Below are 60,948 nucleotides of genomic sequence, written 5' to 3'. Positions count from 1 at the left end.
GCCTCATGCAAGCCAGGGATACACCCTCCAGTCCACCTCTCTTCTGGAGGCAGTGAAGCACTGGCTTGCACTCCACCAGCCAGAGCTCGGTTCTTGTGTGCATTATGTCACTGGAGCCTGAATGCACTATCCTCCTGACACCCCAGTTGTCCCATGCCCCCTGTGCTCAGACTGCTGCCTTGTAACTTGCTGCAGCTGCTGCTGGCCTTGTGCCAGCCCAGCTCTCAGCCTTACACTCCCTGCTTTCAGGCTGCCTGCTACCTGGTCTTCCCTCAGTAGCCACTTCCCGGGCTGCAGCTCTGTCTTGCTGCTCACATGCAAGCACTGGCTCTCTCCTGAGCTAGTCCCCTGTGACCTTTGGATAGCCTATTTCCTGTGATTTAGGGATTATCGAGCCCTTTACTGCTGGCTGGATGTAGAAACGGTTAACATAGCACCCTCTCCTGGCTCCTTCCCTCCAGCTCAGCTGCCTCCAGAAGAGAGGTGGACTGGAGGGTGTATCCCTGGCTTGCATGAGGCCTGATGTACTCACTAGATACTGTTACCTTTATAGTCCTGGGTAGGACTGCCCCCGGGGTTGATATTGGGTTGGCCTGTGCTGAAACTGTTAAAGTAATTGTGCCAAGGGTCTTTGTACCTTTTGGTTTCTGGAAGCCCTAGTAAAGTAATCCCCCTTGACTTGGAATGTGTGTCTGGGCACCTGCTGAGGGCTACGGCTTGTAGAATCCACGTACCACAGCAGTCACCGCAGCACCTTGCAGTGGAGTCAGTTACAGTATTTGTACCCCCATTGTACAGATGGAGAAACTGCGACACAGAAGAGGGAAGTGCCTTGCATAAGGCCACACAGCAAGTCAGTGTCAGAGCTCTGATTAGAATTCAGGAGTTTCTGGTTGAAATTCTGAACTCAGTGCACTACACCACACTGTGTCTCATTTCTTATTGGAACACTTGCAACAATAGGTCAGTCCAGCCTGACAGGGCTGCAGGATTCCTCTCCCCACTGCTCTTTCTGGCCAGCACCACATAGGGGTGAGTAAACCACATCTTCAAACCCTACGACCATTTAGTTTGAAAAAGTACCATAATCTGGTAATTCATTGTTAAATCCTTTGTTAAACTGAGCAAAAGGTTGGATGCTCACATATCAGACAGCTAGGAGGGGCTCTGGAGTTAACCATGGAATAATCACTCAGGCAGAAGTATTGTCTGTAATCCATTTACAGTAAACAGTTACTCAAAGAGGTCTCCAGATGCTAGGTGTGGATTTAATTGGCTTGATGTCTCATCCATCAAAGAGTGCTGCAAATCTCTTCCCAAGACTTCAACTCCTGTCATACTCAGGTTACGAAAAGCCACGTAAACTGATGAAATGAAGCAAAAGTTTGTAGAGATCTGGGACCAAATTCAGGCCAGGTGTAATTGGTGCAAATCCCTTTGGTGTGAGTAGGAATTGCACCTCTTCACATCAAAGCTGAATTTGGTCCCGTGTGCTTAAGTGTCAGTCTTCCTATCAGTGAGGTTTTATCCAGGTTCAGTTCAGTAGCTTCATTGGCCAATAGAAAACTCCTCATCTGGAGCTCTTTAAAGAGGTCTGTGTGAGGGACACTGTGCTTCAGATCTGTACTAAGCCTGATGCTGGAGTCCATCCAGTGTGGCAATGCATCATTTCCCTTGATATGAGGAAGTTTGGGATTATCTAATAGGAGCGGAGCCAGCTGTGGGAATCTGTTCTTTTCTGTATGGCTCTGGTGTGTAATTGTACCAAAGCCTACCTGCATTGCTCATCAGATCTCTCACTGTTTCAATCACAGAATCACAGCAGTTAGAAACAGAAAAAAGATCTTTTAGATCTTCTAATCTATGGGTTCTCAGTCTGGGGATTGTGACCCAATAGATGTCAGGAGGCTGAGTACCCCGCCTCTCCCATATTGTTATTTGTGGGGAGGAATTCCCAGCTAGATAGAAGGGGGAGTTGTCCCAGTATGGTAAAGGTTTAGAACCACTGATCTAATCAATCAATTTCCCAGCCAATGCATGATTGTTGCTTGTTGTAAATTTACTAGGGCTTTGTCCAATCTCATTTTAAATGCCTCTGTCAAGGTTCCTTCCCCACTCTGAACTCTAGGGTACAGATGTGGAGACCTGCATGAAAACCTCCTAAGCTTACTTTTACCAGCTTAGGTTAAAACTTCCCCAAGGTACAAACTATTTTACCCTTTGCCCTTGGACTTCCACTGCCATCACCAAACGTTTATCTGGGTTTATTTTTATTAGGAAAGCATTGTTTGGAAACGTCTTTCCCCCCCAAAATCCTCCCAACCCTTGCACCCCACTTCCTGGGGAAGGTTTGGTAAAAATCCTCACCAATTTGCATAGGTGACCACAGACCCAAACCCTTGGATCTTAAGAACAATGAAAAAACATTCAGTTTCTGAAAAGAAGGATTTTAATAGAAGTAAAAAGAATCACCTCTGTAAAATCAGGATGGTAAATACCTTACAGAGTAATTAGATTCAAAACATAGAGAATCCCTCTAGGCAAACCTTAAGTTACAAAAAGGCACACAGACAGGAATATCCATTCTATTCAGCACAACTTAATTTCTCAGCCATTTAAAGAAATCATAATCTAACGCATATCTAGCTAGATTACTTACTAAGTTCTAAGACTCCATTCCTGTTCTGTCCCCAGCAAAAGCATTGCACACCCAGACACTTTGTTTTTCCCTCCCCCCAGCTTTTGAAAGTATCTTGTCTCCTCATTGGTCATTTTGGTCAGGTGCCAGCAAGGTTGTCTTAGCTTCTTAACCCTTTACAGGTGAAAGGGTTTTTCCTCTGGCCAGGAGGGATTTTAAAGGGGTTTACCCTTCCCTTTATATTTCTGACAGCCTCAAACAATGAGGCTTCCAGCACTTCTCTTGGGAGATGATTCCACAGCCTAAGAGAGTTCCCCAGAAACATATTCTTAGAGTAAATTGAACTAACTCTGGATTGACTATTTCTTCTCTCTAAGCCAGCAGGTAAGAGCTGATTCTGGGCTGAAGCCCAGCTCCTTCCTAAAACCTATGGCCTGGAAATGTTGCACACTTTATTTTTACCATTACTTCCCTTTGATCTGATATTTTCCCCCTTCCGTGAGGTGACAGAATGGCAAAATATTTTGGGGAAAGTGAGCCTATCCTGTCTGGGCAGGAGAGAAGAGGTTATCTGTGTCCATCTATATTCTGTCTATCACCATGATAGTCGAGTGCCTCACAAACCAACGTAGTAACACAAGAAGGTCTCTGTATCTCTCTCTTTGTGTATTTCATAAGGAGGTTTTCTTTGTGTGGTTTTTATATAGGTAGAGTATAACTGCCGTCTTGCCCATTACATCACTGTCTGTCCTGGAGGGCCAAGACCAGCTTTTAAAATCAACTTGATGGAGATATTCATGCTGGCTGTGTTTAATAGTAGGTGTGAGCTCATTTCCTGACTGTGACTTGTGCAGTGTGTGACTTGTGCAGTGTCCGCTGGAGGGGGTTGTGGGGAGTTTTAGCTAAACAAGCAGCACCATCTATGGGCTTCATCTGGGATTTCAAACAGTTGATTTTAAAATCCTAAAGAGGGAGTGCCTCTTTCTATTTCTCATTTTCCATGTTCCAAGCAATGGGTCTCTCTCCCTTTTCCCTGGGAGACAATTACACAGCCTAATCCATCTCACTACCAGGGAGTCTTTCTGGACGTTTACCCTGCATTTTCCCTTCTTAATATCATCCTATTGCTCCTAGTTATACCTTCTAAGTCCTCTAAATAATTAATCTATCTCCTTGATCTTTGCACCCTTCAAATCCTTTTGGATTTATGTCTCCCCTTTAATCCCTAATGTAACTCTTCCTGTAATACAGAGGAGTTGGGGTAAAGTGATATGTACAAGCAGCACATAGACTGCTACCTTTATCCCTCAAAAAACCTTCCTATAGGCTGAGGCCTAGGGTTGGGGAAAAAATGAAAGGTAACAAGAGTTCCCCCTTTCTCCAGTGTATCTGAAGCACAGAGCTCCTGACAGCAATACAGTGAATCTAGCTTGGGCTTACTCACAGGGCTAATAAGGATGTTATTTGTTTTAAATTAAACAGGTCTGATGGCTTTTGTGTTCAGTCATCAGCTACCGTAAAACACTAAGAAATTGTTTTTTTCTCTTTGCCTGAGGCAGGAAAACAGCCTATCAATTTTCTGTTCCACTAAATGCTTCCAAACTCTCGCTGGTGGGGCACACCCCTCTCAGTGAATAGCACAGACTTGAGACCTGTCTATAACCTTGTTGGGGGACCTGGCTACTACACAGTTAGAGTTAGACAGCCCAAGACTTTAGGACAGGTCAAAGACATGCTTAAGATCCCATTTACATTGCAAAATGGATCTGTGCTTTAGCAGTGTTGGGGAATTCTGATCCTCAGCATGTTTGCACTTGCAACATGGACATTCTCTTGGTCTCATATTAGTTCACATGCAGATTAAACAATATTTAGGCACCAGAAATTATTTTAAAATGGTCACAAGGCTGCCCATCCTCAGGAAGACTCAGAAAGAGAGAGTCATCTATTCTATATTCACTCTGAAACTGAGGAGGTCCCTGGCACCAAAGACTCAAGTGGCTCACTCGGGGGAGACTGCATTACAGGATCTGTGTGTGCCTCTCCAATTAGCTCTCCATCCAACACATATGGGAATACTGATATTGTGATACTGCATTCCCTTAGACAGAAACACAGGATTGCACATCTCAGGGGACAGGGAAGCAGGAGTCCTGCTCTGGGAATTTTGCCACCAGGGATCCTGGAAATAGACTACCAAGACCATACAACTAAGGGAAACAGGCCCAGCTGCCTCAAAAATTCCAAAACTGAAGGCCTGATTCTGCCACTCTTACTTTTACTGATCAACACTTTAATTTGTCCCATTAAAGCAAATGGGTTTAATTGCAGAATAAGATGATATTCAACCTAAGTAAGGGCAGCAGAATCAAGCCCTGGATTCCCTAGATAGCACTTACTTTCTTTTTCCAGAGTTCTGCTGAGACTGGTGAATTCATTACACAAAGCATTCAGACACACTATAGTTTTTCAGACACAAAAATAAGCATGGAGTACAATGTTCATCTTACTGCCACTGATCACACTTACTGCCTTGTCACTGTGGGTTGTGTTCTCCTCAATGCTCACTAGTTTATCTGAGTTAGGCCTGATCAATGTTTGTGTGGAAGATCCCCAAGTAGAGCCAGGTTGTTACAGGAAGTGGTGCTGATGACTCTGTAAGTAGCAACGTTGCCCCTGAGTCAGTACTGAATCATTGCCAAGTCTGGCAATTTGGGAGTGGTTTGCGGTGGGAGTTACTAGGTTTCAGATGAGAGGTTACCTTGAAGTCCTAATTGTTTTTTGTCTTAAATCCTAAATCACTTATGCACTTTTCAAAAGAGTTAGTAGATTAATCTCTGTGTTCTGCCCAAATTTCAATTTGGGTAGCTATACTCAGCCTTCCTAAATTCCCCTGCAGCTTTAATTACTTAATGGTGCTATGACAATTTACACCAGCTGAGGATTTCCCCCCTTCCTCAATTCTTCATTTCCAGTCTTAAATCATTGTATCTTTGTATTCTGTTAAACAGCTGCTATGTTCTACCCTGCATAGGTATGCACTTTGGGAGCCTTTAAGATGGCAGAATCTATTTGTAAGATATTTAGTCTAACAGCACACGTTCAGTTAGAATCACTGATATCTGCACTGTTTAGCAGATATATATAATATGAGCATGTGCAGTACTCATATATAATAACAATAATATTTTACATTTCTACAGCACTCAAAGTAGTTTACAAACTTACATTCCTATACCACCATTGAAATACAGCCAATCTCTAGGGTAGAGAGTAACAGCCAGGTGAAATGAGAAGCAGCAAGTATTCTCCCACAGGACACATTGCTGCGGCAGTCTATTTTATAGCACTGGTTTAGAAATTTGTTCTATTCTCCATGGCGAAATGTGTCATATTTCATAACGGACTTACCTCCTTCCCAGACTGAGAGGTTTCTTTCTCTAGGGAGCGTCAGTTTCTTCAAGGAAGAGCCCCAGGGAAACGGCAAAAGGGAAGGAATATTTTATCTTTAGTAACTGGTCATTTCCATTTTGGAGGCAGCAAAAGAAGCACCATCTGTTGGGCAGTGAATATTCAACACATGAGCAGTGACTTGACCATGAATATGAGAATGTGTTATTGTTGTTTATTATTTATAGGGTGCCCTAGATGTGCACAACACTTTAAAATCCTTGGGATGTATGATATAAATTCAATCAAGAATGCAACACAAAATAGCACCAGACCATGGTATGTGGGTGTGAGGATGTGGGGGCGGCAGCTGTAAACACAAGTAGGAGTGGGCCGCTCTTGGAGATAGTGATTGTTCCTGTTGCCAGCAGATTGTTTGAGCTGATCACTTTCACACATTCCTTGCTGTTTATGTAGGTTTTTAATCGGCTCCTGTAATTAATATTTACATTTTTTATTTTAAATTCTATACTCACTGAAGTGCTCTGCTCCTGCAGAACTCTCCATGGAAGTGACCAAGCATTAAAGAACATTAACCAGCTACTGGCTCTAACCACAATATTCTTCCATGAGCAGTGGGACTGCTGCCTTCTCAGGAGCTTTTAATGCCCAAAAGCTTAAAATGAATCAGATTTAAACAAAATGATTCACAGAAATCAAATTGATGTGGTTAGGCACCTTTGCTGTTAGCCTTCAATGGGCTTTAGCTCAGATACTATTGTAATTTCTCATTGAGTTCACTGGGAGCTGGATCAGGTCCTAAGTGAATCTACCTTAGGTGCATAGAGCCTGATCCCTCAAGTCCTAGTTAAGAAAATGAGAACTGGGGGCATTTCACACCTTGCAGAAGGTGCTCAGAGCTTTGCAGGATTGAGGCTTTGGTTATGTTCTCTGCTGTTGGCCTCTTTTTGATTTGCCCCCACTCTCTTTTACAGGGCTGCTTGAGAATTTTCTCTTACAGACCTTCCTGCCTGGGCTTTCAACCATCTGTTTGCAACTAAGTTCAGGCATGAGCACCCTTCCCTTCATGTCGGGCTCCTTTTCCACCTGTCTCTATGGGAGATTTTCCTTCCAATATTTTCTTTTTTAAGCATATATTTATTGGCTTGCTGAAGTTTATTTGATCATAGAAAGTTGGTGTTTCCCAACATCAGCAGCAGGCAGCAAATGAGTCAAATGTTAATTTCTGCAACAGCTTTCATGACACATAAGAGCACATGCTGAATGGTTATTTGGTACATTTGTTTTAAACAGGCCTGATATTTCCTTGCTCTATCTAGCTATCTAACCAGGTACTTACATGGCCTTCACCAACACAGTATCCAAATACCCCTCATTACTTAAAATATGACACTAGTCTTTTGCTCTTCCTTTTCTGCCACCAAAAATGGGCTTAGGGCATTTCTTGAAAATGAATGACTGAGAGAATGAGAGTACTATTATGGGGAAGGCTGAGTGAAGAGATGGGACTTATATATGACTCTGAATGTGACAAGACTAGTGGCCATTCTTATTTCTTGTGGCAACAGTTCCAAGTTCTTGGCTTGGCTCCTGTGAAGGTTCTGTCTCCCATGGTCACAAGCCATCCCCTATTAGTCCGCAGTAACATCATTAAGTGAAGTGTTGTGGGAGGTCCTTGGTTGCCACGGGACAGACAGATTCTCAGGTAGCCAGGTCCAATTTCATATGGGGCTTTGCAAATCAAAACAGCTAATATTTGTAAACTTGACTTGGACTGTGTACAGTAGGTGCAAAGTCCTGTTTAAAATCATGTTAGCTAAAATGTGATAGTTTTTAAAACACAACCACTTTTCCTTATCTAGATCTGCCTTCAGAGTTCATGCTTCCTGGTCCATTTGATTTTTGGCTTTTCTAATGAGAATGACAACATCCTGATCTTCTGCATAAATTAGTATTTAGACACTTCTTTAAAAGGGAGATTTTGCCTGATAGACTCAGACCACCCAAAGAGCCATTACAGTCTGTTCTGTAAATCTTTATTAATTCACAGATTATTGACACTTTTTTCCTTTGCTCAGTCTGCTAAGTGTTATAAATCCATGTGCTAAAGTTCCTTAGGACATTGTCACTGGACAAGGTTAGCACAAGCAGGTGCAAAAGAATATGGTGCTAAATGAAAAATAACTGTTTTTCATTTTCCTTTTCCCCATCCACTACATGGATTAATGACCTGAATATGTCTGACATACAAAGACATGTCTGAAATACAGCAGGTTAAGAATGTGTCTTTAGGTAGAAAACTTTCCAGTCAGACACCTTAAAACTAGTCCAGACTGATTTTTGGCATGTGTCAATGTGTGAAAACATGTGTCCCCTCACAGATATATTGTATGCCAAATTTTAGCCCACAGCATATTTTTACAGCTGAGTTATAATCCCTGGAAAAGACAAGACATAATGAGCCATCAACAAACAAACCAGACAAAAGCTTGGCCCACACAGATGGGAACACGCCGCTTGTCATGTAGTATATTTCCACAGTAAAGCTAATGATGGAGAAGGAGGATGATGAAGATTGGCTGGATCAGGGAACTACCTATACTTCATTTTCAATCTCTAGGCTACAGATTCAAATCCAGCACAAGTCTGATAGTATCAGAAAGTCATGACCTTCTATCAACTGTTCAGTAGCCCTAATATGAGCAAGTTCATCTCCATCCTTTCCCTTATTGACAGGTGTCCACATCACTAAAGCCACCAGCACAATTTGCACAGCATTACTGGCAACCTAGGTCAAAAAACAGGAACATAATGTTATGTTCCCGAGTTCATATTTAGATACCCGCCTGCCTTCCAATACTGCTCAATGGCCAGCAGCTCTCAATTATAGACAGGAGCTTAATTTTAGTCTCTGATTTTAGGAAGTTTTGGCTCTTGTTGACAACTTCAGTCTGCACATAGGTATCCCTATCTGCCCTGGAGCCTGGGCTCTCTGAAATCCCATCAGTTTCACCAGCTGTCTGAAGGGCCGAATGCAGCCCCTGGGTCATAGTTTGCCCATCCCTGCTATAGAGACTTTCATCTACTATGGCCAAGTGTAGCCCAGGTTATGGTGACCAAAAGATGCAATCAAATGATGGTTGTTTGACAGATTGTGTGGAATGAATTAGTGAATTCCCAGTCTACTTCCTAGTAGATAGTTGTCCACATGAGAGAAATCACCTTCACACTTGGCACTAATTGATCCTGTCTCAGGAGAGAGTTTAAAGTGTCACTGGACCATGGAGGTCAAACTCCCTCCAAGTCAGGGGTGAGACACTGCGGGGCTGGCTCTGGAGTGTGTGTGGGAGAAGTTCACAGTGCCATTCTCCAAGAAGTACCAGTGCAATGGGTAGTAATAATAATAATAATAATAATTAATAATACCTAGCCCTTTTATATAGTGCTTTTCATACAGAGATTACAAAGCCTTTATGAAGGAGGTAAATGTTATTATCCTTGTTTTTTCAGATGTGGAAACTGAGGCATGGAGTGGTCAAGTGATTTATCTAAAAGCATCCAGCAAGCCAGCAGCAGAGCTGTGAATAGAACTTAGGTCTCCTGTACACTAGTCCACACTAAAAGAAAAGGCGTACTTGTGGCACCTTAGAGACTAAGGTGCCACAAGTACTCCTTTTCTTTTTGCGAATACAGACTAACACGGCTGCTACTCTGAAACTAGTCCACACTGCCTCTCTAAAAGAGAAAATGGAAGACTTACATTTCTCTGTCAATCAGTCTAGCTTCTTTCACCAGTATGACATTGGGGGTGTGGGAAGGGAGAGAATAATACCAATTCCTGACGTAAATATTGATGTAATTTGTTTTAATATATACCCACAAATTAACCATTGCTCTTGTTATTTCAGTGAGTGGATAAGCTAATTTGTCTAGCTTTTCTCAAATCTCTCTCTCTCTCTCTCTCTCTCTCTCTCTCACACACAGACTCAAATTCCTCCCTGATATAACTCCACTGAAGTCAATGGAGTTATACCAGAATTAATCCTGACCCCTCCTCCCCAATCTCCCATTTCACAAACACAATAATGTGAACAGAGAAAAACAATGTATGCCATATTTTAAAATATTAAGTCAGTATTTTGCTAGTCACGAAATCGTGAGCATCAAAATCTGGAAGAGCATGTTAATGAAAGCAGCAGGCATAATTTAGCCACTGTACCACTCCTCTGGGAAAAGCTGTTCACTTTCTCTTATACATTTCATTAATAAACTGTAGCTTGTGTTACTACAATATAGGAAGAATTAATGTGTTTCATGTTATTCATTCCCTTCAGTCAATGATCCTTCATTACATGAAAAGGTTTCAATGTATTTTTTCTGTTATTTTGATGTAAACTGTTAAAATAAGAAGAAAACACTGATTATTCAAAAATAGAAGCTAGCCTGGTATATTCCTTATTTTAAGGCTCACTCTAGTTTAATATTAAATAAGTCAAGGAAATATTAAAAGATTTTGTTTATTTGGGAACATGACAGGGAGACCATTAGAATGGGAATGAAGGCTGGGCGAATGCTGCCCAGTTTTCCCCACATTTCTGCTGAAGTACATCTCAGGCATGTCTCATTTCAGCTCCATTGTGCACAGGCCTGGCTACCTCTGGCTTTTGCTATCCAAAAAAAATTTTTTTTCTCTGAAATGTTGAATCATGAAAGTGAGCAGAGGAAAAAAAGTCATTTATGCAACAAAACAAAAAAACACGAAATAAAAACCAGCTGACTGTCACTAACCCCCACGTGTGTGTGTGTTGGGGGGGGGGGGTTAGTTCCTTGTCTCACAATATGTATCTCCTTAGAAGCTGAGACACAGGAGCACCCCTCAGTCCTGGCCTGCCATGCACTCCACTTGGATGTGGGTGATAGGCCTCCCTGGCAAAAGCAGAGCCTGCTAATGAGTCTGAATTACAGGATGATTCTTATGAAAGGGACCAATCCTAGGACCAGTTTGCAGCCACCAACCTGTATTTTCTGTCCCCTGCGACCAGTTCAGAATTTGAACCTTGGTCTCCGTAGGTTCAAAGCACTAGGTCAGGGAGCCTCCTCGTGCCCCTTTCAAAGGGGAGACATTTCTTCGACAAGCTGTGAGTGTTTGTCAGTGCCTTGTGAGTGGGGTTTGTGGGGGTGTGTGCACGTATTTTGGAGAGAGCGCGTGAGCGTGTGTGGGGGGTGGGGGGAAGAGGGCGCCAGTTACTCAGCACTTACGGACGTGGAGTAATTAAAGCTCAGCGCACAGGTTCCCTGGGACCCGTTCAGGATGCAGCACAGTGCACTTCTCCCCCCCCCCTTCACTGCTCGCTAGTCGACTAGGGTGCCAGAGGTCCCGGATCTGGGTAAAAAAGAGGAGGCTGCCAGCCAAGAGAGAGCGAGAACCCCTCCCAAACTTTCCAGCCTTCCCAAACCTGTTCCTCGGGGCTCTTCCAAGGAGCGGCTCGTCGGCAGCAGGCGAGGCGTTTCCACCCCCCCCCCCCCCCGCCCCGAGGCACCTGCTGGAGCAGCCAGCTTCCAGCCAGCCGGGCTGCCGCAGGCAGGACCTGCTCTGGGTGAGTGAGCTCAGATTCCTCTTCCTCCCCGTCTCCTGCTCCCCGGTGCTACCTGGTGGAACTGATGGGATTTCAGAAAGCCCAGGCTCCAGGGCGCAGAGCGACACCTTCCCACTGCCTACAGGGTGCTGGTAGGGTAGGAGGGACCCCAGAGGCCGGGGCCCGGCGGCACACCATACTGCTCCCTCCAGTGCCAGGGCTCACAGGAGGGCTCCTGCCGGAGGAACTGAAGGGACAGCTCCCTCTTTCTCCCGAGGCTCCTGCCGGAGGTGCTGAAGGGACAGTTCCCTATTGAGCACAGGGCGGTTCCTGCTGGGGACGCTGAAGGGACAGCTCCCCATTGAGCAGCCTGCTGCTATCGGGAGAGGGCTGCTAAGGGGGAAGCTCCCCGAGCCTCCGCAGTTCACACCGCAGCTGCTGCTAATCCAGCGGCTGGCCTTGAAGGGGCACCAGCTTCTTCCCAGCCCCATCGGACTCCAGCCACAGCAGCTCCAAGCAGCCAGGTAACAACTAGGCATTCCTAAAAAACAGCAAGCAAGGGGATTTCAAGGTTATTCCGCGTGCCAGCCAGACAGCAAGCCAGACGAGCTCGGAGAGGGGGATGAGCTGATCTGGAGGCTGCCCAGCGGTCCCGCCAGAACCAGGATGGGGCTGCCAGTGTTGGCACCAAAGAAAGTTCCCAGTGGCTACTAAATGTTTAAAGTTTAAGGGACAAATGTGCTTCTGATTTAAGTTCCAGGCTGAAGTTAATGGTGGATAAGGTCCAGCTGGGGAGTGTAAATATCAGGCCGCGCTGGAACAGGCGGCTCCCTGCTTCATTTATTTGCCATAGGTCCTTTTCCCCTTGTACATTTTATATGTGTCTGGCACGGATGGAAAAAGAAAGAGCTAAACGTAGTCATCGCTGTGTTGGGGGAGCTGGCGTGGACCTGCCTAGACAGCTGCTCTTTTGTACCTTTGGTTTTTAGGGGATTTTGTTTGCTTGTTTGGTGTAATCATGTGTATTGACTATACAATAGCGATAGACAGACACGCGCACAGCGCTCTGTTGCTGTTACTGACTTCCTCGCACAACGCCGAAGGTTGCAGCTGGGGCAGCCCCTAGCAGTTCTTTTGTGCATTTCCTCATCTTGCGCATGTAGGGACAACAGTCATTGAGGTAATCGGCAGATCTGTGGCTTCAACGGATAAATTAGAGCTTTGGATTTGATCCGTATTGCAGTGGATTAGAGCAACCACCCTTTCTCTCTTCCCTCTTTCCCCCACCTTCCTTCTGACATGCAACACAAAAACTGACCCTGCCTGTTACAGGAACTCCTGTAGTAGAGAAAAGGGGAGCCGCGGAGCGAGCTTGGTGCTGATGCAGCCGGCAGACAGAGGCTCCAGGCACGGCAGCCTCTGGAATCTCCGTGGCAATGCCGCCTGCAAGCTCCCTGGAGCCAGGCACTGGGGCTGTGACAGTAACAGCGAGGAGATGAGGAGCGATCGTTCCCCAAGGAGCTGGCCTCTGTCACGCGCCACTGAACTGGCGGGGATTTCATTGCAGAGGGGTGCGTGTGGCAGACGGGAGGGAGGGGCGGGGGAGAGCAGCAGAGAGGGCATTGCCAGGAGCAAACAGGGGAGCCGGCGGGAGGGGGGAGAATGGGGCACCTGGAAGGAAATGGACGCATCAAGTATCCGTCTGAGGCGGTGATGTTTGTTCTCTTCTTGCTCTCCCTGCAGGAATGTAATCCACAATGCTAGTTCTCAGGGTGCTCAATGTTGTTGCTCCAGCCTACTTCCTGTGCATCTCCTTAGTGACCTTCGTCCTCCAGCTCTTTCTCTTCATCCCCAGCATGTTCAAAGACCCTTCCACCACCCCACTTTTCTCTCCTGCTCTGCTGCATGGGGCCCTCTTCCTCTTCCTCTCAGCTAATGCCCTGGGGAACTACATCCTTGTGATACAGAACTCCCCTGAGGACCTGGGCAAGTGCCTGAACTCGGGCGGAGGAGCCGAAGTGGTGGCGGACCGGCGGGACGGAAGCAGGTCCCCTTGCTCAGCCTTGCCCAGCACCCACTTCTGTAGACTGTGTGCCAGAGTCACCCAAAGGCATGACCACCACTGTTTCTTCACAGGGAACTGCATCGGGAGCAGGAACATGCGGAACTTCATCATGTTCTGCCTCTACACCTCCTTGGCTTGTCTCGACTCCCTGGTGGCAGGGGTGGCTTACATTTCTGCAGTGCTCTCTATGTCCTTTGCAAACCCACTGGCCTTCCTCACCCTCCTGCCTCACTCCATCAGCCAGTTCTTCTCAGGTAAGCGGCCTCTCTCCCAGAGAAAGAACATGGTCTCCCTTTGCCCAAATGCGCCACTTGGGTCTTGCTCCTTCCCAGGCAACTTTGTGAGGGGCGGGGGGCGGGGAAAGGGAAGGGAGGGGTTCCTGTGCTCCCGGATCTCTTCATTGAGGCTTTGTGTACATTTCCTGCAGGAGTTGAGCACTGTGATCAAAGGCCCTATCGAAACCCAGCCGGGTTCCAGACACAGTCCTCTTCGTAATTTATTAGGTTCTAAAAAACCCAAACCCAGCGCCTAAAACAGGGCGCCAGTGAGCAGGGCTGGTGGGCGTGCAGAGAGTCCAGCGCAAGGAGGCAGCAGGAGAACGAATTTCACTCATTATCCTAACGCAGAGGGGTGCCTCAGTGCGTCCCTGGGGGTGGTTCTCAAGTTGTTCAGAGGGGGGAACCAGATTCTAATAGAGATTGACTGGGGGACACTTCCCCTTCCGTTTGCCATCACCTGGTCCCTCCTTCACTCCCATTAGACACACACCCAGCTCCACCTCCTTTCCCATTTGACATACACCCAGCCCCACCGCCTTTCCCATTCGCCATCATCCAGCCCCACCTCCCCTTCCATTTGCCTTCACCCTGCCCCATGTCCCCATCATAAGACACACACTCAGCCCCACCTCCTTTCCCTTCCCAATACACACAGCTAGCGCCCACATCCCCTCCCTGTGGCAAGTATAGCTGCTGCTCACATGGAAATTCAGTGTTAGGAAATTATGATGTTAGCTTCTTTTAATGCTATCTAGCAGGTGGAAACAAAGAAGAGAATTAGTATCATGTGACCAACCAGCTCTCTGCAGACCTCCAGCTTGTTCTTTGCAGACCACAGTTTGAGAGCCACCGTTGATCTCTGAAAGTGCCCCATGCCAAAAGAAGATGTATTCAGAGGAATAATCTCCTGCTTCTGACCCTGCCTTTTTATGGCTTTCAAGGTGCCCTTTCCCCATCCACATCTTTTCCTGTTCCTCATCAATTCTCCCCCTACTCCTCTAATTTCTCTTTCTGATCCTTCTCCCACACTCTGCCTCAGCACCTCTGGTTCTGTCCCTCCTCATCTCACCATGCCCCTGAGCCCCTCCAAATGCACCAAATCTAAATTTGAGACAAAACCCTAGAATGAGGGGAATTTGAAAAGTTGCTTCATCAAAAGTTTATAGACTAGTGGTATTCTGAAAGTGACTATGTAAAAATTTCATTCTTTTAACCATCAGACCTGCAGCCTGTGTGTATCAGAATCAGATCTCCTCGCTTTACTGACTAAAATAGGACTTCTGCCACTCAGCTCAGGGAGAGGACCAGGATTGTATTCTGGGGTCATGAATCAACAGGACTGTTGACTATGTTTTGCTTGCAGAATCTTGCTAATGATGCATGAGCCAGAAGGAACCCAGCTTGATTTTCAGATTCCAGGCTGAGAAGGCTGGCATTTAAAAACAAACAAGCAGCAATTTAGTCATAAAAGTATCTGATTTTGGCATGGTAGTCACTAAAAGACAATAAACATGGAACCCTGCCATGAGATTTTTATGGAGTCACTTTTCGAAGTAGAATCACATTTTAATTAATGTTGGATAAACTTCTTCAGAATGAATAACATTCTCCTCTTCTAAGCTATGGCTGACACAGCAAAATGGAGTGGGGGGACAAGGTGAGGAGGCCACCAGGGAGCTGGTTATGGCTCTTTGAATCTGTGGGCCGATCAGCATCAACCCTGGCATATGTTAGAGCAAAACCCTAGGCTGCACTAACTTATGCTGCTAGTATATGGACCCTAAGGAAGCATGTATTAACTGAGGATCAGTGCACCAGAGCAGAGCTCCACCACACTCCAACACATCTTTTTTCCTCCTCTGACATGCTCTCTATGCTGGTGGCAGGTGACCACTGGAATAGATGGATCTGCAAGTTTTATGACAACTGGATTAATTCTCAGCTGGCTAGTTGTGGCCAGAATCTATGCTCAGGAGGCCCAAAGAGCCAGCATGGATATCAGAATTTGGCCCAGTATCTATAAATTCAGCATCATAACTCAGCATTTCTGGCGTAAATAATGTGCAGCAATAAGAGTGAGATCACATCAGGTTCATAGGGAACAGAAGTAAGTTTGGGTTTAAAATGGTTTCTGGTAATGAGGAGCAAATAAGAGGTATTTTTGTAAATGTCTGTCAGATTGGATCTCCTGACAAAACTATAGACTATGTTTATTTGGATAACCTAAGAATAAGATTAACAAACCTTATGTCCATTAAGTATGGCTCAGGGAAGCTTTATACTTGCAAGAAGAGACAAAGGATTCCTCTTCTCACAACATGGTGACTTTCTGCATCATGTCCTCAAATAAATCTTGCAGGCTTCTTGCAAATAAATCTTGTCGGCTTGCTGCAAAGTCCACAGCTCCCAAAAGAGCATTATCAGGAAAAATGAACCAATCTCTATCACTCTTGCTTCCAATAAATGCTGAGAAGCCCATGCTTGTATCTGACCTTCCTATTCAATATTTCAAGTTACCCTCACTAACCAAATTAGTATGAGGATTCTTTACCTCCTTAAGGGGATCTGTTCTCCCCTGGACATGTTGTGCATGATGTCTACTGGGATCAAGAAAGACAAGAAAAGAAAAGTGATATTGAATTTAAAAAGCAACATTTAACAGTTCAAGTGTTCAGGACTGAAAAGCCAGATGCTGTAGTCTGTTTGAAAAAAATCATCCTGTGAATGTTCTCTCCTAGCCAAGTCCAAAACTTGAAGTGAAGTCAAAGTGTAATTTTGTGGCAGCCAACAGCTAGACTATTAATTACTGCATTTCAAGATGGAGAAGCTGGAATTCATAGATTTTAAGGCCAGAAGGGACTATTAGCTCATCTACTCTGAAATCCTGTATAACACAATTCCAATAACTGGAGGAGCCATGAGCTACTTACAGCCAGCCACCCAGCCCTGTTCTGGTGGCTCCTGGTAAGAGAAGATGAGGCAGGACTGGTTATAAGACTAGCCAGCACTCCTGCACCGTTCCCTATGGTGACTTCTGCTGAGAGAGACTTGGATTAGAGTAACTTGAGTTGTCCCCCCTGCACCATTCCTACATTCTTCTCTTCAGGAGGGAAAGGTAACATTAGAGAGATTCTTTTAAAAGACCTATAAGGAATTAGTTATGATACATTTGATAATTATATAAGTACTAAAATATTGGCAGATCCTGAGTGGGTGCAAATTGGCCTATATACTGATATTATACTATATATATATATATATAGGGCCAGAACTACAACTGCTGTAAATTTTCACAGCTTCATTGACTTCAATGGAATTAGGCCAATTTACACCAGCTGAGGATCTGCCCATATTTTTTAGTACTTATAGGTGTATAAAATTATATATAACTTTTTTAAAACAATGATTAGAAGTACCTGTCAGATTCAATGTTTCCGTAAGTCTTTTAGCATGCTGTAGCCAGGTACACAAGAGATGCTACTGTGCGGCAATCTAGTGCATTGTAGATTCACACCCTGCTTTGCTGTGCAAAAACATCCCATGTAGACAAGCCCTGTGTCATTTAGGCACTTTTGAAAATGTTACTAACAATGATTAAAATACATTTTATATTTTGTGGAATTTTCCCTTTAAGCCCTGATGCTACATATTACCAATATAAACACTAGTCTAGTCTAACCTCTACAATTTTAATATTTTTCCCCAACAGTGTTAGTTGCATTGATGATCATGAATGAAATCCTTCAATTAGAATGATTAGAATGATTAATTCTCTTTTTCCTTCTAGCTCTCAAGTTGTATAATTGTTATAGAATATAATTCAGTTTCCAAAACTCTTCAGGTTGAATATTTCTGGATGACTAATATACTAATATGTGGGGTGTAAAATGCTGTTTCTTTTTTCTCTTCTGGCTCTGGAACGGCAGGAGCTCTCCTTAGCTCTGAAATGTTTGTCATTCTCATGCTGTACCTCTGGCTTGGAATTGGACTTGCCTGTGCTGGCTTCTGTTCCCACCAGATACTGTTGATCTTACGAGGGCAAACTCGCTACCAGGTGCGGAAGGGGATGGTGGTAAGAGCCCGGCCCTGGAGGAAGAACCTGCAGGATGTTTTTGGGAAGAGGTGGCTAATAGGACTTCTCATTCCTGTGCTAAATGTGGGAAGTGACTATCATAGGCATAAAGACAAGTAACTCTCCACAACACACATGCACAGATATACCCCTACTTTCTCCCATACTTCTGCTGCAACATGGCAAAGTTGGGATATTCCATCTCTCAGTACTGCAGACTCTAGGGGGAAGGGATTGGCTAGCAAACCGAGCAGATGTAAGGGACTGTCTTTCTGTTCTGTGCTTGTACAGTGCCTAGCACAATGGGGTCCACATCCATGACTAGGGCTCCTAGCTGCTATGTTAATACAAATAATAAATATTAATAAGGAGATCACAAACCTTGTAGATGAAGAGATACTGCCGCTTTGTAGACACATCACTGCACCTGTGTACATGGCAACAGTCTCTGTACTATTAGAAAAATAATATTCAAATCCTCCTTTAGGATCCTTTCTCACTCTTTCATCTTCCCTCTCTCTCTCTTGCTCTCTCTCTCTCTGTTATCTAACCTATGCCTTCTCCCACAACTGGCAGCAGGATCCTTCTCCATCTAGCTGATAGCCCATGCTATCATGACTAGATTGTGAGCAAAGTATATGTTCCTGTGGGGGGTTTCCAAGTTGGAGCTTTATGAAGCATAAAGTGACCTGAGACAGAAAGAAGCATTTAACAATAAAACTGTAGTGCAGCCAAACACTTTAGGAACAGGCTGCTAGGAAGGCAGAGAGAGTCTAGTCTTCATAGACTAGAAATTAGGGATGGAAAGGACTTCATTAGGTCTCTTGAGCTCCAATTATTCTTGATCTCTTCCCTTCGTAGGTATATGAAGGGATAGCAGCTCACAGACTGTCCACAGGGCCTGTCAGGATTGTAGCTCTAGTGGCTGCTTCTCAGAGTGTTTCTTCTTCAACTCCCCACCCCCGGCCCTTGCCTTATGACACAGTCCATGGCACAATTGTCTGTCCAGCTCCAAGGACCAGCAATCAGATCTAATAGTGGACCTTGGATCAAATAAGGCCAAGATACAAGAAAAGAAAACTGTGAGCATGAATGGAAAAGATGCATTTGAGAGTTGGGCTGTGTGTGAGTGGTTGTGTGACAGAGGTAGGTTGGGGGTGGCTTGCGTGAGTGAGTGATAGAAGCTGCATGGGCACAGACCGGGCTGGCAGGAGAGTGTAAGCGGCAGCACTTAAATGCACATCCTGATGTAGCACACAGTCAAAGATGGTTCGTCCACGTTGAGTGGTGTTCAGAGTTCAGCCTTCACTGGAAGACAGTGGGGTTCTCCAAAGACCAGGACACTTTGCTATAATTTTGTAGTAGTATTAAAAATTAACAAAATGATTACCTCAAACATTCCTGCCACACCCTTAATATAGGCTCTTCAGAGGTTCTCAAACTGGGGGGGCGTGGAATGTATTCTGGGGTGGGGGTGGGGAATGAGAAGCTTTAGGGAAAAAATTACCGTGCGTAATCAGAGCGGGTGGCCGGAGAGCGGTGGCCATACCATACCATGCCATCCTTACTTCTGTGCTACTGCTGGCAGCAGTGCTGCCTTCATAGCTGGGTACCTGGGCAGCAGCTGCCACTCTCCACTCTGCCTTCAGAGCTGGGCAGTCAGAGAGCGGCAGCTGCTGGCCAGGTGCTGGCGGGGGATCATGTACATTACAACAGACCCAAAGAAGGGGGGTGTGATCAAGTTTGAGAACGAATGCTTTAGGACATTTCCTCTAGCCCAGGTATAGTGGGGTACATTCATCATGGTATATCTCCACTAAGGAAGTTAATGGAGTTACTATTGGGATTAATCAGCCCAGTATGTCAGTATGTCCTGCTTCAGCAAACCCCATCATATCAGTGCTGAGACACCATGCTGATAGGTGCCTTAAAAAAAGACACTACCACATTTCAAAAATTATCACAGTGCTTTATTCCCAGGGGTTTATTATAATGAGAAGAAGCCTCTGTTATGGTCATCTTGCATCAGACAGTGTGGCCTGGATGGGAATCCACTACTTCTTTTAATAGACTGGAAGGGCTGCTGTTAAGCAATGAAAGGTGTCTTTCTTCCTTAAACACCACTCTTAATCTATCATAGGGGAGGAGCATAATACCTGCTCTCAAAGTTGTGTTTCTCCCACAGCAGTGCACAGCAGTCATTCCTACAGGCTTTAGAATTGGCTCTCAGACAGCTCTATCATGATCCCAGGGTGTACACAAGTAACAAACAAACACAGTACATTGTGATGAGCTGCGTGACCTTGAGAATGTACTGTAGAAAAAACTAGTTGTGTAGGTAGAACACACATAGACAACATTCTTTCCACATTGAATGTGTGTTCGCATGAACACACCTGTATTTACATGTATAGTATGCTGTATTTTCAATAACAGACAACAATAAAGTGTTTTGATTTTTTAAGTTATCTTCTGGATGCTGTGATCTTTAACTGTTCTTTTGTTCTATTTGTGTGTGTGGACATGTATGTGTATAACTGCATATTTAATCACCTTATGTACAGTAGGAAGAAATTAGGAGTCAGGTCTCCTGGGTTCTTTTCCTGGCTCTGCCACTGATTCACTGTGTAACCTTGGGCAAGCCACTTCATCTCTCTACTTTAGTCTCCCCCCCCCCCATCTGAAAATGGATCTAATAACATAGGAGGGTTGTGAGGTTTGATTTGTGTTTGTAAAGTGTTAGGAGGTCCACAGATGAAATGTGCTAGAGAAGTGTTAGTATTATTAATTTATTATTATTTTTATTATAATAATATTATTATTATCCACAGACAGCTTGTAAGAGTGAATTACTCCCTACTGGTACCCATGCAACAGAATGGTTAACCTTGACACTATCTCAAATAGGTAAATGAATTGTTTCTGACAGTCACCTTGTTATTGGACTTTGAGGAAGCACATTGCACTGTATGCCTGACTTTAAGAGTGTTCCCAGCATTATTCTTATTCCACAATCTAGCTGATCCAACTTCCTCTTCTCATCACTGATTCTATTTTTTATTCCTAAAAGGGACAGGCTTGCAAGATTTCAGCCAATAGCTTTTAGGTGTCAGCACAAATTATGAAATTATGTTGTGGAATTCTCATCCCCTGCGTGTGCCATTTTATTGGCACTGTCGGTTTGGTCAGCTCCTGCTATTCACTGCCTGCAGACATGCTACCTTAGACTCTCATCTCATCAGATGAGATCACATACTAAGAAGGGTGGGGCCAGCTCAGTACTTGGAAGGGGGAAACTTCCAAGGAAAACCCAGGTATTGTACAAAATAATGCTAGTGATTCAGTAGAAATCCCTATTCTCTCCAAGTCAGTAACCAGTGCCCCAGCCTGGTGCTAGAGACAGCTCTGCTGGTGGAAGCTCCTGACCATTTCAGTCATTTTTAGCAAGTGTTAATCGTGGTACACAGCCAAATTGCAGTATGGGGAACTGTATTGTGACTCTCTAAAATTCCTCCTGCAATTTCAGTTATTCCTCACTTCCTGACCTAAGTTGATGTGTAGTGTTAATGTGTGCTGTTAAACAGCTTTTCTGAACCATGCTACAGGCACCTGGATTTCCGTGATAGTGAAGTGACTTCTGCTTGTATATCTTGCTGCAAATAATGTCTTTTGGGAGGAAAGGCACTACAGAAATGTAACATTATTGTGGTATTGTACGTTGTCTTATCTCTCTGCTCTCCATCCAACTTTGTGAACTGCAGCATCCAAAATCTAAGAGTGGTGAGTCCCTCAGGAGCAGCAGTTGTCAGAGCTTCTCACTTATCCATCCACCCCAACATCTCTTCTATATGGTACCTAAGGGTTCATCAAAATCCCCGAAGGAAAAAACCCCAGATTTTAACAACTCCAACCAGAACCTTTGCTCCTGGCTAAGGCTTGGCAAATTAGGCCCAAGCCCAACAGCAACATAGTTACTTCCAATAAATTATCAGGAAAACTGTTTGATGGCTCTAAAGTTTGATAAAAGTAAAGAAAAAAACTTTTCTTAATGTTCAGAATAACAATAACAACAATTACAATAATAAAAACACATTTTGAGAAGTGATGCTCTGTAATAGGGGCTAACTGCTTCTATTATTTTGAAAACTAAATATTAAGGGCTTAGTCATGTTTGAAAGCCCAGCATTGGGCTGAGAGTGGTATGAAGGTGGAGTGCACTACAAAGTTCTCCGGGGGGCGGGGCATTAGATGCTGCTCTCTGAGTCCAATCAGGTGTGCTCTATTGGCTGGTACAGGGTGAGGGAAGCTGAGCCATGGCCCCATCTCTTGCACCCTCTTTGTTGGCTCTGAACATGCATAGGGACCAGGCACATTCTGACCCTTCATAAGGGTTAAGATACTGAACTTTTAAAAGTGTCTATTTCAAAAAATGGTGATTTCTCTGAAGTCTGAAAAAGTCCTACAAGTGACAGTAGAGACCAAACCAAATGAAAGCTTGCAGTGCAATGTCACTGCCAGAGAAGACAAGCAGCCATCTTCTGCATTTAGCCACCATAAACTGGAAGCGAGGACAGCAAGTAGCAAGAAAGAATTTGGCCTTGCTTAGGCTGACAAAAACATCTGCACAGTGTTAATAACAGGGATAGATAAAGTGACAGATTTATGAGAATAAAAAGGGAGCATGAATAACTGGTCTTGAGTCTGGGTGTCTGTAATTATAAGTTTCTTGCTGGCATTGCTTTATTGATAAGTAGAAATTATGAGCTTTTTTGCTGTTGGTAGGGAAACAGTCAGCCCATTAGGGGTTTCTTTGAGTTTTGCTTTGTTTTGAGTTACGTATAAAAGAGTTTAGTTAGTGTGGAGAAGCCTGGGAGAAGTTCTTTTAAGAGGACTTCTATGAGCTTGGAGCCTGACTGCTACGTCCCCAGTGGTCAGGAGGAAGGCCAGCCACTGGAACCCTGCTGCTGATCACTCAACACCATCTCAGACTTTGGGTAACTATATTTTGGGGTGCTCTAAACTATTGTGATTTTAGAGGTACTCAATAAAAACAAGGATTTTTAGGTGGAAGCACTCTTATGTGTGCCAAACATTTATCAGACAGAGGTGCTGTATCCTCCATTGATTTATTTCCTGACACCACCTGGAAAACAGAGACTAGTTACCATAGCATTGAGTTCAGATAATCCTGGGTAACACCTCACCCTGCCAGGAAAACTGAGTCCCAACTTCAAACCACAGGATCCAATTTCAAACCTCCCAACCTTCAATCCCAACCCAAACACCAGATCCAATCTATGACAAGCTGTCTGAGTTGATCCTACAGCCATTTCAGTTAGTCCCATGCCTGTTAGGTTAGCCATGAAATCTTGAACTGATTCAGAAAATCATCTACATGGATGGTGAAGTTGGCAAGCACAATCAGCTTGGCAAATCCTCTAATCCTGCAGCAAGAAATTCATTAGCTCAAGAAGGGACTTTGCTGCACAGTGGGGCAATCTGCATACTAGAATCATCTTAACTCAGTCATGGGACTCACATACAAGATGGAAATGCTGTATCAGACCAAGTGTTTGAGTAGGAGACTCCCCGCATTTTAGGCTGGTTGCAAACACCACAGCCACAAAATCTCTCATTGGCTCATATTGTATTGAATGTAACATTCTGTATTCCTATGTCCATCCCTTTTTCAAACTATGATACATATTGTACAAACTATGCCTTGTAAGGTATCTCCTGAAAACTCATGATTTGCTGATCATTATTGTCCTGGTAAAATATGTGTGGCAACATTGTAAAAGTTATAAGATTCCACTGTATGATGTTACTAAGACATATTCCAAATCTGGGAAAGCAGCCACAAACCAGTTCTTCAGAGATAAAAGGAAAATTGACGCCTCAGTCAGGTGTCAACAGATTCAAATGGACTATCACTTGTTTAAGTTCTTTGGCAGGAAAAAGAGTGTGAGTGAGAAATTTACATTGTGGCAAAGAAACATCTGCAGATTCCCATCCGCACATACTTTCTGTTTCCTGAACCCCAGCAGGAGATGTTTCTTAAAGAAGAGGGAAAGTGTAAGAATGGGGGACAGACATCCCAAGATATCTCTCCATTCATCTCTACTCAGAGCATCAACAACACTTGAAGGACAAAGGAAGCATCATTGGATTGTGGAGGGATCATGGCAGAAATAAATTCAGCCAGTAAGACTGCTAGAACATGTGGTGAGAGAGACTTTTGCTTTGAATTCATGTAGCTTGTTAAGTTAGGTATTAGTTGTGTTTCACCTTTTATTTCTTTGTAACCAATTCTGACTTTTATGCCTCATTACTTGTAATCACTTAAAATCTATCTTTCTGTAGTTAATAAACTTATTTTATTGTTTTATCTAGACCATTGTGTTTGGACTGAAGTGTTTGGGAAATTCCATTTCAGATAACAGGATTTGTGCATATAATTTTCTATTGATAAATGACAGACTTTCTATGAGCTTGTATTATTCAGAAGGAGAGACCCGGCAGTACAATATGCACATTTCTGGGAGAAGTGTGGGACTGGGAATTTGCTGGTATTGCTCTGCAGTGTAATTCACGAATCGCTGGCCATAGCACTCGTACAGTATAGCTGGGAGTAATTTACATGCTGGAGGCTGTGTGTGAGTAGACCAGGAGTGGTTGCTCTCACGGAGAAGCAGTGTAAAAGGCACACCAGGCTGGAGAATTGAGGGGACACAGCTGTTCAACAGTCTAGACTGTAACCTGGGTAATGACACAACTTGGCTGGTAACATCATAACTTGGTTGGTAACAACTTTGATCCATCATCATCATCTAACCAGATCTTATTATCTTCTGGGAAAGAGGAGTTTAAGAGGGAAGATGGGTATTGTGTTGATGGGGAAAGAGAGTGAAGAAGTGGAAAACCTGGCAAACTTAGCAGCGGGGCCAGAACTGACCTAGAGATGATAGGGTGAAAATGGACAAATTAAATATGAGGTTCCAGTTAAATATGGCAGCATTTTGGGATGCAGAAGAAGACGGATAACAATGCAGGAGGTTGGGAAATGATAACCCCTGTCTATATAACTCTGATGCAACCACACCTGGGATATTACATTCAGCATTACATACCTCAGACAAACTGGAGGGATTTCAAAGAGAAGCAACAAATAATTAAGGAGATGAGAGATGGATTTACCAAAAATTATTAAAAAAAACCTATATCTGTTTATTTTGGATGAATTAAAATAGAGGGGGGTTGTGGAAAGGATATGAAAACCATCTATAAGTATTTGACAGGAGTAGGAGGAATTATTTGGATGGGATCAGCAGGTATAACTAGGAGTGATGGGATCAATGTAAGAAAGTAAAATATAGGTTAAATTTCAGAAAATACTTCCAGACAGTGAGATCTGTTAGACAGTGAAATAATCTTCCTATGGAAGAGGCTGAAGCTCCATCACTTGGGAGATTTAAAACTAAAATTGCTAAAGCACTAAAGGCAGGGAACAATCCTGCACTGATGACAGGATGGGTGGGGAGATGAACTAGATGAGACCTCATATTTTTTCCTATCTCCAATTTCTACGAAGAAACAAAGATATTTGCACTAGTGCCAGATATAACAACAGGGGATCAAGCTTAAACTGAGAAAGGGCCAGATGCTGAAGGCATTTCTTTATACACGGTGATGCCTACAAAACACTTGGCAAGAGGAGTTAAGCAGCTGGTGAACTAATATTGTCTCATTGTTGCTGTGTATTCCCCCATCTGTCTATCTGTATCAATCTGCTGTATTTTGTCTTATACCTAGATTGTAAGCTCCTTGCGACAGGGACCATCTTTTTGTTTTGTTTGTACAGCACCTAACAGAATGGTCCAGGACTTGGGCACCTGGTATAAGACTAAGGCTCCTAAGTGCTAAAGTAATAAAAATACAATAATAAAGAACATAATCAAATTAAAAGGGCTGTCAAGTGATGAAAAAAATTAATCATGATTAATCACATTGTTAAACAATAACAGAATACTATTTATTTAAATATTTTTGGATGTTTTCTACATTTTCAAATATATTGATTTCAATTACAACACAGAATACAAAGTATACAGTGCTCATTATATTTATTTTTGATCACAAATATTTGAATGGTAAAAAAGAAACAAAAGAAATAGAACTTTTCAATTCACCTAATACAAGTACTGTAGTGTAATCTCTTTATCGTGAAAGTTGAACTTACAAATGTAAAATTATGTACAAAAAATAACTGCATTCAAAAATAAAACAATGTAAAACTTTAGAGCCTACAAGCCCACCCAGTCCTACTTCTTGTTCAGTTAATCGCTCAGACAAACAATTTTGTTTGTTTATGGGAGATAATGCTGCCTGCTTCGTGTTTACAATGTCACCTGAAAATGAGAACAGGTGTTCGCATGGCACTATTGTAGCCAGCATTGCAAGATATTTATGTGCCAGATGTACTAAAGATTCATATGTCCCTTCATGCTTCAACTACCATTCCAGAGGACATGCGTCCATGCTGATGACAGATTCTGCTCAATAACGAACTGAAGTCGTGTGGACCAACGCATGTTCATTTTCATCATAAGAGCCAGATGCCACCAACAGAAAGTTGATCTTCTTTTTTGGTGGTTCAGGTTCTGTAGTTTCTGCATCAGAATGTTGCTCTTTTAAGACTTCTGAAAGCATGCTCCACACCTCATCCCTCTCAGATTTTGGAAGGTACTTCAGATTCTTAAACCTTGGGTCGAGGTCTGTAACTATCTTTAGAAACCTCACATTGGTACCTTCATTGCGTTTTGTCAAATCTGCAGTGAAAGTGTTCTTAAAACGAACAACATGTGCTGGGTCATCAACCAAGATTGCCATAACACGAAATATATTGCAGAATGCAATTAAAGTGGAGCAGGGAACATACAAATCTCCCTCAAGGAGTTCAGTCAGAAATTCAATTAACATGTTATTTTTTTTTAATGAGTGTCATCAGCATGGAAGCATGCCCTCTGGAATGGTGGCCGAAGCATGAGGGGCATAAAAATGTTTAGCATCCCTGACACGTAAATACTCTGCAATGCCGGCTACAGCAGTGCCATGTGAACATCTGTTCTCACTTTCAGGTGACGTAAATAAGAAGTGGGCGGCATTATCTCCGATAAATGTAAACCAACTTGTTTGTCTTAACAATTGGCTGAACAAGAAGTGGAACTGAGTGGACTTATAGGCTCTAAAGTTTTACGTTGTTTTGTTTTTGAGTGAAGTTATGTAACAAAAAATAATCTACATTTGTAAATTGCACTTTCACAATAAAGAGATTACACTCCAGTACTTGTATGAGGTGAATTGAAAAATACTATTTTTAAATTATTTTTACAGTGCAAATATTTGTAATAAAAATAATAATATAAAGTGAGCACTGTACACTTGGCATTCTGTGATGTAACTGAAATCAATATATTTGAAAATGTAGAAAAACATCCAAAATATTTAATTTTCAATTGGTATTCTATTGTTTAACAATGCAATAAAAACTGCAATTAATTACAATTAATTTTTTTAATTGAGATTAATTTTTTTAGTAATCGCGTGAATTAACTGCGATTAATCGACAGCCCTAAAAATAAAAAAATAACAATAAAATACACCTGTGACTACTTTCTGCCCTGACTTACACTTTGTGCCATCTCAGCTGGCGAGTGCAGAATGAGGCCAACTAATTAGTTGATAAAGTGAATAAAGTACCAAAGCTTGAAAAAGCAATTAACTGGGCAAACAGAAAAAGTTGTAGAAAAAATTGCTAACTGAAAGGAGGTATTAGATCTAAATAGAGTTTTCTGGCCTCCTTGTGCCCCAATCCTGCATCTGTAGCATTATTTCCACATAGTTAATTCCTCCTTGGGAATATATATAATTACTATCTGTGGAAAAAGTAAAGGATTCATGTATCTCTAAAGCTCTTTCCAGTACAACAATGACCAGACACAGTAATTTTCAGGTTTCAGAGTAACAGTCGTGTTAGTCTGTCTTTGCAAAAAGAAAAGGAGTACTTGTGGCACCTTAGAGACTAACCAATTTATTTGAGCATGAGCTTTCGTGAGCTACAGCATCCGATGAAGTGAGCTCTAGCTCACGAAAGCTCATGCTCAAATAAATTGGTTAATAATTTTCAGTGTCTCAATATAGCCAGCAGAGGGCACATCCAAACAGTCTCTTGGTGTTCTTGGAGAGACAAAGGGGGTGAGGTAATATCTTTTTATTGGAGCAACTACACTCAAAAGCTTGTCTCTTTCGCCAAGAGAAGTTTGTCCGTTAAAAGATACTATTTCACCCTTCTTGTACATCTAATATCCTGGGACCAACATGGCTACAACAACTTGATTGTTCTTACTCTTCTTTTGTCCTTCCAGCTCAGCCTGGGTAGAATGGTCACGGAAAGCTGTGCCTCCATATCAGTGGGAATGAACAAAGTTATTTCCTATTTAACTTATGTTTTTCCCCTTCAAAATAAACTATTGCAGCCTGATTGTCAGAGGTGCTGAGTACCCACAACTCCACTTAAAGCCAGTGGGAGATATACCCTCTAGCACCTCTGAAAATCAGGCCCTTTATATATGACATACAAATAAATGCATGAAACTTCAGATGGAATAAGAGAGCCAATCTAAGACTAAACTCCAGTTCTGGAATGGTTTTAAAATGCTGGACAAAAACAGCTTTCTGATTGGCTCAGCTTGATGTTATAGCACCAAAAATAGATCATTCTGATCGGCTCCAAGTGATAGACCTTTGTTAGTAATACCCAGGAAATGCCAGGGGAAAACGTTTTAAAGTTTTAAATAATTAGTGTTTCCTAATAGCAGTAAATGCCTCAAATATTTTGTGGGGACTGAGACGTGCCATGCAGTATACCCCAGAGCTATACAAAGAAATAGAATGAGTACAGTGGGCACAGCGAATAGCAATGCCTTTGGTGGTAAAATGCAGTGTCACAGTATAGTCAAAGTAGTGAAATGCAGAGCTGTACTGCAACCCTAATCTGTCTCATTGTCAGCAGCAGAGAAGCAAAAGGAATCTGTGAAAACTCATGCTAAATACAAGTCCTCAATATAGACAGAGGTCAGAGTTCAGATCACACTTCATATCCCCTCATTTGAGATGATGTTTCCACAATACGGACAGACCACAGGGACTAGTAAAGTCTCATAACTTTTCACCTCTAGGTGGGAGGCATGGATCAGCGTTCACGTTGCACTCCCCATCAGTACCCAGCCTGGGCTGGGGAAGCTAATGATCCAACCAGTGGACCAAATCTGTTGATGAATCCTGGTCACATGACTCCTGAGGCACATTGCACATAGGCTAAGAAGAAGACCTCTAGGTCTTTACTTCAAATCTCACTCATCTGAAAATTACAGAAACTGATGTGTTGAGTTGACTACATGAAATTGGTTGGTCTTAGGCCAACTTCTAATTGGGTCAAGTTTTTGCATTACAAAATCCATCATCAAAATTGGCCCATTGTTGACAGTTGCAGCAGGGAGATGTATGATTGAATGGACTGGGGAGACATGAACTCTCCTTTCAACTCTGTGAGGTCAGGCATGTTGGTGGACTTTGCACGAAAACCACTTCTGTTATAGCTGTTTGGTGATTATGCAGAAGACGTCAGTCTCCTGGACTGTCAATCTGTCACTTTTCATACAAGATAAAGTGTATTTTTAAAAATATATGAACAAGTTAAACTTAGCTAAACTTGTCACTTGGCAAGCTTGGATGGAATACAGAGGAAAATAAAAACTTGCTTGGGTTAAAAAGAAGCAAAGGATTTTTTAAATAGCTCATGGCAGAGTATTACATTACCTCCGAAGTACTGAGGCAGAATCGACTATCCCACACTCCTACTCTCTCTCATCCCTTGTCAAATGCAGGGAAATATTTATTCTTTTTAAACATTGCAGGTCATTGTGAAAAGATCACATGGAAAATGGATTCTTTATAAACTGTCTGGGACAGAACTGGAGCCTCTCTCAGCCCTGGTCTACACTAGGACTTTAGGTCGAATTTAGCAGCATTAAATCGATGTAAACCTGCACCCGTCCACACGATGAAGCCCTTTATTTTGACTTAAAGGGCTCTTAAAATCAATTTCCATACTCCATCCCTGACAAGTGGATTAGCGCTTAAATCGGCCTTGCCGGGTCGAATTTGGGGTACTGTGGACACAATTCGACGGTATTGGCCTCCGGGAGCTATCCCAGAGTGCTCCATTGTGACCGCTCTGGACAGCACTCTCAACTCAGATGCACTGGCCAGGTAGACAGGAAAAGAACTGCGAACTTTCGAATCTCATTTCCTGTTTGGCCAGCGTGGAAAGCTGAAGGTGACCATGCAGAGCTCATCAGCAGAGGTGACCATGATGGAGTCCCAGAATCGCAAAAGAGCTCCAGCATGGATTGAACGGGAGGTACGGGATCTGATCGCTGTATGGGGAATCATAGAATCATAGAATCATAGAATATCAGGGTTGGAAGGGACCCCTGAAGGTCATCTAGTCCAACCCCCTGCTCGAAGCAGGACCAATTCCCAGTTAAATCATCCCAGCCAGGGCTTTGTCAAGCCTGACCTTAAAAACTTCCAAGGAAGGAGATTCCACCACCTCCCTAGGCAACGCATTCCAGTGTTTCACCACCCTCTTAGTGAAAAAGTTTTTCCTCATATCCAATCTAAACCTCCCCCACTGCAACTTGAGACCATTACTCCTCGTTCTGTCATCTGCTACCATTGAGAACAGTCTAGAGCCATCCTCTTTGGAACCCCCTTTCAGGTAGTTGAAAGCAGCTATCAAATCCCCCCTCATTCTTCTCTTCTGCAGGCTAAACAATCCCAGCTCCCTCAGCCTCTCCTCATAAGTCATGTGTTCTAGACCCCTAATCATTTTTGTTGCGCTTCGCTGGACTCTCTCCAATTTATCCACATCCTTCTTGTAGTGTGGGGCCCAAAACTGGACACAGTACTCCAGATGAGGCCTCACCAATGTCGAATAGAGGGGGACGATCGCGTCCCTCGATCTGCTCGCTATGCCCCTACTTATACATCCCAAAATGCCATTGGCCTTCTTGGCAACAAGGGCACACTGCTGACTCATATCCAGCTTCTCGTCCACTGTCACCCCTAGGTCCTTTTCCGCAGAACTGCTGCCTAGCCATTCGGTCCCTAGTCTGTAGCGGTGCATTGGATTCTTCCGTCCTAAGTGCAGGACCCTGCACTTATCCTTATTGAACCTCATCAGATTTCTTTTGGCCCAATCCTCCAATTTGTCTAGGTCCTTCTGTATCCTATCCCTCCCCTCCAGCGTATCTACTACTCCTCCCAGTTTAGTATCGTAAGCAAATTTGCTGAGAGTGCAATCCACACCATCCTCCAGATCATTTATGAAGATATTGAACAAAACCGGCCCCAGGACCGACCCCTGGGGCACTCCACTTGACACCAGCTGCCAACTAGACATGGAGCCATTGATCACTACCCGTTGAGCCCGACAATCTAGCCAGCTTTCTACCCACCTTATAGTGCATTCATCCAGCCCATACTTCCTTAACTTGCTGACAAGAATACTGTGGGAGACCGTGTCAAAAGCTTTGCTAAAGTCAAGAAACAATACATCCACTGCTTTCCCTTCATCCACAGAACCAGTAATCTCATGATAAAAGGCGATTAGATTAGTCAGGCATGACCTTCCCTTGATTGTCTGCCGTTGCTCTGACGGAGGGAGGGGCGACTGATGACATGGCTTACAGGGTTGGCTTCAGGGAGCTAAAATCAACAAAGGGGGTGGCTTTACATCAAGGAGTATTTCAGGCAGGACTTCACGGAGGGTTCCAATAAGAAATGGTGCACCTAAGTTATTGTTCTTATTGGAACAAGGAGGTTAATCTGGCCTCTGATTGATACATGGCTAGATTTACCTCGCTGCACCTTCTCTGTGAGTGACTGCAGTGTGACCTAGAGGAATGAGTCCCCTAGACAGGGGAGGGGGGGAAGCAAATGAGTACAAAACAAATCTGGTCTATTTCTTGTTTTGATCCACTCCATCTATCTTTTACATCTTTGGCTGGCAGCAGACGGTGCAGAAGGACTGCATGCCATCCACATCTCATGGCTGCTTGGCAGAAGATGGTGCAATACGACTGCTATCCATCCTCATCTCTTTCCTGCCAGGCAGAAGATGGTGCAATATGACTGCTATCCATCCTCATCTCTTGCCTGCCCGGCAGAAAATGGTACAGTATGACTGCTAGCAATCCGTATCATCTGCCTGCTCACCATAAGACGGTTCAATAGGACTGACTGCAGGACTAAAGAGAATGACCTGGTCAAGTCACTCCAAATTTAGTCTCTGCGCCCATGTCTGCCCAGGCGCTCCTGGCCGACGTGTCCAGGAGCACCTCGGACATGACAATGATGGCTACCAGTGGTATTGCACCATCTGCTGCCAGAAGGCAATGGGTTGCTGCTACTGTGTAGCAATGCAGTACCGCGTCTGCCAGCACCCAGGAGACATACGGTGACAGTTACCTGAGCGGGCTCCATGCTTGCCGTGGTATGGCGTCTGCACAGGTAACTCAGGAAAAAAGGCGCGAAACAATTGTCTGCCCTTGCTTTCACGGAGGGAGGGAGGGAACGGGGGCCTGACGATATGTACCCAGAACCACCTGCGACAATGTTTTAGCCCCATCAGGCATTAGGATCTCAACCCAGAATTCCAATGGGCAGCAGAGACTGTGGGGACTGTGGGATAGCTACCCACAGTGCACCGCTCCGGAAGTCGACGCTTGCCTCGGTACTGTGGAAGCACTCCGCCGAGTTAATGCACTTAATGCACTTAGAGCATTTTCTGTGGGGACACACACACTTGAATATATAAAACCGATTTCTAAAAAACCAACTTCTATAAATTCGACCTAATTCTGTAGTGTAGACATACCCTCAGTAACGGGGCACAGTCGAAGAGGAGGAAGCTGGCATTCTACTAGCTCAGTTACCCGTAAACAAGAGCTGTCTTTTCTGCTCAGGAGATGGAGTTTGCTTACTGAAACTCCAGAGGAAACATAATTGGGGCACAGTCTACATTTCCAATCAAAGCCTAAACCTAAGGATTATGCTGAAGTCAAGGTGCTCAGAGGCTGTATGGATTCTTACTGCCTACGGGAGGTCCCTGAGGCATTAAGAGAATTAGTCTACAGGTAAGAGGAGGGTTCAAAGAAGTTCTAAGTGTTACTTCACAGGAAAATAATCCTTTAAATTAAGAAGCTAGCTGTTGCATTTCTCTCTCTCTTCCCCCCCCCACACACATTAATTTAGCGTGGGATTTTCAATAGCATCTAAATGACTTAGAAATGTAAGCCCCACTTCCAGAGGGACTTGTGCTCCTAAGTCACTTGGACCAGTGGTTCTCAAACTAGGGCCGCTGCTTGTTCAGGGAAAGCCCCTGGTGGGCTGGGCCAGTCTGTTTACCTGCCACGTCCGCAGGTTCGGCCGATCGCGGCTCTCACTGGCCGCGGTTTGCTGCTCCAGGCCAATGGGGGATGCAGGAAGGGCAGCACATCCCTTGGCCCGCGCTGCTTCCCCCAGCCCCAATTGGCCTGGAACACCGAACCGCGGCCAGTGGGAGCCACGATTGGCCGAACCTGCAGACACAGCAGGTAAACAAACCGGCCCGGCCCACCAGGGGCTTTCCCTGAACAAGCGGCAGCCCTCGTTTGAGAACCACTGACTTAGACACTTTTGAAAATTCCACACAATGAATGCAGTAACCTTAATTGCACTGCTAGCTCAGGGAACTGCAGATACTTGAACTGTCTAGATATCAAATTATGTTTAAAAAATGTCTTCTGTTCCCTGTGTCTCTCTACCCTCAAGACTCCAAAACATCTGTACAAAATAGATACATATAAAACAAACATGGCAGAAGACTCAGAGCCAGAGACATTTTGTACCTATTACCGAAAATAGGCTCGATCCCATCCAGGCAAACGCTTAATCATATGTTTAACTTTAAGTATATGAATAGTCCCATTGACTGTAGCTGAACTAGTCACTTGCTTAATTTTAATCACATTCTTAATTTAGATCAGACTACAGCACTCAGCATCATGCAGAACCAAGCTCAATATGCTTTTATTAAAATCTTGTGACTTCCTTCAGATATATGAAAACACAGCAAATATAATACGTCTTGAGGTTTTTATGACTCCAGTTTCATTTGCTGTATCACTATGATGTCATGAAAAGGGGTGTGTGTGGAGGTGAAGTAATGTGTATGGGAGGATGGTAAGGCAGGCTCTGTCTACACTAGGGAAACTTTCTAAGTTTTCCTAACACAGCTAATACGATTTCTACTTCACTAATGTTAGCAATGGCAGGCTATTTAGAAAATTTCCAACTTTTGGCAGGGCTGTGGAATTTACAGTCATCTAAATAAAATTTTCTCTTTTGTTTTTCAAAACAGAAATGAATCAGGCTCCTTGTTGGGTGGTGGGATCACGGCGGCAACTCAACCACTCATTGGACAATTGATTTTGTTTCATTTGGATAATGTTATGGTTACAAATAGTGTTGAGATTCCCAGGTATTTATCCAGGCTTTTAAGCTGGTCTAATATCACAGCTATGACAACACAGCCATGAAACGTAATGAATAATAATTTAGTATTTGTCACCTGAGATGCTCGAAGTGCTTTATAAAGGTAAGTATCATTATCCCCATTTTTCATATAGGGAAACTAAGGCACTGAAATGTGAAGTGACCTGCCCACGGTGAAGCAAGGAATCGAACCCAGACATCCTCAATTGTAGTGATAAGGAATAACAAATTATTAGCAGTAGCATGTTTGTACTAAGGGCCTTTGAGCCTGGCTGTGAGGCGTAGGACTAAAACCCAAGAATTTAAGCCCACTCATACACTCTGAGAAGGGCAGGTACTCAGTACAGACTGCCCATCTAGATGCATTGTGACTTTTATCTTTTTTAGACCAGAAGGGAAAAAAACCTTTATTATAAAAAAAAAATTGTTTAGATTTACTCCGTTTCCTTAAGATAGACTAACCGCTTTTAAAAGATTTAAGACTGTGACTCCCCTCCCCCCAGTTATTTTAAAGTCTATTTTCATATATCCCTGTGAGCAAATTCCTCTATGATTGCTATTCCAGCACTGCTGGGTGCTCAGTATTCTCTTCCTCTCTGCCTTCTACGGTGCTTTTTTTTCTTCTTTGTTAACAGCTGCCACCCACTCACAGTATTCATGGGATTTTCTGCATCTTACCCCCCTCCCCATACACATTTTCATCTTCTCAAATTGCTGAGATTTTAAGTATGAACCATATGGCCACTAGCTCCTCTCTCAAAGTTCTCTCATTTTATCTCTCACTTAATGTTATTGTTTAGAATGTGGGAGAGAAATGGAAAATTACAGGTGCACTGAGAACAGCAGGGGATTTAAAAAAACACCACATTTTATTTATAATTTCAAGAAGATTCTGCACAATCAATAGCAATTACTGAAACAAGATTGAGCAGACATTATCACATGCCATAATATCAAATATAGACCAAGATCTTGTACAGATTAAAAAGAAAGACCTCAACAATCTTGGAGAAGAAACAGAAAACCAAAACATATATTAGGAATCTAAACGTTATTACAACCTAATGACATGAGGTGAGATGTTACCTATCTGAACAAATTGGCTATTTCAATGACATGGGATTTTGAGTGATCAGATTAAAGTAGTTCTGAAGGTTAGATACCCATAGAGAGGGGTCGATTAGAAATGTTTAGACCAATTTGTATAGTAATAGTGGGTAGGAGTGCAGTTGGAAACTTCACCAGGGAAACTGAAGCCTGTTCTTATGATGTCCATATTCTATAAAGAAAGGGAACTGAAAATTATTGCAGTGGGCCATTCATTGAAAAATTATGGACTCACAAATGATTATCCCTATATTGATGTCAGATGCATGCGATGGCCTGAGAAAGAAAAGAAAGAAATGATACTGAATCCTTGCAAAGCTCCTTGCTGTTTGCTTAGATGTTATCTCAGCAGATTAGCTGTTAGTGCAGTCAGACAAGTAATCACACAGGTTCTTGTAGCTCGTGCTGATTCATGGGTAGAGAGCCCATGATACTGACTGGAACAGGAAAGAGACATGAGCCAAATCCTGGAATTATTTATTTATTGGTAGACGTTCAGCTGCTCCTGTTGCTTCCACTGACAGGCTTGTGTGTGACACTGTAATTAACTCTGCAGCCACTGGTTCTGATGGCTCAGAGGGGTAGGAATAGAGGTGGAAAACAAGCAAAGGGAACAGTGGAATTAAAAAAAAAAAAAAAAAAAGAGAGAGATACAGACAGAAATCCTGTTTTCAAGAAGCTTTTAGGAACAGAGGGAAGAGAAAATACAGGTGGAGGAAACAAAAGATTTTCAGAGTGTTTACTCAAACTATCAGGTATCAGCATCTCCTTAAATCTAATTTTTCTGCCTGTATTACTACTAACCTCAGAAACTGCAACCTGATGGTTGGTAGCAGCATAAAAATAAGACAGCTGACTGGCATAATGGGGCAGCAGTGCAGCTCTCGGTTCCCTCCTAACTTCATTGCTCCAGATCTGTCTGGGGGAAAATGAACAAGATAAGAATGTGAACATGCAAGGTACTCTTCTCTTTGCACCTCAGCCTTTCATGAAAACAGCTTATTGGCCTTACCTACAATGCAAATATTTGGAACTCCTAGAAAGCCAGTTCCCACTGGTGCATGGACTTTCACAGCTCCGTTTGGACTGTACTTGCTCTAAGCAAGACTAACCACTTTAAGTCACTCTTCACTGTTACAGTGCCAGTGTAGACCGCAGTAAAATAGTCCCACAATGCAATTAATCTTCCTACTCCCACTGTAGTGCATTGGCCACTATTTAGGTGTTACATCTGGTTGAGTTTTTTACATTCTAATGAAGCACATTCAAGTTTCCCAGAAGTCCTTTATTTGTGCAATTAATGCTGGACACAACTTACTTATTCGTGATTGCTGTGTTAGCAGCCCACTTTGGAGCACTCTCAGAAAAAGCCATCGTACAAGCATGCTGCAAGCTAGCACAGAATCAATGGCTGAGTTTTAGTGAATATTCAGGATGATGAAGAGACCAGGTCCCAGCTGAATTCTGTTATCAGAAACCCTGATATATGATCACATCTGAACACCTTGCTGAGCAGAGAAAATAAAAGGGTCAAAGTCGTAGTATAATTTAAGGACTGGGATGCCCTGCCAGCAGTCACTCTGGGACAGGAAGCAGATATATGTGCAATGCCTGATCTTTCGTTCGTCAAGCACAACGGTCTGCTCAATCCTCAATTAGTACCCAACTGACCTGAAATGATCTGGAATAGCTGGCACCCACATTCAATTACCACTCTCTTTTCCACGATAAGCAGAGTTCTCACCCTCATGATCTGGTCCTGTAATGTTGATGCCAGCTAGTCTTCCTGCTCAATAGGAGGTTCTTTTGCCACTGTTGCTCATCCCAAGTCTCAAGAATAACTCTGTCTCGCTAGTTTTGACCCAAAAGCTGCACTCCATCCAATGAGCTGCATCTTGGAGTAATGCACAGAGCTAGCTACTATGGGGTTGGGGAAGAGTACAACTTCTCACAAATTTGCAGCATGAATTTTATTAAACTGATGGCTTTTTTCTTTAGCTCTCTGCACATACTGTTAGAGCCACCACCTCTCTTGAGCCACAGGAGTCATTTGGAAATTGATTTGCAGGGCTGCTATCAGAAAATTGTCTCTGATCAGAACTTGCTGTTTGCTCACTCAACCCATCCTCTCTTCTGAGAATACAGAAATAGCTGCATTCCCCAGGGTGTTGTATGAGGAAGGGTCAAAGTCTCATAAGTCCCTTGAGTTTGCAAAAAGCCTTCCCAACTCTCCCATAAGCCACTGCTTCTGGGAGTTATGTCCAGGGCCTTGTCTACACTACAAAATTAGGTCGAATTTATAGATGTCGGTTTTGTAGAAAGCATTTTTATACAGTTGATTGTGTGTGTCCCCACACAAATGCTCCACGTGCATGTAGTCGGTGGAGTATGTCCGCAGTACCGAGGCAACCGTTGACTTCCAGAGCGTTGCACTGTGTGTAGCTATCCCACAGTTCCCGCAGTCTCCGCCGCCCATTTGAATTCTGGGTAGAAATCCCAGTGCCTGATGTGGCTAAAACATTGTCGCGGATGGTTCTGGGTACATATCGTCAGGCTCCCCTTCCCTCCCTCCCTCCCTCCTTGAAAGCAATGGCAGACAATCGTTTCGTGCCTTTTTTCGTGCGTTACCGGTGCAGACGCCATACCACGGCAAGCATGGATCCCACTCAGCTAACTGTCACCGTATGTCTCCTGGGTGCTGGCAGATGTGGTACTGCATTGCTACACAGCAGCAGCTTATTGCCTTTTGGCAGCAGACAGTGCAGTATGACTAGTAGCCATCGTCTACGTAGTCCTGGGTGCTCTTTTAACCGACCTCGATGAGGTCAGGGGTGCCTGGGCAAACGTGGGAGTGGCTCAGCCAGGTCATTTCCCTTTTAAGTTTCATCTATGATGATTCAGTCCTACCGGCAGTGAACTGTCTTTTAATCAGCAGCCAGGAGAAGACGATGGCCAGCAGTCACACTGCACCATCTTCTGCCGAGCGCCCAGGAGATGACGATGGCTAGTGGTCGGACTGCACAGTCTGCTGCCAGAAAGATGTATAAAGATAGATGAAGTGGATCAAAACAAGAAATAGACCAGATTTGTTTTGTATTCATTCTCTCCTCCCTCCCTCCGTGAAATCAACAGCTTGCTAAACCCAGGTTTGAGTTCTATCCTTGAGGGGGCCATTCTGTTTCTCGCAAAGCCACCCCCTTTGTTGATTTTAATTCCCTGTTAGCCAACCCTGTAAGCCATGTTGTCAGTCGCCACTCCTTCCGTCAGAGCAACGGCAAACAATCGTTTCGCGCCCTTTTCCCTGGATTGCCCGAGCAGGAGCAGATGCCATAGCACAGCAAGCATGGAGCCCGTTCATCTCACCGCAGCAGTTATGACCATTGTAAACACCTCGCGCATTATTGTGCAGTGTATGCAGAATCAGCACCTGAAAAACCAGGCGAGGAGGCGACAGCAGCGCAGTGATGAGGACATGAACACACTTTTCTCTAAAACCACGTTCCCCCGCAATTTGGAGATCATGGTGTTCATGGGGCAGGCTCATGCCGTGGAAAGCCAATTCTGGGCCCGGGAAACAAGCACAGAGTGGTGGGACCGCATAGCGTTGCAGGTCTGGGATGATTCCCAGTGGCTCCGAAACTTTTGCATGTGTAAGGGCACTTTCATGGAACTTTGTGACTTGCTTTCCCCTGCCCTGAAGTGCAAGAATACCAAGATGACAGCAGTCCTCACAGTTCACAAGCGAGTGGCAATAGCCCTGTGGAAGCTTGCAATGCCAGACAGCTACCGGTCAGTCAGTAATCAATTTGGAGTGGGCAAATCTACTGTGGGGGTTGCTGTGATGCAAGTAGCCAACGCAATCATTGAGCTGCTGCTATCAAAGGTAGTGACTCTGGGCAATGTGCAGGTCATACTAGATGCCTTTGCTGCAATGGGATTCCCTAACTGTGGTGGGGCTATAGACGGAACCCATATCCCTATCTTGGGACGGGACCACCAGGATAGCCAGTACATAAACGGCAAGGGGTACTTTTCAATGGTGCTGCAAGCACTGGTGGATCACAAGGGACGTTTCACCAACATCAACTTGGGATGGCCGCGAAAGGTTCATGACGCTCGTGTCTTCAGGAACTCTGGCCCGTTTAAACGGCTGCAGGAAGGGATTTACTTCCCAGACCTGAAAGTAACCATTGGGGATGTTTAAATGCCTATAGTTATCCTGCCTACTCCTTAATGCCCTGGCTCATGAAGCCATACACAGGCACACCGGACAGTAGTAAGGAGCTGTTCAACTATAGGCTGAGCAAGTGCAGAATGGTGGTAGAATGTGCATTTGGACATTTAAAGGGTTGCTGGTGCAGTTTACTGACTCACTCAGACCTCAGCAAAACCAATACTCCCATTGTTACTGCTGCTTGCTGTGTGCTCCACAATCTCTGTGAGAGTAAGGGGGAGATGTTTGTGACGGGGTGGATTAATTGATTATAAAAATAGGGAGATAACTCAGAAGGTAGCCTGGATGGGGTGTGGGAGGAGGGTAGGATGGAAGGGAAAGGCCACTTTAAAACTTGTTGAATGCCAGCCTTCTGTTGCTTGGGCTGTCCACTGAGGTGGAGTGGTTGGATGCCCGGAGCCTCCCACCCCGCATTCTTGGGCGTCTGGGTGGGGAGGCTATGGAACTTGGGGAGGAGGGAGGGCGGTTAAGCAGTGGCAGCCTGTGATCCTGCTGCCGTTCATGAACCTCCACCAGATGCTGGAGCATGTCGGTTTGATCCCGCAGTAGCCCCAGTGTTGCCTCATGCCTCCTCTGATCTTCCTGCCGCCACCTCTCCTCACGTTCATCGGCCACCGTCCTGTACTCTGTTATTGTGTCCCTCCACACAGCTCTGTCAGTGCTGGATGACTGCATGAGCTCAGAGAACATGTCATCGCACGTGGGTTTTTTTCGCCGCCTTATCTGAGATAGCCTTTGGGATGGAGGAGGGAGGCTTGAAACATCTGCAGCTGCTGGAGGAAAAAAAGGGAGTGAAGTATTTAAAAAGATACATTTTACAGAACAATGGCTATACTCTTTCATGGTGAACGGCACTATTCACATTACATAGCACATGTAATTTTGGTACAAGGTCGCATTTTGCATCTTATATTGAGTGTCGGTGGCTTTGGTGTTAGAGATCACGCATGCAGGGCCGGGCAACAGAATATGGCTTACCATGGCCACCTGCAAGCCGAAGTCTTTCAGCTTCTGCAACCTTTATAACAGCAGCCTGTTCCTTTCCCATACCAAGCAAAGCCCGTTGAGTTGGCCATTTAGTGCTGCAGTTTTCCTGTTAACATGCAGCAGCAGAAACCAAACTAACCCCCTCCCCCCACCCCAATTCTCTGGGATGATCGCTTTTCCCCTCCCCCCACCTCCTGGCTGGTATCAGGGAAGATCCCTACTAGCCAAACGCGAACAGCTCAGCACCAATGCCCCCCCCCCACCCCCGCCCGACTAACTGTGGGGAGGATTTCTTTTCAGCCACAGGCAAACAGCCCAGTAGGAACGGGCACCTCTGAATGTCCCCTTAATTAAATTCCCCTATTTCAAGCAGGCTACCATGAACGATATCACTCTCCTGAGGATAATACAGAGAGAAAAAGAATGGATGTTGCTTGAATGCCAGCAAACACCGGGACCATATATGCTGCCAGGCTTTGTCATGCAATGATACCAGATTACTTGCTACTAGCATGGTGAGGTAAAGTATCTTACCATGGAGGATGGAATAAGGCTGCTCTCCCCAGAAAAATTCTGCAAAGGCTTTTGCAGTACCTCCAGGAGAGCTTCATGGAGATGTCCCTGGAGGATTTCCGCTCCATCCCCAGACATGTTAACAGACTTTTCCAGTAGCAGTACTGGACACGAATGCATCCCAAGTCCTCAGGGCTACTTAATCATTAAAAAACACTTGCTTTTATAACATGTATTATATTTTAAAAGGTACACTCACCAAAGGTCCCTCCTCCAGCTTCGTTGGGTTGGGAGGGTATTTCAGCCAGGGTGATAAAAAGATCCTGGCTGTCGGGGAGAACGGTGTGCTGTGTGCTCTCCCCAAGCTCATCCTCCTCCTCCCTCCTCATCTTCCCCATCTGCAAAATCCTCAGCCATGGCGGAGAGTACCCCATCATCAGAGTCCACGGACAGGGGTGGGGCAGTGGTGGCGGACCCCCCTAGAATTGCATGCAGCTCAGCGTAGAAGTGGCATGTCTGGGGCTCTGTCCCGGAGTGTCCGTTTGATTCTTTGGTTTTCTGTTATGCTTGTCTGAGCTCCTTAATTTTCACGTGGCACTGTGTTGCGTCCCTGATACAGCCTCTGTCCCTCATGGCCTCTGAGATTTTTTGAAATGTTTTGGCATTTTGTCTTTTGGAATGTAGTTCTGATAGCATGGATTCCTCTCCCCATACAGTGATCAGATCCAGTACCTCCCGTTCGGTCCATGCTGGAGCTCTTTTTTGATTCTGGGACTGCATGGCCACCTGTGCTGATGAGCTCGCCTGGCCAAACAGGAAATGAGATTCAAAAGTTCCTGGGGCTTTTCCTCTACACCTGGCCAGTGCTTCTGAGTTCAGAGTGCTGTCCAGAGCGGTCACAATGGTGCACTGTGGGATAGCTCCCGGAGGCCAATACCTTCGAACTGCATCCACACTAACCCTAATTCGAAACGGCGATGTCGACTTCGGCGCTAATCCCCTCTTTGGGCAGGAATACAGAAATCGGTTTTAAGAGCCCTTTATGTCAAAAAAATGGCTTCGTTGTGTGGACGGGTTCAGGGTTAATTCAGATTTAATGTGGCTAAATCTGACAAACTTGTAGTGTAGACCAGGCCCGGAAGTGCAGTATAGGTACCTACAGGGTGAGGCAACTGCAACCCTCAACTAGAGTTCTGTACGTGGATATAGGTAAAACTGCACCCAAAACAGATGGCCAATGTGGATGCTCTGCACCAGTGCTACTTATACCAGTCTCAGAGTAGCAGCCGTGTTAGTCTGTATCCGCAAAAAGAAAAGGAGTACTTGTGGCACCTTAGAGACGAACCAATTTATTTGAGCATAAGCTTTCATGAGCTACTCCTCACTTCATCCTATGATGAATTTATGCTCAAATAAATTGGTTCGTCTCTAAGGTGCCACAAGTACTCCTTTCCTTTTAACCTATACCAGTGCTATCCCAGCTACCAATAGTTCAGTTCTCTAGTGTTGATGCTACTTTTGAAACTGAAACACAAAGCTTGTTTTGCTGCCTCGGAGCTGCTAACTAGTCATTACAAAGTATGTACAGCTTTTTTCACTCATCCAATTCAGTCCGGTATCAAAACATTTTAAAAACATAACAAATGGAAAGGGACAAAGCTATCCCCAGCCACTCCACTTTTCAAAAACGTATGTGTGACTAAAACTGGTTCACCTCAAAACAAAGAACTGACAGTACTGTCTCAAGCTGGGTGCTGTGTAACTTTCCATTACCCAATGCCTCTCAAGTTAGCCCTGCAGTATCCTCTGCTCTTCCAGTCCTGCCCACCACAGCTTTACCCAGAGATGCTGGAACAATTTGTATAGTTGGGGTGCTGAGAGCCATTGAACCAAACTGTAACCCCTGTATATGATGGAGACCACTTCAAGCCAGGGTGTGCAGCAGCACCCCCAGTTCCAGCACCTCTGGCTTTACCAGTGCAATCAATCCTGACTACAGCCCTTCGCTATTCTAGTTCTGTTCTCTCAGTCAGCTCTGCCAGTGACTTCCCTCAGATTATTTATGTATAGCACCAGTAAGAGAGGCACTTTTTACAACTTTGTGGCTGAGCTAAGAGGTGGCAGAAAAAAGTTGACAGCTTCATCCTTACTAGGTGGGGACTGTACTTCTCGTCCTACCTTCAGTGGACATGGAAAACAATTGATCACCATCCTCTTTATAACATTATTATGTTCCCCTCAGTCTTCTTTTCTCAAGACTAAGGTTTTTTTAAACCTTTCCTCAAAGGTCAGATCTTCTAAACCTTTTATCATTTTTGTTACACACCTCAGGACTCTCTTCAATTTATCCACATCTTTCCTCATGTCTAGCACCCAGAATTGGACTCAGTACTTTAGATCAAACTAACTCGATACGTACACATAAGCAATGAGATTACAAGTTTTGTTGATAAAGGTAATAGCGCTGATGTAACACACAGACTTCGGTAAGCCATTTGTCTTGGTACTGCATGGTGGTTTGATTAAGAAAAGAGAATGATATAAAATCAACATGGCACACAAAATGGATTAAAACTGGTTAACTGATCTGTTTCAATATTTTATTGTAAATGGGGAATCATCATTAAGTGTGTGTTTCTAGTGGGGTCTTGCAGGTTCTTTCCCCTATTTAACATTTTTATTAATGACTTGGAAGAAAACAAAATAATTACTGATAAAGTTTACAGATGATAAAGATTAGGGAAATGATACATAACGAAGATTATAGGTCACTCATAAGAACAAATCTGATCACTTTGGTAAGCTGAGGGCAAACAGTATGTGTTTCAGTATCACCGAATGCAAGAAGTCATACATCTAGGAACAGAGAATGCAGGCTATGCTTATAAGATGCAGGGGGCAATTAGGGGTGGGGAGTGGAGAGGGGACTCTATTCTGGAAAGCTTTGACTCTGAAAGAGTTGGAGGCCCCAGTGGATAATCCACTGAACATGAGCTCCCAGTATGATGCTGTGGCCAAAAGGACTAATGCAATCCTTGGACGTATAAACAGGGAAATGATCAAGGAGGAGAGACAGGTTATATTACCTTTGTATTTGGCGGTGACCACTTCTGGAACACGGTGTCCAGCCCTGGTACCCACAACTCAAGAAGGATGTTGATAAATTGCAGAGGGTTCAGGGAAGAGCCATGATATTGACAGGAAAACATTAAGTGATTGAACTCATTGAGTCTGTTTACCTTATTAAAGAAAAGGTTAAAGGGTGACATGTTCACCGTCTGTCAGTACCTACCTGGGGAACAAAAATTTGACAGGGGGTTCTTCAATCTAGCAAACAAAGGTGTTACAAGAGCCAGTGCCTGGAAATTGAAACTAGACACATTCAGACTTAAAATCAGGCACACATTTTTAACAGTGAAGGCACTGGAACAACTCAGCAAGGGTTCAGGTGGATTCTCCATCTCTGGCAATTTTTAAAACACTATTGGATGCTTTTCTAAAAGATACGGTTTAGCTCAAACAAGAATTAATTCAGAGTCCTATAGCTTGTGTAATGCGGGTCAGACTAGATCACAATGGTCCCTTCTGGGTTTGTAATCTATTAACTTGATTTAAAAAACAAAATAAAAAACTCTTTGTCATCATCTAGACATATCCCCAAAAACCACATACCAGCTATGGATAGCCAGAGTGCAGCCACTCCCTTTCTGCACTTCTGCAGCAGGGGCAATGAAAAAGCATAGCATAGCAGCCAGCTACTCTGCCTCTATGAATGCGAGCAACTCCTGCATGCTGGGATAATCCCTAACAGGACAGTGGCTGGTTTCTGCTCCCTTTCTGGCACTTGGCCAGCGCAAAGCGGGGGGGGGGGGGGGGACCGGGGGGCGGAGGAACTGGAAGCAGAATTTGCCCCACATCACTGATCTGGCAGCTTGACTTTTCTGAAGTCAGGGCTGAAAACGCTGGATGCATTTGTATAGATTGTATGATCCAAGAACATCCTTCTTGGAAAGAGATTGAAATTCTTGGCTCCTGAAAAAAAGTATTGCTTCCTCTTTGAGAGGAGATAACCTACATTAGCAGTTTACAATTTCAACTTTTGCACATTTGGCTGACAAGATTAGCAATCAGTGTAGGTGTCTACCCCTACACAGACTGCATGCTTCTTGCAGTTTTCACATAATTATGGAAGTTGGAGATAGAAATGATTTATCTAGCCCATCTCTATGCCAGTGCAGGATTTTTCACTACAACATATTTTGAATGTTCTGAGAAATCTAATTTTACCTCTTCTTTTCCAAACCCTTTGCCCCTTTAGTGGAGATATAATAGGCATGGATTAACATTAAAGATCCTGTGATACCTTTTGTAGAGACGTGCTATTACATGCCACTTGTTGGTACCCATTGCTCCAGAACCAGTTGCATGTCACTGTACTGATGTTTGTTACTCCTGGAGGAATTCTGCACCAAAAAACTAAAAATTCTATGCATATTTTAAAATTCTGCAGGATTATTTGTCAAAACAACAATATAATCATGCCCATTTCAATTATTTTGGTAATTTATTTCAAAATATGTCAGAAAGTATGTCTGTATCAATACAGACAAAAAAAAATCCTGAATCTTCTTTGGACAAAACAGATTCCTTACTAGGCATATTAATACAGAACGTTGAGTAATAATTCATTTAAACTACAATACAGAACTGTATTTCCTGCACCCCTCAGAAGCAGTGCAAAGGCTAGGCCGAATCAGGGGTAATGGAGGAGCTGAGGGAGAGGGCAGAAACTGCTGGAAAGGAGCCTGGGAGTGAACTTAAGAGGAAGAAAAGTAGGGAAGAAGGGGTTTTTTTTTTGTGCGGGGGGGGAGAGAAAGGATTGGTAGGAAGTTGGGGAGCCTCCCCCATGAAGACTCTAGCTGACCCCAAGCCTCTCCCATTTCAGTCAGACACATCTGCCACAATCCCCTTCAACTCCCTGCCCCCCCCACCCCCCCCAGCTACCTCTCCTCCCCCGTCCCCATGTGTCCCTGCACCCTCTGCCCTCATGTGGCTCTACACCCCCATTCCCATTCAGCCCCTGGCTCAATGCTGTCACCCCACTACCTCCTGTGCCCACCCCAGCCTGTCCCCCCACACTAGCCTTTTTGAACCCCAGCCTGTATCACCTCCTCAGGAGCCCAGTGTTCACTGCTGTGTCTGTCCCCGCCATACCCCGTGTCTCCTTACCTGGCCCTGCTGGGAGGGTGCTGTGAGGAAACCAGCCTCTCCCCCTCCCTCTCCAGGGCTGGCTGAGCCAGTTGCCCTCTCTTCTGGTTCCAAAGCAACCCCTGGTGGGCAAATGGTTTAACCGCAGCACCTTTCCAGCAGAATGTATTTTCTGCAGGGGAAAAAAAACATCTGCAGGAGACATGAATTCGGTGTGTGTGCAGTGGCACAGAATTCCCCCAGGAGTGTGTTTGTAGAGAGTATTTTGCAGTAAAGGACTCCATAGTTTAGTAGTATTATAGCAATCCACAATTTTTCAGGCACATACTTTATTTCATTCATATTTCACAGTCAGTCTCTAGAAAGCTTTACAGAAAAAAAAATCACATTTTGTAATCAAGTTCTCATACTACAGAATTCAGATTTTGCAATGCACTTGAAGGTACAGAAAATATTTACATTCAACCAGAGTTATCAAAGTTTTAAAAAAAACTTCATGAAAGCAATTAAAAATTCAAGATGTATAAAGTTATTAAAACTCTTGCATGAAAGCAGAAGTCTGGTTGACCCATCAACCTTCCCCTTTCCTTGTCATTTCTGCCAGTTGGTGGCAGGACCAACAGCAGAAGCCTCAGAAACTGTTTAGATGACCTTTCAGAGCTCAGGACCTCTGGTTTAAGTCTAGGTTCTTAAATCTATGGATCAACTACAATTTGCTTTAAAAACCTCCAAAACCTGCAGGGCCAATGGTTACAGAATTGTTTGATTGAAGAGGCTAAGTTTCTGGACAATCTTGCTAGGCTGTTTCTGGATTCAGTTTAGAACTGGCTTCAGCTTCAGATGAAGTCTACTAAAAACCAATGAATTCTCTCACCATAGCTCCATGCCCTTTTATTTTACTAAGCTTACAGCTAGGGTAGGAAAGCTTTTGCTATATAAAGCTTCAGTAAGGCTTCCAGCAATAAAGGCAGCTAAAAGACGTAGGAGTAAACTGGGGTTTGACAGCCTTTTGTATATCTACAATCAGCGCCCTCCAGTGTACTTCATTAATTACCTTAACTGCTAATTTATCTGTGGACATGATTCCTAGGTGACCCCAGATTTATTCAGTAGCTTAGATTTTTCTCGTTCAGTACATACTGAATAAGAAGTTTGGATTCTGACAAGCAGTATGATTTCTAAACAGTTGCTGAACTTCTATTCACAGTTTTACTATGTTCACATAGATTTTATATAAAATTGTGTGAGCTACAGCAGATTTATACTGTCCAGGATTTTCCTACATCAGGAAGTACACTATATCCTGTTGGAGGGTAATTTTCTGCCCTCCCCCCCCCCGCCCATTCCCCTTCATCTCTAAAATGTCCACAGTTCATTCTAGATCCATCACTTCACGTTCTAGAACAGTCATTCTTAATAAACAGGGTCTGAATTTAGGATTCTCCACAGCCTCAGATGGGAGAAGCAGCGCTTCCAAGGAAAGAGAAGGAACCTCTGAGGGCAGGACTAGGTCGCTCACATGTCTATTCCCCTCTCTGCAATCCCATACACAAACACCTGTATCACTCAGATCAAGGGAACAACCTTTACTCCCTTTCAATAAGGGGGTTGGAAGCTCCACTGCAGTAACTTTGTTGTGATTCTCTAGCAGGCTCAGGTGTCCGAGTCTTTGGCCTGGAGTGTGTGATGCCCTCCTGCCATATACAGCCTCTTGTTTGAATTTGGTGTCACTATGCTATGTGTTAATAGTAGCAAGCTAACTTCAGATATTAGGCAACACACGAAACCCACATAAGATTTTGGCCAAATTCCCATCAACTGCTCCTCCCCACCCCCATGCTTTCTTTGGTGGTGCTCTACACCACAGTTGGAATTGTGCTTAATCAGCTACCATTCAGTTGGGTTTTGAGGGGAACAGAGTCTTGGGGCCATCTGGGAAATCTCTCTCTAGCTCCAGAGGCCAGTCCAAGTCTGACTTTCATGTTCCATCCCGCCTTGAGGCATGTATGCAACTCCTTTTCAGTGAACTAATTCAGGTGCTGAAAAGGAAAAACTCTTCTCCTACCTCCAAAGTTTCCTAAGGCATTTGTTACAGTAATGCTGTAGGAGAATTCTTTAGGACCTCATGCAATGTTCATTTGAGGCCATTAGAAGGATGAAAGGGTCATGTCACTGAATTTAAAGACAAAAGGCCAACTCAAACTTTTTAACTGGAAAGCTTTTAGGTTTCTTTTTGAGAAACTGAAATACATACAGGAATGCAAGAATGTCAAGGCAATACTTGATCACATGAAATGCAAGTTTTGTTTGAAAAACATTGTGAAACCAAAGGGATCAGACTCTGATCATATAATTTAGAATGGGAGAGACTGTTCACTTCATTCTTAGATTAGCATATTTTAAATCTCCTTATACAGAGGAGTATTTGAAAGACATGGCTCAAGTTGAAGGGAATACAAAGGAGAGTGACAAGTCAAATTCACACAATATGAAGATGTCTGTAGAACAGCTTTTGAAACAAGACTGTCGGGTACATCTAACACCAAGGTCTAATGCCTCTACCAGAATCAGTGTGTAAGTGCATGCTTCAAGACTAGCAGGTTGGGAATGAGAATACTCATACTAATGAGAACATTAAAAAGTGTTCAAGGTCATATTCTTGGGAAGATGTCACCAAAGTGATCAGTGTCTCTTCTAGTGATACACTCAGATGTTTCTCATAAAAAGAAAAACAGGGCTTGTTTCACTCTAGGACCTGTACAACCATTTTTTTCAACTCAGCAAGCTGATTTCACAGCCAAAAAAAGAGTCTCTCCTAAACTGGATAAAAACCAAAGGATGCATAGCTGCCTAGCAAGGAACATATTTTGGGAAAGTTCTATAGCCTGTGTTATACAGGAAGTCATACTAGTTGATCACAATGGTCCCTTCTGGCCTTGGAATCTAAGAATCTTCATTGTAATGAATTTTTAAAAAAATTACATAACAGCTTCTTTTTTTTTAAAGTAACAGTCAGTGTTTAATTTATTGCATACCTGGGAAATCCAAAGCCATCTTGCTTAGTACAGTTGTTAGCTGTTAACGGGCAGTTCAAATAAACGTGCTTTGGAATAAACACTTCCAGTGCATGTCTAGTGCTTTCAGATTTTCACCCAGCTCTCAACTTTAAAGAAACTAAAATAGGCAGCTGACAGGCCTGCCTAGAACTATTACATTTATTTCTAATATACCCCTCACCTCCCCACCCCTACTTTGCTCAAGCAATGCAACGTATGGAGTGCAGCTTTAATGCAAGCAGATCTCCATTTGTTCAATGTGGTGATTATCCAAAAGAAAGACCACCGTATATCTTTGGAGTATTAACACAAAGCTGGAGATACTATGTTACCCATCCAGTTTCCTCTTTCCATATCAATTCATAAATGGCTACACTAGACTAGGTCTTTTGTCCCATTCTGTGAATTGGCTGTCTGGAGATAGGGGGTGAAAAAAGATGCTTGCTAGGAAAGAGCCATTTGCAATGTTCTCCATCATAAGAGTGGGAACACATCACATCATAGCACTTTCACACCTTCATGGTCCAAAGAAGAGCACAGTTGCTCAGTCCCAGTGACATGAAGCAGTACTAATTCCAGCCTAGGCCTCCCATTGTGCCAGTCTCACAACTGGCATTTGGGACATCTTATTAATGGCATGCTGCTTTGTGAATGAGTTTTTAAAGCAGCCTCAAACTTAGAGAGTGCTCTTGTAAAAGCCTGAGACAGAGGAAGAGAGGCACTGGAGTCACTTGAACAGCTATATATTTTTTGCGTTACATGTTGGGATATGTAGGAGAAGCCTCAAGGCTGCTGTCAGCTTTATCTGACCCCGTTAGAGATGCCTCTAGCTCTGCCCAGGCCTGAGGAGCATTGCCCTTTATTGCCTCCATGAACAACTGTGTTTGCTGCTTCAGCCGGTCCAGTTCAATCTGGGTTACCTGGTTCTGATGAATCAGCTCCTTGGTTTTCAAGGTGATCTCCAGCAATCCAGACCTGTGCAGCACAACAAAGGTATTCTGAAAGCGCTTGCGCTTGTGTTGCTGCTGCAACGATAGCTCAGGAGTAGTATAAAGTTCTTCTGCTGCCAAAGGTGGGCTGCAGGTTGCTAACTGCACCATATGATGTACTGGATTCTCCATCTCAGGAGATTTGCAGTCTGATATCTGGAGGAGTCCAGTAGGAGAAAAGGGAATCAAACCTGGGGCCTTTTGTTTGTCAGTAGAAATATACTGAAAGCCATCAATAGTTGACATTTTTCCACTTGCCATCACAGCTGAAGAACTCTGCTGAGTAGAGTCCTGAGCAGGCTTAAAGTCTGGTGATACTTGGGGGCAAGCACTAGGGGGCAATAAACTAGTCTTACTGGACACAGTAGTTAGTATCTGTGCAAAGCCATTTCTGTCCACTGGTTCTCCCTCTTTCCTCCAGATCCCAGACACGATCTCTTTTGCAGGGATGTGGTGCTGTCTTTGCATAGGAGTTCAGGATGGGCAGGTAATTAGTAGAGTCAATTCTCTTTTCACCAACAAGATGAGGGTTAATGGGAGGGGAGATGGCTGGATGAAGAAACACTAGCTGTGGCTGAGCTGGAATCACTTCAAAAGATGGCTGAACAGTCCAAGACTGAAGCTGCGATGAACTGCTTCCCTGAGAAGTATGGGTGGAAAAAGTGGAATTATCACAACTAACAGTGTAAGAAAAAATGTTAGAAAAGCTTTATCAGAACAGGTGAGCCTGGTGCCAATGCTTGTAGACGCTGTTGCTAAATGCTGCCAGTTATAATGTAGTCTGAGTAGATTTTACCTCGTATAAATTCATTCTTCCCTTCTTGTGACACTGCTAGAGACCAAGCTGTAATTCAGAATCTATTTACTGCTGAACAGCAAATACATTTAGAAGTCATTCCGTTTTAGCATTCCTATTTATGCTAACACAAGCTGGCAGCAACCCTGGGCTTGAGGATATAATAAGAGAATAATAACTACAAGTGTCCAGAAAACTTTGAAAGAAAGTCACAACACTTAAAGTTATGATTTAAAAAAAAAAACATTCAGATGAACGCTGCACAAACATTCTATCTAGAAGTTTAAATTTTATATTAGTTGAGACATAGGAACTCTAATCCTGTCACTTCTATTCTTACAGCAAGTGCTTGAAACAGTCTCGGTTATTTCTAACACAGTAGGTAGTCACTAACAAGTGCTGCAGTTTTAAAATTTATTGAAACCATATATTATACAAAAACCTAGCACTTGAAGTAATGTCTACTAGCCCCAGGAGAAACACCTGCTCTACACACAAAGTTGCACCCTTTCAACACCACACCTTTGGTTAAACTGGTGCAACTTTGTGTGCTGAAAAGCTTAAAATCCATTACTGTGGGAGAAAAACACCTGTGCTTCCGTCCAAAAGTTACAAATATTTCATTTTTTTAAATTGGCAGGGTTGTAACATCAACAATCTTGATTTAATAAAAAAAAAATCACTTACCACATTGATACTCTTTTGGCTCAAAATTGTGCCCTCAGCTAAACCTGTCCTAAGACATCCACCCTACCTCCCACTTGTTTGTCTCATCTACCTTTAATGGCGGGTCTCTTAGATGTCAATGCAGCGAACATGAGCTAGAGTCCATCTGTATTCAGCAAAGCACTTTACCACACAATTAAGTGCTTTGATGAACAGCAAACAGCAGAGGAAGGATGATCCTGTGGTTAGGATGCTAACCTGGGACTCAAGAGGCTCCAGTTCAATTCCCTGCTATGCCATAAGCGACCTGTGTTACTTTGGGCAAACCACTTAGAGGCAGAGAAACTGTTTCTCATCTGTAAAATAGGAATAATATTACCTTCCTACTTCAGAGGGGTGCTGTGGGGATAAATACATCGTGAGATGCTCAGAGATTATGGTAATAGGGGGTCCATAAATACCTTAGATATACAGATGGGCTGTAGAATTTGAAGCCTTAGGCTACATCTACAGCAAGCGGTAGGGGGTGTAATTCTCCTGCTTATGTACATATACTCATAATATCGCTCATCAACCTAGCGCAAGTATAAATAGCAACGGAGCTGCGGTAGCAAGGGTAGCAGCAGCAGAGTCAAGCACATACCCAACAATTTCAGGCAAGTTTGTGTTCAGCCTTGCTGCCAGTGCTATAGTGGCTACACTACTATTTATACTTGAGCTAGCATGAGTATATGTACACAAGCAGGGGAAATCATTCTCCTAGCTGGTAGCGCAGACATAGCTTTAAAGAACAAGCTCTTTGGTGCAATGCTTGTCATTTACTAGATGTTTGCACAAAAGGACCATTCCACGAAGAACAATTCCAACACAGTTGACTGACCTAACATATTCCAATTTGCTTAGTTATTACAGGTTGAGGCAGGAATGCATTTCATGATCATTAACCTATATCCATTGTTTTTGTTTGCTGAAGTAAAGTCTTCCATTTTACTTTAACATGACTCCCTCTTTATTTTAATATAAAGAGGTTTGGACATGAAGATCTATGACACAATGGACTGTCTTCCTTGTTTATTCTTAATTTCTCTCCCTTACTCTGCTACATTACAACATTCTATAACTTAGGTATATTATAAAAAATGGTAAAGTTCTGCTTGCAATATGCCCTGGGAAGTTTGTTAGCATAACAAGAAAGCCAGTATTTCATTTTCCATCTCTCACCCTAAAGGCACCAGAAGGTGAAGCTTGCCTAACCCCTATCAGATTGGAGCTTTGTGCATTTGCCTAAACAGTTTGTCCACATTTCCAAGAATGTTTTTTGGGGGGCACGGGGACGACCACACAGTCTTTTGTCAAGCTAAAGAGAGCATGTTGTGGAGATTAAAGAACTGACTTCCCTATAAAAGCCTACTCCAGACATCTCTTTCATTGCACATCTTAACAGAGCCTCACTCTCTCGTTGGATATCAATAGTGAAGTTTAACCAGATTTGCTTTCAACCATGCCAGCCTGGGCTGTGAGCTTGTCAGATCTCACAGGCAAGTCGGGGAGTCTAAACTTGGATTGTGGTTTCTCCTTGGAGGCTTCCCATCCATTTGTCCCCACTGCATTTTCAGGAATTTTTCACTCAGATGGAGGGCTGAAGAAATGTTGGTCCCGCTCTGATGAGAGAGTTAAAAACATGGTTTCTCCCACACCTTATTTTAAGTTGCACATTTTTCACAAGTGGCTAACAATGTGCTCATAGCCTGACAGAACAACGTGGCAGAGAAACTAATCAATTAATGAGTTCACCCAGTTGTTACAACTTAAGGCCTGAAATTTACTTTTTATTTAGTAATTGTTTAACATTTTGCTCCTAATCATCTTAATTTAGACACAAAAATATAGATTAGAACAGAAAAAGCTTTGACAAAAACAAATATAAGCAGAGATGGTTTCATATTTTATTGATTTTGAATTACACTTTACCATTTGCTTATACTATTGGAACCCAAAATCCAAAAGCCTTCTTAAATACTTGAGATCTAGCAAGTGAAACTAACTATTCTAGTTTCACTGTCTAAGCTGAATAAAATACTCCTGGGGGAATTCTGTGCCACTGCACACACACAGAATTCATGTCCCCCGCAGATTCCGCCCCCCCCAAACGTAGAAATACTTACAGCCAAGAAGGCACTGCAGGTACACTTTTCACCCACCAGCGGCCATTGTGGTGCCAGAAGAGAAGGCAGCTGGCTCAGCCAGCCGTGGAGAAGGAGGGGGAGAGGCGGTCTTCCTCACAGCACCCTGCCCACGGGGCCACATATGGGGGGGGGATGGACAGAGCGGGACACATGGGGGTGTTGGGGAGGTCACACAAACTGGGGTTCAGAAAGGCTAGTGGGGGGTGGGAGACTGGGGCAGGGGCACAGGAGCTAGCTGGGGGACAGCATTGAGCCAGGGGCTGATTGGGAGTGGTGGTGCAGGGCCACATGGGGACAGTGGCAGATGCGCCTGATTGAATGGGAGAGGCTAGGGGTGAACCAGCATCTGCATGGGGGAAGCGCCCCAACTCCCTCACAATCCCTTCTCCCCACCCAAGAAAAGCCATGCTCCATACTTCTGCCACCCACACCCAACAACCCTCCACGTGCACTCCCAGGTTCCTTCCCAGCAATTACTTCCGTCTCCCTCAGCTCCTCCATTATGAGTAATTCCCACAAGCCTTTGCACTGTTTCTGTATTGTAGTTTAAATGAATTATTACTCAAAGTTCTGCATTATTATGCCAAGTAAGGAATCTATTTGTCAAAAAACATTTCCTGAATCTGTCATCTGTGTTACAGACATACTTGCTGACAGGTAATTTGAAATATATTACCAGAATAACTGAAACTGGCATTTTTTTTAATATTGTGTTATTTTGACAAATAAAATATGCAGTTTGCAGAATTTTAAAATATTTTGCACAGCATTTTAAATTTTTTGGCACAGAATTCCCCTAGGAGTAGTAAAGCATCAATGCAGAAAGTACATTAGATTTCTAAAATTCTTTCATTTAAATAATCTGAGGTAATTAGTATTTTTTCTAAATATGTCTTTTATCTTTCCAGGATCCCTTTAAAATAAAGAGATTTAACAAACGTATATGAGGCATTAAGAATCTTACGTTTGATCTATCTTGCTGATGTTAGCCTGCCTCTGGCCAGGCACATACTCACTCTAACAGATCTTCTACTGATACTATGATTCTATGAGTATAGCAACGAGTTAGATGAACATCACCCTTTAAAAAAGAGTTATTTGCAAAGCGCACTTCTGAAAGGAAAACATACTTTCCAATATATTATCTTCTCCCCCGCCCCCCACCTGTCTGACCAGTACATTTTTCCTTACGACCACAGGAGAAAGTGCTGGGAAGGAATTGCTTGTGGCCAGTGAGTAGAGCCAGGGCCCATCCTCTGTGTTCCAACACAATGCATTCCGCATATTCTCTGAGTTGGTCAGCTCCACAGAACTCAGACACCCTGAACTTCCGTCTGGTAGATGCGAAGTCCAGTTATTAGTTGTTTTATATGCAGCACACTTTCTAACCTCCCACCTATTTCCTGATTCCACACTGTTCAATCAGATTGTGCATAATGCTGCTAATCTGATTTTGGAAACCAACTAACATGGGCTTCATACATTGTCTGATGGCTGCTCAGTGTCCTCAGATTTTAGTTAAAAGAAAAGGAGTACTTGTGGCACCTTAGAGACTAACAAATTTGAGCATAAGCTTTCGTGAGCTACAGCTCACTTCATCAGATGCATTCAGTGGAAAATACAGTGGGGAGATTTATATAGAGAACATGAAACAATGGGTGTTACCATACACACACTGTAACCAGTGATCACTTAAGGTGAGCTATTACCAGCAGGAGAGCTGGGGGGTGGCCAGGATGGTGTTTTCAGGAAGATCACCGATCGATTGTAGTTTCCTCAGGAAGTCAGTGGTGTCTCAAAGATAGCTGGGAGTGCTGGTAGCGTAGGGCCTGAGGAGGCAGTCTACATAGACAGACAATTCTGCTGTCAGGGTGCCAATGCCTGAGATGATGGGGTGTCCAGGATTTCCAGGTTTATGGATCTTGGGTAGCAGATAGAATACCCCAGGTCAGGGTTCCAGTGGTGTGTCTGTGCAGATTTGTTCTTGTGCTTTTTCAGGGAGTTTCTTGAGCAAATGCTGTAGTTTCTTTTGGTAACCTTCAGTGGGATCAGAGGGTAATGGCTTGTAGAAAGTGGTGTTGGAGAGCTGCTTAGCAGCCTCTTGTTCATATTCCAACCTATTCATGATGATGACAGCATCTCCTTTATCAGCCTTTTTGATTATGATGTCAGAGTTGTTGCTAAGGCTGTGGATGGCCACTATGGATGTAGAAGCCCTCTACACCAACATTCCACACAAAGATGAACTACAAGCTGTCAGGAACAGTATCCCCGATAATGTCACGGCAAACCTGGTGGCTGAACTTTGCGACTTTGTCCTCACCCATAACTATTTCACATTTGGGGACAATGTATACCTTCAAATCAGCGGCACTGCTATGGGTACCCGCATGGCCCCACAGTATGCCAACATTTTTATGGCTGACTTAGAACAACGCTTCCTCAGCTCTCGTCCCCTAATGCCCCTACTCTACTTGCGCTACATTGATGACATCTTCATCATCTGGACCCATGGAAAAGAAGCCCTTGAGGAATTCCCCCATGATTTCAACAATTTCCATCCCACCATCAACCTCAGCCTGGACCAGTCCACACAAGAGATCCACTTCCTGAACACTACGGTGCTAATAAGCGACGGTCACATAAACACCACCCTATACTGGAAACCTACTGACTGCTATGCCTACCTACATGCCTCCAGCTTTCATCCAGACTACACCACACGATCCATCGTCTACAGCCAAGCTCTACGATACAACCGCATTTGCTCCAACCCCTCAGACAGAGGCAAACATCTACAAGATCTCTATCAAGCATTCTTACAACTACAATACCCACCTGCTGAAGTGAAGAAACAGACTGACAGAGCCAGAAGAGTATGCAGAAGTCACCTACTACAGGATAGGCCCAACAAAGATAATAACAGAACACCACTAGCCATCACCTTCAGCCCCCAACTAAAACCTCTCCAACGCATCATCAGGGATCTACAACCTATCCTGAAGGACGACCCATCACTCTCACAGGTCTTGGGAGACAGGCCAGTCCTTGCTTACAGACAGCCCCCCAACCTGAAGCAAATACTCACCAGCAACCACATACCACACAACCGAACCACTAACCCAGGAACCTATCCTTGCAACAAAGCCCGTTGCCAACTGTGTCCACATATCTATTCAGCGGACACCATCATAGGGCCTAATCACATCAGCCACACTATCAGAGGCTCCTTCACCTGCACATCTACCAATGTGATATATGCCATCATGTGCCAACAATGCCCCTCTGCCCTGTACATTGGTCAAACTGGACAGTCTCTACATAAAAGAATAAATGGACACAAATCAGACATCAGGAATTATAACATTCAAAAACCAGTTGGAGAACACTTCAATCTCTCTGGTCACTCGATTACAGACCTAAAAGTGGCAATACTTCAACAACAAAACTTCAGAAACAGACTCCAAGGAGAGACTGCTGAATTGGAATTAATTTGCAAACTGGACACAATTAACTTAGGCTTGAATAGAGACTGGGAGTGGATGGTCATTACAAAAAGTAAAACTATTTCCCCATGTTTATCTCCCCCCCACACTGTTCCTCAGACGTTCCTGTCAACTCCTGGAAACAGCCAACCTTGATTATCACTACAAAAGGTTCCACCCCCGCCCCTGCTCTCCTGCTGGTAATAGCTCACCTTAAGTGATCACTCTGGTTACAGTGTGTATGGTAACACCCATTGTTCCATGTTCTCTATGTATATAAATCTCCCCACTGTATTTTCCACTGAATGCATCCAATGAACTGAGCTGTAGCTCACGAAGGCTTATGCTCAAATAAAGCTGTTAGTCTCTAAGGTGCCACAAGTACTCCTTTTCTTTTTGTGAACACAGACTAACACGGCTGCTACTCTGAAACCTGATTTTAGTTAGTAATTTTCAGTGATGGGTATTTTTTTATGTGGATCTTTCCTCACAACTGGCACCCTTGGTGTGGTCTCAGAGAGGCCAAGGATTGTACTTTGCCTTCATGCCTATTAAATCTATTAAAGCATACTAAGGTAGGACAGTGTTGCAGAATCTTGCACTGCCAGTTTGCTGTGACTGTTTTGTACCCAGGGCCTCTTATCTCCTTCAATCACTCACCTTTCACAAATAGAATTATTTTTTCTCATGAAAAGGAAAGATCATTGCATAGTTTTGGTGTGTATTAAAACTGTATGTGGATGTGCCATTTTAATCAACCTTACAGAAATTACTTTCTAGTGTAACAGGCTGTTTGACATTCTGGTCACGTGTAACTCAATAGGTCATGCAAGGACCAAATAGGAGCCCCTTTTTCTAGACTGTAGCTAAAATGAAAAATATGCCCATTAGAAATAGAGACTCAAATAAGCCCCAATACCGTGCAGATTGACAAAATGAGCTTTAGAAGAGTATAAAGCTTGGCTTTGAAGGTTTTAGTAGTCACAGGATTTTCAAACTTGCCCTATACACAAAAGTCATCCCACCCTTCCACATGAGTTTTCTGAACTGTAAAAATATAAGTTTGTTAAGCAAACTGTGAAGTTTAAAGGAAATAACAGGAGGAAAGTTAATTATATTTTTCTAAACCTGAGAATCCAGATTCTTTGTCAGATTCAGCTGCTGCTATGCTGAATTGATGCATCAATCTCTTCATGTCCATCACATTGCCCAGTTTGGTTAATAGCGTTCTGGGGCTCTCTCTAGGTGGGTACTTTCTCTCCATTCTTTTACAGTGCTGGAGACAGAGCTGTCAACACTTTTTCCATTGGGGGTGGGGGTGGAGGAGGAAAAGGAAGAGATCTGGAACAAACAAAACAAAAGCAAAAAACAAGTCCCTCTGAAGCTGAGGAAGCTAATTCCACTGATGCAGAATAAGCTTTGCAATAAGAGAAGCTCATCTTTTTCTGACAAGCCCTTGAATTATATTAACAGAGCTGGTTATCTAACATCCAGCTCTAGATTTGCCATTTTTATAAAAAAAAATTCAGGTCAGTACATGGACTGTCAATAATAGCAGAGCTTATTCCCTGTAAACCTCCCTCTCTAAACTTTATAACCTAGAGTGCTAAAAACACAAACACACATTATTATTATAGGCTGTGCTAAAAAAGATGCCTATAGGTAAGGTTGCCTGACAATTTACATTAGACAACCTAGTTTTCAGTTGCTTAGCTTTACCAAACTGCTTGGGTTGAAATATTCCATGCTGGGTGTCTGCCTCAGGCTAAGCAGTTTTATTGGTTTGGTTTTTTTAAACAAAGAGTTACAGCTAAGTTATTCAGCCATTTCTCAGAATGAGATTAGGCAAAATGATGTTTTGTTTTGTTGTTAAGAATTCTTACAACTATTTCACTGAGAATCTCTAGCTCCTCCATGCTTTGGAGCACAAACTTGACATCTGTCCGGGGAGTTGCCCTCGTGTCAAGGATGCGCCTTTTATCATCTTTGTGAAAGTCCACCTAAGTTTGGCCAAGTTGTGAGCCTCTGAAAATCTGAGTTCATGCATGCTCAGTATAGACTTGTTGGAATTCACAGCTAAGTTCTCCCAAGATTTCATCTACACCAGGGATCTCAAACTCAATTTACCTTAGGGCCAGTGCCGGTCCTCAAATCCTCCCAGTGAGCCAATAATGTCACTGAAGATGGCATTCAGAAAAGAAAATGTTTATATTGTATTTTTTATTTCAAATTTCTTAGAAATAATAAAACTGTCATACAACTTTATACAATTCTTTGCCTGCCAGAGAGTGTTTTAGTGTTTGCCAGACACCTGGCAACGCTTCAAGTTCTTTCAGTTTGTTGCCATTTGGCCTCAGTGACTGAGCAGTTGAAACCTTCAGGATTGCAGCAAGGTGTGCATCAAATAGTTGTGTTCGGTATTTTTACTTGTTTACATTCATTGTGGAAAAAAGTGACGCAGCCTCCATGGCTGACTCTGCCCAGCAACTAATGATGCTACCTCCATGGCTGACTCTGCCCGGCAACTAGTGATGCCATCTCTGTCACTCTCCTCCAGCCAATGGGAGGTGTGGGGGGCGGCACCTGCAGCAGACAGAGCCGGCAGCGTGGCTGCATGCGTCTTCCTCCATGGGCCGCAGTGGCGAGGTTCTCGCGCTGGGACTTTGAGACCCCTGAGCTACACTGAGCATGCCTCTGGGGCTAGCAAGACTTTTTCTGTAGTTGTTCCTCCCAGCAGCTAGGGGCTGCTGAGGCAGCAAGCCCAAGAACTATGGGAATCAATATGGTTCTACATGACTACAATATTGGTTTTTTCAGGGATGTTAAAAGAATGCTAAAGTCGCAGAGTCAGTGGAACACTACTCTGGAAAACTGGATTTTATCCCCATCTCTACCACACAGTTTTATGACAAGTAACCATTAACTGTGTGTTACCCATTTTGAGACACCTGGGGTCTGATTTGCAGAACTGCTGAAATCAGAACAGCAACTGCTCTCAGATAGCTGTGCTCTGAAAAACACA

The 60,948-nt window shown here is 43.6% G+C and overlaps 2 protein-coding genes across 2 annotated transcripts in view; one reads left to right on the top strand and one right to left on the bottom strand.

The window, feature by feature from the left end:
- The first annotated feature begins 13,382 nt into the window (after positions 1-13,382).
- On the top strand, positions 13,383-18,160 carry ZDHHC22 (zDHHC palmitoyltransferase 22). The gene is made up of 2 exons (XM_077820574.1): positions 13,383-13,944; positions 17,895-18,160. The coding sequence occupies exons 1-2, from the start codon at positions 13,383-13,385 to the stop codon at positions 18,158-18,160; spliced, it is 828 nt and encodes a 275-aa protein (XP_077676700.1).
- Positions 18,161-47,058: 28,898 nt separating this feature from the next.
- CIPC (CLOCK interacting pacemaker) overlaps positions 47,059-60,948 on the bottom strand; it is a 22,958-nt gene continuing 9,068 nt past the window's right edge. The window contains 4 exon segments of the mRNA XM_077819184.1: positions 47,059-51,146; positions 51,148-51,433; positions 55,606-55,775; positions 59,055-59,267. Of these exon segments, the coding sequence (XP_077675310.1) occupies positions 50,560-51,146; positions 51,148-51,433; positions 55,606-55,775; positions 59,055-59,190 (1,179 nt within the window). The 5' untranslated portion in view covers positions 59,191-59,267 and the 3' untranslated portion in view covers positions 47,059-50,559.

The sequence above is a fragment of the Eretmochelys imbricata genome, chromosome 6, assembly GCF_965152235.1.
Source record: "Eretmochelys imbricata isolate rEreImb1 chromosome 6, rEreImb1.hap1, whole genome shotgun sequence".
In the NCBI taxonomy this organism is placed as follows: Eukaryota; Metazoa; Chordata; order Testudines; family Cheloniidae; genus Eretmochelys; species Eretmochelys imbricata.
The sequence above is the reverse complement of the archived record's forward strand: the minus strand, read 5'-3'. Positions and strand labels throughout refer to the sequence as shown.

What these genes read in the sequence shown, in the direction of transcription:
- ZDHHC22 (XM_077820574.1), top strand. Translation starts at nt 13,383, where the DNA reads ATGCTAGTTCTCAGGGTGCTCAATGTTGTTGCTCCAGCCTACTTCCTG. An exon ending in CATCAGCCAGTTCTTCTCAG is followed by an intron (nt 13,945 to 17,894) that starts GTAAGCGGCCTC and finishes CTGGAACGGCAG; the next exon opens with GAGCTCTCCTTAGCTCTGAA.